This window comes from Mustelus asterias, chromosome 25 (assembly GCF_964213995.1).
Source record: "Mustelus asterias chromosome 25, sMusAst1.hap1.1, whole genome shotgun sequence".
Taxonomy (NCBI): Eukaryota; Metazoa; Chordata; class Chondrichthyes; order Carcharhiniformes; family Triakidae; genus Mustelus; species Mustelus asterias.
The window spans coordinates 53,104,275-53,176,363 of NC_135825.1; positions in this window are offsets into that span (position 1 = coordinate 53,104,275).

Sequence of the window (72,089 nt, forward strand, 5' to 3'; positions counted from 1 at the left end):
TGTAGACAGAGTCAATGGATGGGAGGCTGGTTTGTGTGATGGATTGGGCTACGTTCACGACCTTTTGTAGTTTCTTGCGGTCTTGGGCAGAGCAGGAGCCATACCAAGCTGTGATACAACCAGAAACAATGTTTTCTATGGTGCATCTGTAAAGGTTGATGAGAGTCGTAGTTGACATGCCAAATTTCCTTAGTCTTCTGAGAAAGTAGAGGCTTTGGTGGGTTTTCTTAACTATAGTGTCGGCATGGGGGGACCTGGACAGGTTGTTGGTGATCTGGACACCTAAAAACCTGAAGCTCTTGACCCTTTCTACTTCGTCCCCATTGATGTAGACAGGGGCATGTTCTCCTTTACGCTTCCTGAAGTCGATGACAATCTCCTTCGTTTTGTTGACATTGAGAGAGAGATTATTGTTGCCGCACCAGTTCACCAGATTCTCTATCTCATTCCTGTACTCTGTCTCGTCATTGTTTGAGATCCGACCCACTACGGTGATGTCGTCAGCAAAATTGAAAATCGAATTGGAGGGGAATTTGGCCGTACAGTCATAGGTGTATAAGGAGTATAGTAGGGGGCTGGGAACACAGCCTTGTGGGGCACCGGTATTAAGGATGATCGTGGAGGAGGTGTTGTTGCCTGTCCTTACTGATTGTGGTCTGTGAGTTAGGAAGTTCAGGATCCAGTCGCAGAGGGAGGAGCTGAGGTCCAGGCCGTGGAGTTTGGAGATGAATATCGTGGGAATAATAGTGTTGAAGGCTGAGCTGTAGTCAATAAACAGGAGTCTGACATAGGTGTCCTTGTTATCGAGGCGTTCCAGGCTTGAGTGCAGGGCCAGGGAAATGGCGTCTGCTGTGGACCTCTTGCGACGGTAGGTAAACTGTAGTGGATCCAGGTAGTCCAGGAGGCTGGAATTGATTCGTGCCATGACTAACCTTTCGAAGCACTTCATAATGACGAGTGTCAGAGCCACCGGCCGATAGTCATTAAGGCATGCTGCTTGGCTTTTCTTAGGTACCGGGATGATGGTCGTCTTCTTGAAGCAGATAGGGACCTCAGATTGTTGTAAAGAGAAGGTGATGGTTCTGCCTTTCAAGTCATTTTTTCTGGATATTTTTAAAGATGTCGATAATTAAAGTAAGATAAAATGAGCATGTACAGAATTGGGTCTCACTTTGTGACATGGATCGGTGATTAATCAGGTAACCTGCTAACCAGGTACTGTGGAAGGTAGGGCACGCTATGAAGGAAACAAACTCTGATGCTCTCCACAGATTGTCACTGGGATCTCTGCTTTTCACCACAAGATGGTCAGAGGCTGGGAATTCTGTGGCAAATAACTCACTTCCTGACTCCCCAAAGCCTATCCACCATCCACAAGGCAGAAGCCAGGAGTGTAATGGAACATTCTTCACTTACCTAGACGAGTGCGACTTCAACAGCACTCAAGAAACTCAACGCCATTGGGGCAAAGCAGCCTGCTTGATTGGCAACCCATCCACTGCCTTAAACATTCACTCCCTCAACCACTGATATGCAGTAACAGCAGTGTGTTCCATCCACAAGTTGCACTGCAGTATCTCACTACAGCACATTCCAAACGTATGACCTCTACCATTCAGAAGGACAGGGGCAGCAGATGCATGGGAGCACTACCATCTGCAAGTTTCCTTCCATGCCACACACCATCCTGACTTGGAACCATATTGCTGTTCCTTCACTGTGACTGGGTCAGAATCCTGGAACTCCCTAACAGTACTGTGGGTGTACAGGAGTGTGAGGGGACATTCTTCACTCAAGCATTGAGGCCATAATCAGATCAGAGTATGTTTCCTTTATACTATGTCCTACTTTCCACGGTACATGGACTGCAGAGGTTCAAGAAGGTGATCACCACCACCTTCTCAAGGGCAATTGGGAATAGGCAATACCTTGTGGCCTGGCTAGTGATGACCACATCCCATGTGTAAATTTGTGTAAATGAGTACATTTTAAAAAAATGGCTACAATGAAAAGCAGATGGAGTATAATGTGGGAAAATGTCAACTTGTCCCCTTTGGCAGGAAGAGTTAAAAAGCAATCTAACGGTAGAGAAATTGCAAAACTCTAATGCAGAGTAATCTGGGTGTCCTGGTACATGAATCATAAAAAGTTAGTATCCAGGTACAGCAAGTGATTTGGAAGGCAAATGGAATGTTGTTTATTGCAAGGGAATGGAATATAAAAGTAGAGGTACAGTGCTACAGTTGTACTGGCATGTGTGAGACCACATCTGGAGTACTGTGTACAGTTTTGGTCTCTTTAATTAAGAAAGGATATAGTTACGTTTGAAGCAGTTCAGTGAAGGTTCACCCAACTGATTCCTGGGATGAGGAATGTTTTTTTATGAGGAAATTCGGACAAGTTGGGCCTGCATCCACAGGAGTTTAGAGGAATGAAAGATGATCTTATTGAAACAGAAAGATCCTGAGGTGGTTTGACAGAGTGGATGCTGGAAGGATGTTTCCCCTTGTGGAAGAGACCACAGCCAGGGGACACAGCTGAAAAGTAAGGGAGTCTCCCATTTAAGATGGAGGATAGGAGATTTTTTTTCTTTCAGAGGGGTGTTAGTCTATGGAGCTCTCTTCCTCAAGACTGTGAGAGACAGGGTCGTTTAGTATTTTTAAGGTAGTCGTCAATTGATTCCCTTGTTTGTCAAGAATCTAAGCATTGAGGCAATAATCAGATCAGCCATGATCTTGCTGAATAGTGGAGGAGGCTCAAGGGGTTGAATGGTCCCTTCTGCTCCTAATTCACATGTTAATGTTTCTAAAAGGCAAATGGATCTGGATTCCGGGATTCCTGACCCCATTCCTAGTCTATCTGATTTTCAGGAATGTGCAGGATTGATTCCTGTCAAATGCCCGCATGCAGCACACCTGACATGGCTGGCTCCATTGTGGTGAGAGACTTGTCTTACTCCTCTGCAGTTTTCATGGAGCCAGGCCAGGTTTTTAAAGACCCGCGGTTCACAGTCTCTCGGACGAACTGTCAACCCTTGTCAATTTTCAATTGACCCAGCCTTTTGAAATCTATCCGAGGTGGGTGGGTCTAACCAGAAAGTTTCCCAACTCAAGGTCCCAGCCTCTGGGTTGAAAATTTAGGTCTGGGTAAGTGTGGGGTTGTCCACTTTGAATCCAAGACAGACAATTCAAATATTTTCTAAATGGTGAGAGAATAAGAACTGTAGAGGAGTTGGGTGCCCACAAAAAGTAATCAATAAGGCTCCAGAATTGTTGCCGTTTATCTCACCAGGACTGCAAGACAAAGGAGAATATGTTCTCTTCCAGTTTCAAAACCTTGGTCAGACTCCATCTGGAGTTCTATTTTCAGTTTGGGCCTCACACTTTAGGAAGCATGTACTGGGGGGTAAAGGACAGATTTCAAAAGGCTATAGATGTTGGGTCAATTAACATTTTCAAGATTGAGGTCCATACATTTTTATTCAGTGAGGCAATCAAGGGATTTTGGTCAAATGTGTAAATGGAGGTGATAAACATATTAGCTATAATCTGACTGAGTGGCAAAACAGGCTTGAAAGGCTAAATGATCCACACCTGTTCTTGTGTCCTATGACAATGTTGCCTCTTTTACACTTGGATTTTAAAACCCTCTGATAATATTAGCGGGTGTGGTCATGGGGGAAAGAGAGAAATAAATACTTTCTGGTTGGGAATCACAGAAACCCTACAGTGCAGAAAGAGGCCATTTGGCCCATTGCGTCTGCACCGACCACAATCCCACCCAGGCCCTACCCCCTTATCCCTACATATTTACCCGCTAATCCCTCTAACCTACGCATCTCAGGACACTAAGGGGCAATTTAGCATGGCCAATCAACCTAACCCCCATATCTTTGGACTTTGGAACGGAATGGGAATGGAGAGAGTGGAGAGCTTGATTGTGTTGGAAAGCGTGTAGAGAGACAGGAAGAGGAGAAAGAGAGGGGGAGATCCTGTTTAAAAAGGCAGAGGGAGAAAAGCCTTTTCTAGGGCAGGGAGAGACAATGAAACAATGAACTGACAATCGTGGAATTCCTATTGATTTAGCTGTAAGTTAGATGTGCCAGGTTATTGTACACTGACTAATGGGGCAGTGGCTGTCGGGATCCTATGAGTATTTGATTTGATTTATTATTGTCACATGTATTAGTATACAGTGAAAAGTATTGTTTCTTGCGTGCTATACAGACAAAGCATACCGTTCATAGAGAAGGAAACGAGAGAGTCCAGAATGTAGTGTTACAGTATATATGGATGATTCTCTCCATTCTGTAGGTCTGGGCAGAGACTTCAGCGCTGATGTCAAGTAGGAAATAGAGAGAGGTCAGGCAGGATAACATGGCAAAGATACTGGTAGAGGATGGGATAACAAGGGAAGTATGGATGGAAGTGATTCAGCCCACAATACGTCACAGGTCATTGCCTTTGTCTGTGAATAGTATAAAGGAACGTCACTTTTTAAAAAATAAAGTTTATTTATTAGTGTCACAAGTAGGCTTACAATAGCAATGCAATGAAGTTACTGTGAAAATCCCCTAGTCGCCACACTCCAGTACTTGTTCGGGTACACTGAGGGCGAATTTAGCATGGCCAGTGCACCTAACCACACATCCTTTGGACTGTGGGTGGAAACCAGAGCACCCGAAGGAAATCTACGCAGACAATGGGAGAACGTGCAGACTCTGCACAGTGACCCAAGCCAGGAATCGAACCCGGGTCCCTGGCGCTGTGAGGCAGCAGTGCTAACCACTGTGCTGCCCATTGGTACTGTAAATATCTTCATATAAAAATACCCCTCCCTGCCACCTCCAGGGAAGAGTGCCATGATGGATTCCATGCTATGGGTTCCTGCCAGTTCTGGTCTTTAACTATCCACCAGGTGACATTTGTAAGCGCTTCTCAGTGGGTCTGGTGAAAGGTCTGCATCTTGCCCCTAAGCACACTTGTTGCAAGTATTTCTCACAGACATAAGGATCAAGTGTGGGCCATTCAGTCCTGTGAGCCTCTTCTGCCATTCAGTCAGCTCATGGTCGATCTGTAGCTCAACTCTATTGATGCAACTTTGTTCCAAATCCCTTCATTCCCTTTCCTGATAAAATAAAATCACCCAATCTCACCCTTAGAATTGTCAATTGATTCACTATCTGCAACCTTTTGCAGGAGAGAATTCCAGCTTTTCATTGCCCTTGATATGGAAAAATGTTTCTTCATTATGGCTTCTTGTTATGGATTTGCCCACTAGAAGAAGCATTCCTTATTTCTATAAAAGGTTCTGCTGAAGGATCATTGACCGGAAACATTAAATCTTCACAGACGCTGCCCGACTTGCTGAGTATTTCCCACATTTTCTGTTTTTATTTTAGACTTCCAGCATGGACAGTACTTTGAATTTGTGGTCCATATATCTAACCTACTGCGTTTCTGTATATTAATTTTAAAAAATCTCCTAAGAAGCATTTTGTCAGAAAATACATTATCACCCCTCAGCCACTCACTGTGCTGAGTATTAGTGGTTTCAACCAGAATCCTACTGCTCCTTGGCACAGTGCGCTGGCACTTGCCTCCTGCTAATCTCACTTTGAAAATGGTATACCAGGCATTTCTCAAGTTGCTGTGAACATTTTAGAATCACTGTACAGCCTACTGGGACCTGCCAGCTAATGGATTAATTTTTTTAAAATTCTGCAGTTTCAGAAGCTGTAGTGACATTTTTATTGGCACTTGATTTTCAGATGTTATCGTTGCTTAGTGTCTGAATATGAATGGGCAATCTGGGATTTATAACGTCTTAAGCCTTAACATTAAGCAACAAATTATGAATGACTTAAGCATAATAAAAAGGAAATATTCACAGTTTGTAAATTTTGAGTGCAATTTTCACAGCCCGCTGCACTGCTTGAGTAGCTGGGGGTTGTAGCAGGATTCGTGACTGGTATCTAGCCGATCACAACTCTCCCAGGCCCTTTATTTCAATGTAATCAGGCTGGCGCTGGAAATCAGCGCGAGGCCGATTACAATATGGAAATCCATCATTAGCGAGCTTAAGCCCCCGTTTTCCCGCCTGTGGTGAACCATAGATGGTTACCACTATGGGTACTGAACCATAGATGGTTACCACTATGGGTACTGAACCATAGATGGTTACCACTATGGGTACTGAACCATAGATGGTTACCACTATGGGTACTGAACCATAGATGGTTAGCACTATGGGTACTTGTACATATGTTACTGTTGTCACTGTTGGGGTTAGGGTTGGGGTGTTCTACCTGTTGGTATTGTTCTGTGGTACACTCCGGTTGGCTCCGCCTACCTGTAGGAGTATAAAGGTCACTGCACTGCCTGGTGACCCTTTAGTCTGGGATTGTATTGTTAAGCAGTATGCTCCATTCTTGTTACTAATAAAAGCCTTTATTTCCCGGGTACGATCCAGCCTCCCGAGTGATTTAATCGCACATCACCGCCCATTGGGTACTTAGTTTTTTTGGGGGGAAAATTACCCCCATTGTATTTGTTTACTTAGACCACATTAAAATTTGAAGGAGATAATTTTGCTAGAAAATGTATGAATTCTCTGTCTTTGAGAGACTCTGGACCAGTGTTTACCAAGATCAGCAGATTTAACAAGATTTTTAAAACTAAATTTTTAAATAGTTATTTAGCCGCATTTATTTCTGCCTTTTTGGGGGCTTTTATTGTTCTGTAAAAGGCTAATCATCACTGGGTGTTTAGAGAGTGAATGTGGGGGTAGGCTGCTTCACCCAATCCTCTTTGCACCCCGGGGCATACATTCATGCTGGGATCAGTGTGTAGCTGGGACGAATGGGCATCTTAAGACCAGGGCTGATGAGGCTAATTGTAGAGCTCGTGTCACTGGCCTGGCTGAGATTGGCCATCTCGAGGTAGGCTGAGAATCAAACTCATGACTTTTCAGTGTCTTTGACTGAGTGTCACTGAAGCTGATGCGCTGGAGTTGCTCACAGTCAATCCTTCAGCTTAGGCTGCGCCCATTTTGTGGATGCCTAAACTTTCAAGCTGGTGGGTAAGGAGTGTGCACATTTTCAGCTGGCCACATTGCCTTAGTTTCTGTAGCAACAGGAGCTCACACAGGATTGGAAAACACCAAATAAGCCGTTTAAAATAGGGTCTTGTGTTTATTTCAGGACAATTTTGATCTGCCTGATTCACTATGCAGAATTGCTTCAACATCGATGACACTAACTGGCAGGAAGAACTTCTCACCAGCCATAATCAAAGGGAACAAGCAGTATCCAGTTCGTTACTGCTTGATCATTTTAGGCAGCTGGTTAATATTTGGGTGTTTTATGGTTTATTTTATCACTCCAAATGTTTCATTTGTTTGCTCAGGAAAAGTGTTGCAGTATTTGGTTACCTTATAATTAGTTTGACTGACTGGTGGCCAGGAGTTGATGCCACAACAGGGACGAGGTAAGGACTGTGCGCTGTGGGTATTCAGGGAGCACTTTTCCTACCTCAACTTCACTGAGCAGCAATGTGTGAAGTTCTGTTGCTTAACAGAGGAGCTTTCATAAAGCTACGACATTTGCTGCAGGCATGGACAGGGCAAGGCCAGCCCTGCCTTTTTAGGGTTTGAAGTGCAACCATTACTGAGTCTATTACCTGACTTGCCATCGTCATGTGACCTCTGCCATGAGGGAATGTCTAGGAGCAGCCATGATGCAGGCAACTCAACAAAGCCTCTCACTGAGAAGACATTAAAGAAGCACTGCTGTCCCTAAGCATGAGACACTGCCTATGGTTGCCAAGATGACCATGGTCCTTATTATGTTATGGACTCCTTTCAGATTGCAGTAGGTTATGGGCAACCTAGCCTACCTTTGCAGTCCACATGCTGTATGAGGGAGGTAACCAAGACCTCCACACCAGGAGGAACACACATTTTCTGCCTGATCAACAGACAAATTACCATGGAGAAGCACTGGACTTTGCTTGCATTGTGGCACCCAGTACCAGTTTGGCAGCTGTATCAATCCTAAGGGGTTCTACTCCCTCGAAGTGTTAACACACAAGCAATCAACATGCTCAGGTAAAGCTTCCACTACTTGGACCATTCAGAAAGAGATGTGCAGTACAGTCCTAAGTAGATATCCATATTTATGATTATGTGCTGCATACTCCATAACTTTGCCGTCATGTAGGATAGGCCTTTACCATCACCTGGACAGCAAGAAGTGAGCTTTCACTGCAGATGTGAGAGCTGACAGGAGAGAATCTATGAAGGTGGACACCACTGTTGTATTGATGAACTTGGTCCATGTTGGATAGAATGATTTCCATTCTGCATTGGAAGACTTGACACGATTTGGAGCTTGACTCTTCATGCTCTGTGACATGTGTCAGCTGACTGGTAGAACATAAGAACATAAGAAATAGGAGCAGGAGTAGGCCATCTAGCCCCTCGAGCCTGCCCAGCCATTCAATAAGATCATGGCTGATCTGAAGTGGATCAGTTCCACTTACCCGCCTGATCCCTATAACCCCTAATTCCCTGACCGATCAGGAATCCATCTATCCGTGATTTAAACATATTCAACGAGGTAGCCTCCACCACTTCAGTGGGCAGAGAATTCCAGAGATTCACCACCCTCTGAGAGAAGAAGTTCCTCCTCAACTCTGTCCTAAACTGACCCCCCCTTTATTTTGAGGCTGTGCCCTCTAGTTCTAGTTTCCTTTCTAAGTGGAAAGAATCTCTCCATCTCTACCCTATCCAGCCCCTTCATTATCTTATAGGTCTCTATAAGATCCCCCCTCAGCCTTCTAAATTCCAACGAATACAAACCCAATCTGCTCAGTCTCCCCTCATAATCAACACCCCTCATCTCTGGTATCAACCTGGTGAACCTTCTCTGCACTCCCTCCAAGGCCAATATATCCTTCCGCAAATAAGGGGACCAATACTGCACACAGTATTCCAGCTGCGGCCTCACCAATGCCCTGTACAGATGCATCAAGACATTTCTGCTTTTATATTCTATCCCCCTTGCGATATAGGCCAACATCCCATTTGCCTTCTTGATCACCTGTTGCAGACTGGGCTTTTGCGTCTCATGCACAAGGACCACCTGCAGACTGGGTTTTTGCGTCTCATGCACAAGGACCCCCAGGTCCCTCTGCACAGTAGCATGTTGTAATTTTTTTCCATTTAGATAATAATCCAATTTGCTATTATTTCTTCCAAAGTGAATAACCTCGCATTTGTCAACGTTATACTCCATCTGCCTGATCCTCGCCCACTCACTCAGCCTGTCCAAATCTCTCTGCAGACCTTCTACGCCCTCCACACGATTCACTTTTCCACTTATCTTTGTGTCGTCTGCAAACTTTGTTACCCTACACTCAGTCCCCTCCTCCAGATCGTCTATATAAATGGTAAATAGTTGAGGCCCCAGTACCGATCCCTGCGGCACGCCACTAGTTACCATCCGCCAACCAGAAAAGCACCCATTTATTCCGACTCTCTGCTTCCTGTCGGATAGCCAATCCCCAATCCACGCTAACATCCTACCCCCAACTCCGTGTGACCCAATCTTCTTCAGCAACCTTTTGTGAGGCACCTTATCAAACGCCTTTTGGAAATCCAAAAACACCGCATCCACCGGTGCACAGAGACTGCACAGTGCATCTAGAATTTCCTGGAATAAGCCCCCCACATTCTTCAATTGGCTGAGGCATCGCTCTGAGCCCTCTATAGCTGAGCTAATATATAATTTGTCCCTCTGGCAAGCTCACACCCTTGGCATCCTGCACACCAGTTAGTGATTCATCATGTGAAGATCTTCCTCTTGTCTAAAACATAAAGTTTTCGGGGAGGCGATGGCCTAGCGGTATTATCGCTGGACTATTAATCCACAAACTCAGCTCATGTTCTGAGGACTTGAGTTTGAATCCCGCCACAGCAGATGGTGGAATTTGAATTCAATATTTAAAAAAAATCTGGAATTAAGAATCTACTGATGACCATGAAACCTTTGTCAAAAAAACCCATCTGGTTCACTGATGTCCCTTAGGGAAGGAAATCTGCCGTCCTTACGCGGTCTGGCCTACATGTGATTCCAGAGCCACAGCAATGTGGTTGACTCTCAACTGCCTCCAAGGGCAACTAGGAACGGGCAATAAATGCTGGCCCAGCCAGCGATGCCCATGTCCAATGAATAAAAAATAAATAAAGTACATGTGGTACCAATGTCTGACCTGGTGCTTGGGAAGATTAGGTCGAGTGACAGTATCTTCAGGGAGATATAGCCACTCTTCCTTATGTGGTTCCATATTATCAATACCTGAAATTAAAGAAAAAGGATGTGTTATTTTTCAGTGTGAAGGGAGAGCAGATCAAGAGAGCTTAGCACAGTGAAAGCATTTACAGTTGATAGAACATCATGCACTGCCTGGGAAACAGCCCTGCCTGAGCACCCTGTCTCTTCATATTTGTGTTCTTGCGTGATTGGATTGCGAGGCCATGATAACGACTTAAGGCAGTGAAAAGTTAAAAGCAACAGATGTAGATTTAATGTTTCTGAACAAATTGTTTTTGGTTCTTTGCAGTTAATAGTTGTAGAGTTCACATTGATTTGCACGCAGTGCTGTATTTATAGAAGAGCAATCGTTTCTACGTTTCACCCACATAATTCTGATAACCAAAGCCTTTGGTTGGAGAGGAAAATGTCAAGTTTTCCTCATGGCGACCGTGAAGCACATTGGGATTATCTTCCTCGTTAAATGTGCTGGATAAATGTTCAATGTGATCTCCGCAGCAATGGGTAAAACCCCAGAATCCCATGTCATGAAAACAAAATTTGTCTTATGCATTCACCATAACCCAGTGTCACTGTTGATAATATAAAATTTGTATCATTCACCCGTATAATAGTCTAATATTCTGTGAAATTCTGTTTTCGAACGCGTCTTTAATAAAAGACACATGCAGCGTCACACTGCTGTTAATACTGTTTCATCAATTTCCTGCTCTCCACATATAAGAATATTGTTGATAATAATGTGCTGAAGCTTCAGTCTGCAGGGTATGGTGTCATCACAATGCTTTAATTGGATTGATGTCAAACACCACTGATGTCTATTTATAAATGGCTCTTCTGATTAGCCACCAATGTGATAGGGAGAACCTCAAATTTAAAAGTAGAGCTACACACAGCCTGACATCTGATGGCACTGCTTATATAATCAGTCACAGAGATGGCCTTTCATTTGTTTGCCCACATCCTTCCCCCGTCTGAAGGGCAGATAAATGCTCTGATCTAGACCTTCCTCTCTCAACTGCATTAGGATCATTCGGAACTTTTATTGTGAGAAAGGTTATTGACAGCTCCAGGGTCTCGGGTTCGACTCCCGGCTCGGGTCACTGTCTGTGTGGAGTTTGCACATCCTCCTCGTGTCTGCGTGGGTTTCCTCCAGGTGCTCTGGTTTCCTCCCACAATCCAAAGATGTGCGGGTTAGGTTGATTGGCCAGGTTAAAAAAAAAAATTGCCCCTTAGAGTCTTGAGATGCGTAGGTTAGAGGGATTAGCAGGTAAATATGTGGGGGTAGGGCCTGGGTGGGATTGTGGTCGGTGCAGACTCGATGGGCTGAATGGCCTCCTTCTGCACTGTAGGGTTTCTATGATGATTTCTATGATGACATGAATCTTACAGTGTTGAGGGGAAATGTTTCGAATGGGTTGGCAGTTAGCCAGTGGGTTTTTTTTTGTAGATTTAGGAGGAGAACTCGCAACTTTCTCTCAGCCTTTGCGTGAATATGGCTGGCTTGGGAGCGTGAATATGAGTGAGCTTTTTCTCATTAGACCAGATTCCCTTCTCGAACTGGACTGTACACTCTTGGGCCATGGATCTCCTTCCTTGTGTCCCCTGTCCTGGACGGGCAGTTTTACTCCTGACTGTCTCCCTGTTGAGGGGGTGTCCAAAAGGGTTGCCAATTAAACTGTGTAGGGGTAAAGCTCTGTGACAATTACTGCTGCTGAGTTGAAATGAATAAAACCATCCTGGCAGTAGTATAGATTATTAATGGAAACAAATACAATTGTTTTGATGGAACAGTTTGGATCCTTCACTGCTACCAGTGCTGCTGATTTAGAGAATTTAACACCTTGAGTGTGACATTCACCTTGATAACATGTTGATATTTATTACACCGAGAGGTGTCATGTGATTCATTTTGGTAGGACTAATTTAAATGTGGATTACAGGGTCAAAGGTACGGTTCTGAAGACTGTGGAGGAACAGAGAGATCTTGGGGTCCATATCCACAGATCTCTAAAGGTTGCCACTTGTGGTGAACCATAGATGGTTACCACTATGGGTACTTGTACATATGTTACTCTTGTTACTGTTGGGGTTAGGGTTGGGGTGTTCCACCTGTTAGCATTGTTCTGTGGTACACTCCGTTTGGCTCCGCCTTCTTATAGGAGTATAAAGGTCACTGCTACTTCCTAGTGGCCCTTAGTCTGGGATAGTATTGTTAAGCAGTATGCTCTATTCTTGTTGTGAATAAAAGCCTTTATTCCCGGGTACGATCTAGCCTCCTGAGTGGATTAATCGCGCATCACCACTCAAGTGGATAGAGCTGTGAAGAAGGCCTATAGTGTGTTAGCTTTTATTAACAGGGGGTTGGAGTTAAAGAGCTGTGGGGTTATGCTGCAACTGTACAGGACCTTGGTGAGACCACATTTGGAATATTGTGTGCAGTTCTGGTCACCTCACTATAAGAAGGATGTGGAAGCACTGGAAAGAGTGCAGAGGAGATTTACCAGGATGCTGCCTGGTTTGGAGGGTAGGTCTTATGAGGAAAGGTTGCGGGAGCTAGGGCTGTTCTCTCTGGAGCGGAGGAGGCTGAGGGGAGACTTAATAGAGGTTTATAAAATGATGAAGGGGATAGATAGAGTGAACGTTCAAATATTTCCTCGGGTGGATGGAACTATTACAAGGGGGCATAACTATAGGGTTCATGGTGGGAGATATAGGAAGGATATCAGAGGTAGGTTCTTTACTCAGAGAGTGGTTGGGGTGTGGAATGGACTGCCTGCAGTGATAGTGGAGTCAGGCACTTTAGGAACATTTAAGCGGTTATTGGATAGGCACATGGAGCACACCAGGATGATAGGGAGTGGGATAGCTTGATCTTGGTTTCAGATAAAGCTCGGCACAACATCGTGGGCCGAAGGGCCTGTTCTGTGCTGTACTGTTCTATATTCTATGTTCTAAGAGCTTTCTATTGCAGAATAGTCAAACATTTATAGTGGAGGGTGTAAAGCATAAAGACATGTACATGTTTTTAATATATTTTGAAGTAGTTTGCATATCGCAGCAAGTGTAAATGTTCTGACAATGGAGTTATTTGCTCATTTAACTTAGAATGGATCAACTCAATGCAAACATGTGCCATTCTGCATCCTATTAAAGATCACTGACAGGAGGGCTGTTTGTAAATGAGCACTTGACTTCTGCACAATTCACAATACATCTATTACCTTGCTATAGGCTATTTAGAAAGCAGAGCTTTACAATCCAGAAAGCAAGGAGAGTATTTGCTTTTTCATCTGCAGGTCTGTGTTGCTGTGTTCATCTTTCATCTGCAGTCGTGCCCTTCGAATGCCTTTCCCAGAGAACAGCTGTCTCCTGTCACACCATTTCTGGCTTAACAAGGAGGAGGTGGCTCCTGCAGGGAAGATGATACAAAGCAGCGCATTCTTTGACTTTTATTTGTTTTTTATTTAAAACTACAGCAGCATCTTCATTTATCTGAATTAAATTATTTTGTTGGAAGTCCTTAGTTTCTATGTTTCAGCTATTTTAGATGCAACCGCATTCGGAGCCTCTTTGCTCTGGTACTGTAGAGAATGTGTAGAGGTCACTATTGCCATCTTGGATACAAGAGAAATGGCTTCGGAACAGACGTAGGTCACTTGGCCCTTCAAGCCTGCTCAGCTATTCAATAAGATCATGGTTGATCTAATTGTAACCTCACCATCCTCTTTCTCCCAACCACACATACTCTCTTGCCTCCTCACTCCCCAGCTCCTTCACTCTCTCTCTACCCCCAACACATTCTCTCTCCCCCGCCCTGCCCCAACACTTCCAGTCAGTCACTTACTCAGACCCTGCTCCCACTGCTCTGCTTCAGTATGCCTGAGCACTGCTCCCACAGCGTCATGCACCATTCTGGCCTGCCTGGAACTGCTCTGGACATCCAAGGTCCACTCCCTGGGCCCGGCTGCCCAGCCTTCAGCTCCCCAGCTGCTGCTCTATGGCCTTTGGTCCACTAGCCCTCAGCTCCCCACACCTCGACTCCCTGGCCCTCAGCTCCCCACAACTCAGCTCCTTGGCCCTCGGCTCCACAACCCTAAGCACCCTGGTCCATGGTGCGCTGGGCCTCTGCTCCCTGGTGCTTGGTAACCTGCATCTCAGCTCCCCACGCCTGAGCTCCCCACACCTCGGCTCCCTGGCTCTGAGCTCCCCACACCTCATTTCCCTGGCCCTCAGCTCCCCACACCTCGTCTCCCTGGCCCTCAACTCCCCACACCTCGGCTCCCTGGCCCTCAGCTCCCTGGCCCTCAGCTTCCCACACCTCATTTCCCTGGTCCTCGGCTCCTTGGGCCCCACTCCTCAGCTCCCTGGCCCTAAGCTCCCCACACCTCGGTTCCCTGGCCCTCGTCTCCTTGGGCCCCACTCCTCAGCTCCCTGACCCGAAGCTCCGCAACCCTAAGCAGCCTGGTCCCTGGTGCCCCGGGCCTCTGCTCCCTGGTCCTTGGTAACCTGCATCTCAGCTCCTCACGCCTCAGCTCTCCACTCTTCAGCTTCCTGGCACCAAACACACTGCCATGAGTGAACCTCTCAGCAGCAAACATTAGAGAGAATTGACCTGTGATTGGAGAAGCATTTCCATGAAAAATCTTCCATTCACACTTACCTCTTTGACCAGCATTTTGAAAACTAGTTCCAGGAGCCACAGAGAGGGGCTTCACAGCCTTAATTGGCCCATGGGCCATACATTGGACAAGCCTGTGATGGACAGAGCTAATCCCACAACCAAAGGATGGGATCTAAGCTTCGATATACATGTGGTGGACAATTAAACAAGTAACAGGAGGAGGATCCACAAATATCCTTTTCCTCAATGATGGGAAAGTCCAGCACATCAGCGCAAAAGAAAAGGCATTTGCAACATTTTTCAACCAGAAGTGCTGGGTGGACTGCTCCATAACTGAACTCCTCCCCAAGCTGTTCTGGTACATCTAGAACACTGGCATCTACCCAACAATGTGAAAAATTGCCCAACTCTGTCCTGTACACAGAAAGCAGGACAAATCCACTCAGCCAATTATTGCCCCATCAGTCTACTCTCGATCATCAGCTTAGTGATGGAAAGTTCATCGATAGTGATATCAAGCGGCGCTAACTCAGCAACAACCTGCACACTGATGCTCACTGGCAATAACCTGGCAACGTGAAAAACTGCCCAGGTATTCCCTGTCCACAAAAAGCAGGACAAATCCAACCAGGTCAATTACTGCCCCATCAGTTCACTCTCTATCCTTAGCAAAGTGATGGAAAGTGTTGCCAACAGTGCTATTAAGCGGCACTTAGCAATAACCTGCTCACTGACGCTCAGTTTGATTTCTGTCAGGGCCACTCAGTTCCTGAAGCTATTGCAGCCTTAGTCCCGACGTGGACAGAAGAACTGAATTCCAGAGGTGAGAGTGGCTGCCCTTGGCATCAAGGTAATATTTGACATTAGGGAGCCCGAGCTGTACTGGAGTCAATGGGAATCAAGAGGGAAACTCTCCACAGATTGGAGTCATACCGAGGACAATGGTTGCGGTTGTTGGAGGTCAATTATCTCATTCATAGGACATCATTGCAGGACTTCTTCACGGTGGTGACCCAGACTGCACTACCATCAGCTGCTTCATCAGTGCTTCATGAATCTCTATCATAAGGTCAGAAGTGGGGATGTTCTCTGATGATTGCACAATCTTCAGCACCATTCACGACTCCGGACTGCAGTCATAGAGTATTCATAGAAACCCTACAGTACAGAAAGAGGCCATTCGGCCCGTCGAGTCTGCACCGACCACAAACCCACCCAGGCCCTACCCCCATATCCCTACATATTTACCCACTAATCCTTCTAACCTACGCATCTCAGGACACTAAGGGCAATTTTTAGCATGGCCAATCAACCTAACCCGCACATTTTTGGACTGTGGGAGGAAACCGGAGCACCCGGAGGAAACCCACGCAGGCACGAGGAGAATGTGCAAACTCCACACAGACAGTGACCCAAGCCGGGAATCGAACCCAGGTCCCTGGAGCTGTGAAGCAGCAGTGCTAACCACTGTGCTACCGTGCCGCCCTGTGTCCATATACAGCCTGTGTCCATATGCAGCAAGACCTAGACAAGATTCAGGCTTGGTCTGATAAGTGACAAGTAACATTCACATTGCACAGGTGCCTGGCAATGACAATCTCCAACAAGAGAGAATCCAACCATCTCCCTTTGAAATTCACTGGCATTACCATTGCTGAATCCCCCACTATCAACATTCGGGGGTTACTGTTGACCAGAAACTGAATGGGGTCAGTCATATAAATACTGTGGCCACCAGAGCAGGTCAGAGGACGAGAATCCTGCAGAGAGGAATTCATCACCTGACTCCCTAAAGCATGTCCATCATCCAACTGACACAAGTCAGGAGTGTAATGGAATACTCTCCATTTGCCTGGATGAGTGCAACTCTAACAACACTCAAGAAGGTCGACACCAACAAGGACAAAGCTACCCATTTGCTTGGCACCCCATTTAACATTCATTCCCTCCAGCACTGTTGCACAGTAGAGCAGTGTCTATCATCTACAAGATGCATTGAAGCAACTCACCAAGACTCCTTCAACAGCATCTTCGAAACCAAGGGAGACAGTGGTTTAATGGTAATGTCGTTCTACCAGTAATCCAGAGACCCAGGCTAATGCTCATGGCAGCTAGTGGAATTTGAAATCAGTGAATAAAATCTGGAATTGAAGCTACTCTCAGTAATAATGATGACGATCAAACCATTGTTGATTGTTGTAAAAACCCATCTGGTTCACTAATACCCTTAGGGAAGGAAATCTGCCGTCCTTATCTGGTCTGTCCTACATGTGACTCCAGACCCACAGTAATGTTAACTGCCCTCTGAAATAACCAAGCCAGCTACTCAGTTCAGGGGCATTTAGGATTGGGCAGTAAATGCTGGCCTAGCCAGCGATGCCCATATCCCATGAAATAATTTTTTAAAAGGCCAACTAAATTTCATAGCACCTTCTATTAAACAAACATGCAAAAGGATTTTGTTTGTAGCTTGGTAGCCCTAATTACTAACTAACCAGCTTTACCTTTTGCAATTTTCCACCAGTTGCAGAATCTGCTCATGTGCCACCAGTGAGTAATCTGATTTGACATCACTAAAGGAGTCCATATTGGAAAATTTTAAACTATTAAATGAAGTTGCCAAGCTGCAGAATTTAATACCAGATTAACCTTAATAGGTGCTTTTCAAAGAAAACAACACATCTCAGCCTTCCATTGAGTTGTTTATAAATACAGCACAGAAGGATTATCAGGCTGGTTTAAGTAGAGAGTGGGGGAGTAAATGAAGTTGAAATTTGAACTGTTTCTGCATTGCTAATTGTACACAAGTTGAAAATCCACCACTCAATTTTAACATGACTGCTTATTAAATATTGGAGAGAGGTTTACTCGAAATACCTTTCTTTCATGCTTTCTTTGCGTATTAAAGCATTTTTTTGTACAGTATCGGGGTCTCAATGAAATAAATTTTGTGGTTTAAATCATGGTATAAAACTTCCCTTAAAATCATGAATGGTGAATTTGAGAGGACGGTCAGGATGGTGAATTTGAGAGGATGGTCAGGATGGTGAATTTGAGAGGATGGTCTGGAATTTCTAATCCCTATCAGGAGAGGTGTCAAGGCGGGTGCAAATGCGAAATCTCGCTGGAAGGTCTGAGATGCCATTTCCAATGACATAAAAGCAGGAAGCGATTGGACCCTTTTCCATCAATGGTGATTCAATGACAGCACTTCATACTGAAGGCAGATGGACTCCTCCATCATGTGTTGCAATCTGAGGAATCCATAGAATCCCAACAGAACAGAAGGAGGCCATTTGGCCCATCAAATTTGCACCAAATCTCCAAAGGAACATCTTACCACCTTCCTCCCCTTCCCTGTAACCTCATGCTTTTACCATTATGAATCCACCTAACCTACACATCTTCGGACACTAAAGGGCAATTTAACATGGCCAATGCACCTAACTTAAACAAGTTTGGACTGTGAAAGGAAACAGGGACAGTCAGAGGAAACCCACGCAGATATGGGAAGAATGTACATACTCCACACAGACAGTGATCCAAGCTGGGAATCGAACCTGGGTCCCTGGCGCTGTGAGGCAGCAGTGCTAACCACTGTGCCACAGTGCCGCCCCTGACCTGAACTTAGCTTTCCAGAGAGTCCTGCAAAAGAAAGGAGAGATACTTAGTGCACTGCAGGGGACTGTGAAACGGGAGACATTACTCACAATATGGTACAGAAACAGAAAATAGTGGAAAATCTCAGCAGGTTTGACAGCATCTGTAGAGGGAGACAGAGCCAATGTTTTGAGTCTGGAGGACTTTGTTGAATGCTGCCAACCTCACTGTCAGCACAGGCACAGTCCACATCCTCGCTGGCCGGTTGGATGGTTCTGTTCTCAGATTTAGAGAGGACATTTATCTCAGTTGCTCTTCCATTGGCATAGGACCTCTTTTATTGTGAACCAACTTGTCCTGCAGGAAGACGGTTGAAGAAAGCCCATCCAATTTCCTTTTCAAAATCACTGATTGCTTTCATTTCCATCACGCTAATTTGCCGAGACCTTCAAGTTATGGGAACAGTTTTACTTTGTCTACCTAATCCAAACTTGTAATCTTGTACATCTCAGTACAATCTCTCCTGAATGTTCTTTGTTGCAGGGAGATCAAGGCCACCTTCTCCTAGCTAACCTTGTAAGTAAAAACCCACAAGCGCAGATGTCAAGAATGCCTGGCATGTGTAGGTGGCAAGTAGAGACCTGGACAGGATCAGGACACATGTTCCAGAGGGATGAGGTCAGATGGAGATGTGAGGGCGTGTGAGGTGAATCCCTTGGGGCGAGATCCTTGTGAATGTGTGATAGGCTTGTGAGTTGAGAGTGGCGTGATGGCGGAATAGAGATCTTTCATCATCTCCCTGCACTGGGTGGCTGATCTCTTTTGCCGTGCATTGCCACTGAACACTGGTGCATCCGCATCCCAAGCTGAATTGGTCAACTTGCTTGCAGTTCTGCATCCAGCGCAGGAGTAGAGGGCCTCCACCGCATCAAACAGCTGCCCCAGTGATGCGTCACTAGATTTGGGCACTTGCTCCCTTTAAATGCCAGTTCTTTTCTGCAGCTTTCCTGAGCTGAAGGAGTGCGAAGGTGGTACAGGGGTGCCCTTTAAAGACAGTCATGATGTGGAGATGCCGGCGTTGGACTGGGGTGAACACAGTAAGAGTTTTAACAACACCAGGTTAAAGTCCAACAGGTTTATTTGGTAGCAAATACCATTAGCTTTTGGAGTGCTGCTCCTTCGTCAGATGGAGATTTCCACTCCATCTGACGAAGGAGCAGCGCTCCGAAAGCTAATGGTATTTGCTACCAAATAAATCTGTTGGACTTTAACCTGGTGTTGTTAAAACTCCTACTTTAAAGACAGTGCCAGGAGCCCTGAGGGCATGGCAGAGTCAGCGAATTAGAGGTCATCAACTAGCAATACAGCATGATCCCCCAGGATTACTAACGACTGAGGCTGGGAGTGCACGATATGGCACAAAAACTCGCCAGTGTGATCGGCGGGTCCAACACCAACTTTAACGAACGTTGCCAATTTCAGGGAAAATCCCAGCCTGTGCAATTTGCAGTGCATTCATACCGGGTGATGCAAAAATAACTAATAGTAGTTTCTGGATGGTAGTCATCATCATTTATTAGATTCCGAGTATAAGTGGAGACCATTGTGTTAATGTAACACTAATAGAATGATCACAGTATGCTTAACTCACAGAAACGGAGCTATGGTCAAGGAGTGCCACCTTGTTAAAACAACTGTTGAGTGTTATTCAATAATTATATGTGGAGGAATCAGTTAGAGAACTCCAATTGGAGCTATGGCTGGAGTTTATGAAATTTTAATCACAAAGTACAGACGTACCCAATGACCCTGTGCTTGCAAAACAGAGGGGGCAATTTTGAGCCTGTACTTTCCGTCTGCGGTATAACCACGTGTAGAGTTTATTATTTATTAGTCACAAGTAAGGCTTGCATTAACACTGCAATGAAGTTACTGTGAAATTCCCCTGGCCGCCACACTCCAGCGCCTGTTCGGGTCAATGCACCCTAACCAGCAAGTCTTTCGGACTGTGGGAGGAAACTGGAGCGCCCGGAGGAAACCCACGCAGATACGGGGAGAACGTGCAAACTCTACACAGACAGTGACCCAAACCGGGAATCGAACCCGAGTCCCTGGCGCTGTGAAGCAGCAGTGCTAACCACTGTGCGACTGTGCCGCCCAATATCGCGTGCTCAAAATCCGGAGAGTGCGATTCGCACCTGCGAGTTTCTGATCTTCCTGGCTCCTTGCCTATGGAGTGGCCTGAAACACCACAGGACTGCAAAACACTCATTTTAATACATTAGCATGCCATTAGCGAGCACTCTGTCTGGGATTCTCTCCCCCCGCCCCCCCACATTGGATATTCAGTGGGAGCTGGCGTGGTGACATGCCAACGCCATTTCCAACAGATCAACAGAAGTATGAACAGGCACCTTCTCCGAGGGAAGTATCGAAGGTGAGCGCTCTGTGGTGGACCCTCTGTGGTGTACACTGCTCAGGGGATACCGTCCTCTTCTGCAGTGCAATTGCACTGACCAGGACAACCACTGCATCCCAAGGTGGGTAGTTCACCCTGCTGGAGTGTGGGTACAGGGTTTCACGCCTCTGCACCACTCCGTCGAGCAGTCTGCTGAGGGCCCCCTCTGTGAAATACAGTGCAGGCTTCCTGTTGATGTGGAAAGAGTGCTGTGGAGTGCTGGCGTGCTGCTGATGCGGAGTTCCCCTGTTAGGTTGTTAGGCAGCAGGCAAATCAGAAGGGACGCGGCGCTGGAGATGTGTGAAACTTGTGGGAATAAAAATGAATACCAATGAGCTGTAAGATTCATCTGACAACACAGCAGCGCCATTGGCGGGAAATACTCTGCTTTTCACATTGGAACCAACACAACCATTGTTTGGTAAGATTCTCCGCCGCCATGATGTCCAACATTAGATATGAATCTGTGATTGGACAACACTTGGTGAACAATCCTGATTGTGCTAAAACAAACATTGGAAACTAATTTAAGGTTATCAGTTGGACTTGCACTGTGACGCATTTGCACATGGTGGAAGCTTTTATATATATATAATATATATATATATATTCACACACAAGACACTGTCCTTTGGAGACAGAATGAGCAAGTGCACGCATTGCATCTTTTTCAACTAAACTAAAGCTTGGTTGACAGCCTGGTTCATTCCTCAGGGCAATGCCTTGATCAATCATTATCAACCTGCTTGGTTTGAATTTGCACAAAAACAAGGCAGTTAACTGTTCCCTGGTGCATCCTCCATGGCAATGCCTCGACCAATGAGATTCCCTTGCCAGCCAATCAGCATTCTCTTCTCATGCTGTATAATGTGTTATTCACTTTACGACTGGTCTTCTTACGAACAGTGGTGCAGTGGGAAATGTTTAAGTGCAGGAGCTTGAAGGGAATACATTGGCCATATCGTTTCTAAATCTACTATGACATTGTTGTCCAATGAATGAGTCATTGTATTTTGTGGTGTAAATTCCTGTAAAGCTGCCAGCAGAGAATACGAACAGTATCTCACACCCCCCCAATGCCATCTCACTAAAGGAACAATGTGACTCACTGGGTGGGATTTTACCGCCTCGCTCCAACAAGACTATAAATTCCCGCCCGAGGTGAATGGACATTTCCAAACTCCATCCCTCGTCCGCTTTGATTCCGTGACGGGCGGAGTAGAATTCGAGAGACTCTCTCTTCCCACACTTACACTCTCTCCCACTCCTGCTCACCCTCTCTCTCCTCCCTCCACACTCTCTCTCTCTCTCCTCCCCCACACTCTCTCTCTCTGCCCCCCCCACACACTCTCTCTCTCCCCCCACACTCTCTCTCTCCTCCCCACACTCTCTCTCTCCCCCCCACACTCTCTCTCCCTCCTCCCCCACACTCTCTCTCTCCTCCACCACACTCTCTCTCTCCTCCACCACACTCTCTCTCTCCTCTCCCCACACTCTCTCTCTCTCCTCCCCCACACTCTCTCTCTCTGCCCCCCCACACACTCTCTCTCTCCCCCCACACTCTCTCTCTCCCCCCCACACTCTCTCTCTCCTCTCCCCACACTCTCTCTCTCTCCTCCCCCACACTCTCTCTCTCTCCTCCCCCACACTCTCTCTCTCTGCCCCCCCACACACTCTCTCTCTCCCCCCACACTCTCTCTCTCCTCCCCACACTCTCTCTCCCCCACACTCTCTCTCTCCCCCCCACACTCTCTCTCTCCTCCACCACACTCTCTCTCTCCTCCCCCCACACTCTCTCTCTCTCCTCCCCCACACTCTCTCTCTCTGCCCCCCCACACACTCTCTCTCTCCCCCCACACTCTCTCTCTCCTTCCCACACTCTCTCTCCCCCCCCCACACTCTCTCTCCCCCCACACTCTCTCTCTCCCCCCCACACTCTCTCTCTCTCCTCCCCCCACACTCTCTCTCTCCCCCCACACTCTCTCTCTCTCCCCCCACACTCTCTCTCTCTCCCCCCACACTCTCTCTCTCCCCCCACACTCTCTCCCTCCTCCCCCCACACTCTCTCTCTCCCTCTCCTCCCCCCACACTCTCTCTCTCCCTCTCCTCCCCCCACACTCTCTCTCTCTCTCCTCCCACACTCTCTCTCTCCTCCCCCCACACTCTCTGTCTCTCCTCCCCCCACACTCTCTCTCTCTCCTCCCCCCACATTATCTCTCTCTCCTCCCCCCACACTATCTCTCTTTCCTCCCCCCCCTCTCTATCCTCCCCCCACACTCTCTCTCTCCTCCCCCACACTCTCTCCCTCCTCCCCCACACTCTCTCTCTCCTCCCCCCACACTCCCTCGCTCCTCCCCCACACTCTCTCCCTCCTCCCCCACACTCTCTCTCTCCTCCCCCCACTCTCCCTCTCTCCTCCCCCCCACGCTCTCTCTCCCTCCCCCGCACACTCTCTCTCTCTCCTCCCCCCACGCTCTCTCTCCCTCCCCCCCACACTCTCTCTCTCTCCTCCCCCCACACTCTCTCTCTCCCCCACACACTCTCTCTCTCTCACCCCACACTCTCTCTCTCCTCCCCCCACACTCTCTCTCTCTCTCCTCCCCCCCCACATTCTCTCTCTCCTCCCTGTGGTGAACCATCATTGGTTCCCACCAGGTAGTACTGAGCCAGGGTCTGGCCAGTACTATGAGTCTGTATATATGTTACTGTTGGGGTTAGGGTTGGGCTGTTCTACATGTTACTGTTGGGGTTAGGGTTGGGCTGTTCTACATGTTACTGTTGGGGTTAGGGTTGGGCTGTTCTACATGTTACTGTTGGGGTTAGGGTTGGGCTGTTCTACCTGTAATATAGTTATTATGGTACATCCCAGTCGGGCTCCGCCTCCTGGGAGAGGTATAAAGGTCACTGCTCTGTCTGGGACCCTTCAGTCTAGGATCGTGTATTATATATGGTAGCTCTATTGTAGTAGTCAATAAAAGCCTTTATTTCCTCGAGCATCTCTAGCCTCGTGAGTTATATCGCGCATCAATTTTATTGACGACTAATTGAACTCTCGTCGTTGAAAAAAAAAGAAAAAGACACAGAGAGCATGGAGCAAATGCTTAAACCCGAACGGCTTACGCTGGACCCACGTGCGGCGGGCGCCTCGAACACCTTCGACCACTGGTTGAAATGTTTTCAGGATTACCTCGAAGCCTCCGCAGCGGTCACCACGGACGACGACAGACTCCGGGTCCTCCACGCGAGGGTAAGCGACGCTGTATATTTAGCGATCCGTGCGGCCACCGACTACAAAAGGGGCCCTTGAGCTTCTTAAGAAGCGCTACATTAAACCGCCAAACGAGATGCATGCTCGATATCTCTTAGCCACTCGACGACGCAGCCCGGCGAAACGACGGAACAGTACGCGTGCGAGCTCCTACAGCTAGCCAGGGGCTGTAACTGCAAAGCAGTGTCGGCAGACCAGAACATGAACGACCCTCGCTCGAGATGCGTTTGTGGCAGGAATCGGCTCGTCTTACATCCGCCTTCGGCTGTTGGAGCAAGGTAATCTCGATCTCACTAAGTCTATAGAGCTAGCGGATACGCTAGAAACGGCCTCCAAAAGCCTGGCGATGTATCCCGACGACCACGTGGAGACAGCGTAGCAGGGGCAGTCACAGACCCCACTTCGTCCAGCGGGTCCGAAAAGCTGCGTGATGGCGTGCCCACCCTCGGGCCTGACGACGGCAGCAGCTCCAGGCGACCCGCGGTGTTACTTCTGTGGGGGAGTGAAGGACACTCGGCAGCGATGTCCCGCTAAAGCGGTGTTGTGCTCCGCCTGCGGCAAGAAGGGGCATTATTCGAAGGTATGTCGATCCAAACTTACATCCAGGAACTTACATCCAGGAACAGCGTGTGACTCCCCGGAGCCCGGGTTCCTCGTCATTGGCATCGTCAAAGGTTCTTCCACGTGCGAGGCCAGGATGTCGCCATTCCTGACGACGGAGTCGCAAGAGTCGCGCGACCACCAGGGGTCACTGATTTTGGCGCCATCGCCCACGTGCGACCTATGGGAGCAGCCATTTTGGTCGGCACCGACCGCAAATGACCAGCAGGGGTCGCCATCATCCATCTCAGCTGCCTGCAGTGGCGCTCATGAGCCAACGGTGGCGTCGATCATCCTGGACCAGGCAAAGCCTCACAGACTTGACAAGTCCATGATGGACATACAGGTAAACAAACACACGATTTATTGTCTGTTTGACAGCAGGAGCACGGAGAGCTTTATTCACCCAGACGCCGTGAAGCGGTGTGGCCTCCAGATCCAGCCTGTCAAGCAGACAATTTTGATGGCGTCAAGGTCCCGGTCTGTCACCGTGCTAGGGAGTTGCGTGGTAAATCTAACGGTGCAGGGCACGGTTTACGAGAGCTTCAAGCTCCTGGTGTTACCGCACCTTTGCGCGCCAATACTCATCGGACTAAATTTCATGGTCCACTTGAAGAGTGTAACCCTACAGTATGGTGGGCCACTCCCTCCACTTTCAGTGGGAGAACAGCAGCCTCCAAATTGCCCAACGCGCTCCACCTGTAGCCTCTCAACGCTTAAGATTACCACACCCTCCTTATTCCAGAATCTTGTGCCAGGCTGCAAGCCCATCGCGACTAAGAGTAGGCGTTACAGCGCTGAGGATCGGATCTTCATTCGATCTGACGTTCAACGGCTCCTCAAGGAAGGGATCATACAACCTAGCGCTAGTCCTTGGAGAGCGCAGGTCGTGGTGGTCAAGAGTGGGAACAAACCCCGGATGGTCATTGACTATAGTCAGACCATTAACAGATACACGCAGCTGGATGCGTATCCCCTCCCGCGCATTTCTGACATGGTCAACCAGATTGCGCAGTACCGGGTGTTTTCCACCATCGACCTAAAGTCTGCCTACCACCAGCTCCCCATTCGCCCAGAGGACCGACAATACACGGCTTTTGAGGCGGATGGTCGCTTGTACCATTTTCTAAGGGTTCCTTTTGGTGTCACCAATGGGGTCTCGGTCTTCCAGCGTGCTATGGACCGAATGGTGGACCATAACGGACTGCGGGCTACCTTCCCGTACCTGGATAAGGTCACCATCTGCGGCCATGACCAGCAGGACCACGATACCAACCTCCTTAGATTCCTACGCACTGCATCTCGCCTGAATCTGACCTATAACAGGGAGAAGTGTGTATTTCGCACGCGCCACCTAGCTATCCTCGGATACGTGGTGGAAAACGGGGTCATTGGCCCTGATCCAGACCGTATGCGTCCCCTCCTCGAACTTGCCCTGCCCACTAGCGTAAAAGCACTGAGAAGATGCTTAGGCTTCTTCTCATACTACGCACAGTGGGTTCCCAATTACGCGGACAAAGCCCGTCCGCTCATCAAGTCTACCTCTTTTCCCCTAGAACCAGAGGCTCGTTTGGCCTTTGAAAGCCACGATGCACGTTATCGATGAGTCCATCCCCTTCCAGGTGGAGAGCGATGCATCTGATTTCGCCCTGGCCGCCACACTTAACCAGGCGGGCAGGCCCGTCACCTTTTTCTCTCGCACCCTCCAAGGCCCCGAAATCCGACATTCAGCGGTGGAAAAGGAGGCCCAGGCCATTGTGGAGGCCGTCCGGCATTGGTGCCATTACTTGGCGGGAAAACGGTTCACCCTGATCACGGACCAGCGGTCCGTGGCGTTCATGTTCAATAACACGTTACGGGGCAAGATCAAGAACGATAAGATCTTGAGGTGGAGAATCGAACTCTCCACCTATAATTACGACATCATGTATCGTCCAGGGAAACTCAACGAGCCCTCGGATGCCCTGTCGCGTGGAACATGCGCCAGTATGCAGGAGAATCGATTGCAGGCTCTCCACAATGACCTCTGCCATCCAGGGGTCACTCAGCTCTACCACTTCGTAAAAGCCCGGAATCTACCCTACTCGGTGGAGGATGTCAGGTCCATAACTAGAAGCTGCCGGGTATGCGCGGAATGCAAACCGCACTTTTACCGACCTGACAGGGCACAACTTGTTAAGGCCACTCGTCCCTTCGAAAGACTGAGTGTGGACTTTAAGGGCCCCCTTCCCTCGACAGATCGGAATGTGTACTTACTCAATATCATTGATGAGTACACACGATTCCCTTTTGTCATTCCCTGTTCTGATACAACCGCTGCCACGGTTATCAAGGCATTTCGTGATCTTTTCACCCTGTTCGGGTACCCCTGCTACATCCACAACGATAGGGGCTCGTCGTTCATGAGCGATGACTTGAGGCAATACCTGCTCTCATACGGGATTGCCTCAAGTAGAACCACGAGCTACAACCCGAGGGGTAACGGACAGGTGGAATGTGAGAATGCAACAGTCTGGAAGGCTGTCTTACTGGCGTTGAAGTCAAAAGGCCTTCTAGTCTCCCGTTGGCAAGAGGTGCCCCCTGATGCGCTCCACTCCATACGCTCACTCCTGTGTACGGCAACCAACGCTACTCCCCATGAGAGGCTGTTTTCATTCCCTCGGAAGTCTTCCTCTGGGACCTCATTACCGTCTTGGTTGACGTACTCAGGACCTGTCCTCCTGCGGCGACATGTTAGGACCCGCAAGTCCGATCCTTTGGTTGAACAGGTCCATCTCCTCCACGGGCGAGAGGACACGGTCTCGATTCGAGACCTGGCGCCAGCAGGGGGCTTGGAAACCCCTGTCGCTCCCATACCTCCTGTTAGAGACCCCCCAACTATTGTTTCCCCTCCTGACACGGCGCGCGCAGCATCGGGACCACCACTTAACCCTTTTACTCCCGTGTACAGCTTGCCTGAGTCCAGGAGATGGTCGCCACTTCAAGGCGTGTCCGAGTTCAGCGGATTGTCACCACCTCGGGGTCAACCGGCCCGTGAGGCATTGGAGGAGCCGTTGGACACCGCCTTGGGGAGAACGCCACCGCGAGTGCCTACTCCGGTGTCATCGCCGGTGTTGAGGAGGTCACAACGACGGTGCGGTCCCCCTGACCGTCTGAACTTATAGACTGATGACCAATTGTTCTGTGTTTTTTTGTTGTACCCCGCCGGCCTTTGTCTTCAAAGGAGGGGTGAATGTGGTGAACCATCGTTGGTTCCCACTAGGTAGTACTGAGCCAGGGTCTGGCCAGTACTATGAGTCTGTATATATGTTACTGTTGGGGTTAGGGTTGGGCTGTTCTACATGTTACTGTTGGGGTTAGGGTTGGGCTGTTCTACCGGTAATATAGTTATTATGGTACATCCCAGTCGGGCTCCGCCTCCTGGGAGAGGTATAAAGGTCACTGCTCTGTCTGGGACCCTTCAGTCGGGGATCGTGTATTATATATGGTAGCTCTATTGTTGTAGTCAATAAAAGCCTTTATTTCCTCGAGCATCTCTAGCCTCGTGAGTTATATTGCGCATCACTCCCCCCCCCACACTCTCTCTCTCTCTCTCCCCCCACACTCTCTCTCTCTCTCCCCCCACACTCTCTCTCTCTCTCCCCCCACACTCTCTCTCTCTCGCCCCCACAAGATCTCTCTCTCTCCCCCCCACACTCTCTCTCTCTCTCCCCCCACACTCTCTCTCTCGACCCCCCCCCCTCACACTCTCTCTCTCTCCCCCCACACTCTCTCTCTCTCTCTCTCCCCCCCCCCCACACTCTCTCTCTCGACCCCCCCCCCCTCACACTCTCTCTCTCTCCCCCCACACTCTCTCTCTCTCTCTCTCTCCCCCCACACACTCTCTCTCTTCCTCCCCCTCCGCACTCTCACAATTTCCAGTTACTCACTTACTCAGGATGCCACTGGGCTGAACTGTTCCAGCTGCCTGGTCTGGGCCCCGCCACTCCAGCTGCCACTCCGGTTTGCTGCTCCACTGCCTGTGGACTATTCTAATGGGTGCAAGATGAAAACCTTTGACAACATAGAAACGTAGAAACCCTACAGTGCAGAAGGAGGCCATTCGGCCCATCGAGTCTGCACCGACCACAATCCCACCCAGACCCTACCCCCATATCCCTACATATTTTACCCACTAATCCCTCTAACCTACACATCCCGGGACACTAAGGGCAATTTTTAGCATGGCCAATCAACCTAACTCGCACATCTTTGGTCTGTGGGAGGAAACAGGAGCACCCGGAGGAAACCCACGCAGACACGAGGAGAATGTGCAAACTCCGCACAGACAGTGACCCAAGCCGGGAATCGAACCCAGGTCCCTGGAGCTGTGAGAGAGTGTGGGGGAGGAGCAACATGTCTCTTTTTTCAGAAATACTGAAATTTTTATTGTCTTGGATCTTTGACATCTAAAATCAGGGATCTGTGTGGAGTTCAAATTTCAGTCACCTCTTGTCAGTTGTTATATTATACCTGCCAGGCCACATTTATTGCTCTGAGAAGATGTTGGTGAGAACCTTCTGCCTGAACCCTTGCAACCCCTGTGTCGATCCTCCCACTGCATCGTTGTTCAGATTGGAATTCACGAGTGTCGACCCAACAACAGTGAAGAACCGGCAATATGTGCCCAAGGCAGGATGGTGTGTGATTTGGAGATCTTGGAAATGATGCTGTTTGCTCAGTATTGCTTCCTTTGCCTGTCCCAGTACTGGAATTCGAGGGATAGGCAGTGCTGCAGTGAGCTTGGTGAGCTGTTGCAATGCATCCAATAGTTTATAGTGTTAGCAGTGGAGAGAGTGAATGTTGAATCCAGTGACACTGCTACTGATCAAGCAGACCGTCCTACCTTCAGTGGTGTTCCTGAAGGTTGGCATCCAAGCAAGTGCTGAGTATTCTGTCACTCCTATCTTGAACCTTGTAGACCAGTGGTTCTCATTTCTTTTTTGGTTAATGGACCTGTTCTCAAATGGATTGGTAATCATGGACCCAAATCTATACTTTAAAACTAAATATTCAATGGAAAAGTGCTGCACATTTCAATAATGCATTTGAGAAAACAGTATCAATTTTAAGGCAGCAAATTGAAGACAATTTCAATGATATAGAGTGATGAGGCAGATAAACCAGGTTTTTTTAAGGTAAAGTTTAAAGTTTATTTATTATTGTCACAAGTAGGCGTGCAATGACGTTTCTGTGATGATAGCCTAGTATCACCACTCCAGCGCCTGTTCGGGTACACTGAGGGAGAATTTAGCATGGCCAATGCACCTAACCAGCACATCTTTCAGATTCTGGGGGGAAACCCATGCAGACACGGGGAGAATGTGCAGACCCCACACAGACAGTGACCCAAGCCGGGAATCGAACCCAGGTCCCTGGTGCTGTGAGGCAGCAGCGCTAACCACTGTGCCACCCTGAACTTTAAAATCATAGAAATCATAGAACCCTACAGTGCAGAAGGAGGCCATTCGGCCCATCGAGTCTGCACCGACCACAATCCCACCCAGGCCCTATCACCATATCCCTACATCTTTACCCGCTAATCCCGCTAACCTACACATCTCAGGACACTAAGGGGCAATTTTAGCATGGCCAATCAACCTAACCCGCACATCTTTGGACTGTGGGAGGAAACCGGAGCACCCGGAGGAAACCCATGCAGACACGAGGAGAATGTGCAAACTCCACACAGACAGTGACCCGAGCCGGGAATCGAACCCAGGTCCCTGGAGCTGTGAAGCAGCAGTGCTAACCACTGTGCTACTGTGCTGCCATGTTCCTCTTCAGTTCTTTAAAAATCCTTTAAAAAATCTTTAAAGCTAAACTTTACACTTTAAAAAAACTTTAAACTTTGAACAATTTCACCGATGTAGACAGGGATGAGACAGACAAACCAGAGATAAAGGTGACCCCACCAAAATGCTAACAGTTTTTAATATGTTTGATATGGTTAAAGATTGGCCATTAACAGGCAATCAGTTCACAGATCACATCAAATACAAATTGGACGATTCAGTATTAACAATAGACATACTGGGCATGATCTTATCACCTCCCTGCTCCCATCGCTCAGTGTGACCAGCCTCAAACATAGCGTGCGATGCTAAAATTCCGATTCACACCCAAGTGGTTTGATATCTTTTTATGGTTTGTACTGCTTCGTGCCCAAATTGGGCGCAAAGCTTATTAACATGGATTTCACTGTATTTCAGTATAATTAGCGTGTTCGGCACTCAGGTTTCCTTCGTCCTGGATGCTTCCCACCTCTCCAAGGAAACATCCTGGAGGAAGAGGAGGGAGAACCAGGTGGACACCCCTGGAAAGGAGGAAGAGGAGGCCAAGGAGGATGTGGAGGATGAGGCTGAAGAGGAACTTGAAGAATGGAGGACAGGTAGTGGCGACAAGGATCCGACTGGGCAGGGTGGCATGGGAGGCCCTTATCACAGCAAGGTTCTCCCACTAGGAGGCGTGAGGTCCACCAGCTCCAAACCCCACCCATGCCCACAACCCCCACCCCCAGGGGCCTTCGACACCCTCCCACCCTTGAAGATTCTCACCCGTCCCCTGTCACAGAGTTCAACATGGACAACTGCTTACTTTAGACACATCTGCACGTATGGTCATTTATCTCCCACAAGATTCTTGTGCACCACTGTCTTTATTCCAGGACTTTATTAAAAACTGTTTCGTTCTCATGACTATTTGTGGCATGCAGATGTATTACCAGTGCGAACTCACCACAGGCTTGACATACCACAACACACAGCTGACTTTATTTCAAGCCATCAGAAAATTGAAATTTCACATCCTGCCTGACGAACTCACCACGTTTCCGACTGTTGCAGGTTCTGCAAAATTCTCCCTGTGAAGTTAATTGGAGCAGCTCCACTGTGATCCATACTGAGATCAGCTAGCTGAATAGAGATGGGGCTTGCCCATCGTGCAGGCCAGTAAGTGTGGTTACCTCTCGTCTGAAATTAAGTGTCACCTTGATTCAGTTGATAGCACTTTCCAAAGGTTGTTGGTTTAAGACCTACTGTGATTGAAGCATCTAATCTAAGCTTCAGCACACGAGTGAGGGAATGCTGCATTGTAGGAGGTGGGATTCTTTGGGTAGAATGTTAAATCAAGGCCCCACAGTTCATTCCAGTCATTCAGATGGCGGTTTAAGAACATTAGGGTATTCTCCAAGTGATCTGGCTAACACTCTTCCCACAACTGACCATCAAAAGTATCTTCATTGGCTCTTCATCTCACTGCTGTTTGTGAACCCATTTTGTTTGGAAAATAGCTGTTGCAGCCATTACGAATGTTCCACAAAAGTACATCATCGTACGCTTTGTGATATTGCTGCGAGGTTTTTCAGCGTGCTGTAGAAATAAGGGGCGGGATTTTACGGCCTTGCTCGAGTGAGACCGGAAATTCCCGCCCGAGGTCGTCAGCCCTTGCCTGCTCCCATTCCGTGGCGGGCAAGGTGGCAGAGTTCAGGTAAAGTTATTTCTTCAGTTCGTTTGAAAGCAGGATTGCTAATCCACAGTACACAACTTCGGCAAATAGCCAGCAATTTCTGCACCTTTAGCACTCACCTTGTCTAACTGAATTCCTCACCATACCTCTTTTTATTTCCCTTATTATTTCGGTAAAGTTACCCATGAACCCAATATATGATCCTGAGTGCACTGTCTGAAAGGGTGCTGGAAGCATCTTCCACAATAACCCGCAAAAGGAATGGATAAATACTGGAAGGGGAATAAATTGCAGGGCTGTGAGGAAAGGGCAGAATCATTGGGTGAACTGGATGGCTCTTTCAAAGGGCTAGTACAGACTCATTGGGCTGAAGCGTCTCTGTGCTGTAACATGCTACGAATACAAGTATTTAAAGTTTTATTTATTGGGCGGCACGGTAGCACAGTGGTTAGCACTGCTGCTTCACAGCTCCAGGGACCTGGGTTCAATTCCCGGCTTGGGTCACTGTCTGTGTGGAGTTTGCACATTCTCCTCGTGTCTGCGTGGGTTTCCTCCGGGTGCTCCGGTTTCCTCCCACAGTCCAAAGATGTGCAGGTTAGGTTGATTGGTCATGCTAAAATTGCCCCTTAGAGTCCTGAGATGCATAGGTTAGAGGGATTAGTGGGTAAATATATAGGGATGTGGGGGTGGGGCCTGGGTGGGATTGTGGTCTGTGCAGACTCGATGGGCCGAATGGCCTCTTTCTGTGCTGTAGGGTTTCTATGATTTCTATGATTAGTGTCACAAATAGGCTTACATTAACACTACAATGAAGTTACTGTGAAAATCCCCTCGTCGCCACACTCCAGCGCCTGTTCGGGTACACTGAGGGAGAATTTAGCATGGCCAATGCTCCTAACCAGCATGTCTTTTGCACTGTGGGGGAGTTATGGAATGTAAATACATATGACTCGGTGATGATTACAGCAAATTAAAGGCAGAAATTTAGTATTTGGTACTTTTGTCTGACTTTGGGAAAATTTAACATGTACTTCGCCAAGACATAAGAGTGTTGCACTTAAACAATGATCAGAGCGGCATGATTAACTAAATATGTTTACCAAGTAGTTGACATTTTAGAGCATTGGATGCAAAATAGAGCAGCTTACAAGCTATTTGACAAACGTGACTTACTGAGCCACATTGTAGACTCTACAGGTTGGATTTTTGGGCCTCTCCCGATGTTGGGAATGGAGGCGGAGAGTTGGGCTGGAGCTAAAATACCAGTGACTGGTGCCTTGCCAGTTGCAGAATGCCATTCCAGGTACCAGCAATGTTCACCAGGCCAAGGGGAAGCTGGGACAGAAACTCTGCTGCTGTTGCTATTGAGGCCAGTTAAATTAGTTCAAAAACTCACAAAGAGCTTGTTGGAAGGGAGGATGAAATATTTAAAGGGTTATACATGTTTCAGGAGCAGTCAATTTCTGATCAGCTGAAGAGAGGCAAGTACCAAGGTGCAGACCTTGATAAGGTCATCTCAGCCGCATAAGAGTAAAAGTAAAGTTTATTTATTAGTCACAAGTAAGGCTTACATTAACACTGCAATGAAGTTACTGTGAAATTCCCCGAGTCGCCACAGTCCAGCACCTGTTCGGGTCAATGCACCTAACCAGCACATCTTTCAGAATGTGGGAGGAAACCGGAGCACCCGGAGGAAACCCACGCAGACACGGGGAGAACGTGCAAACTCCACACAGACAGTGACCCAAGCCGGGAATCGAACCCGGGTCCCTGGCGCTGTGAAGCAGCAGGGCTAACCAGTGTGCTACCGTGCCGACTCCAGGGTCAGCGAGACAAAGAAGAACTTGGCACTTGGCAAGGAGGTGCCCATAGTGCTGCGCAGGTGATAGGGAGAGTGGACCCTCAGCACCCCAGACACTGAATGGGGTTGGCATCCTCTTGCCATTGTGGGGACAGAAGAGCAGGATCAAGGCTACCAATTCAGTGGCCACATTCCCTGAAGAAAGGCTGAGTGGCAATGGGGATACATTTGTCAGATTCTGGGCCTAGTGGCAATGAGGAGCAACACCCTCTACAGGAAAGACAACCCCAAGCAGCAGGAGAGCAAAGAGGGGTAGGAAATAACAGAGGCCCTAGCACAGGATCTGCCACTGAAGAAGGAGCTGCCTCAAGATGATCAAGACCCAGTGCCACAGGAGATTGTGACTCTCCAGGTACATGGTCAAATCTGAAGAAGTGTCATATTGACTTGAAACGTTAACTCTGTAAACTCTACAGATGCTGCCAGACCTGCTGAGTTTTTTCAGCATTTTCTGTTTTTATTATAGATATATACGAAATGCCAAAGATCTTGCAGCTCTGGATACCATTCTCTGCCCGTAGCAATCAAAGACCTTGATCTTTGCTTTTCACCTCCTTCCAAGGATCAGTTGTGGACCTTGGTGGCATCTTGAAAGCAGCTGCGCACCACTTAATCTCGCAGGTCAGTGGTGCCATGACTGGACTGAACCGTACACACGATTTTAACTTCAATCAGTTTCCCACCGGAGGCAGTTTTCTGAACCAAGAACTAAACTGGTCCCAGTTTTCATCTCTGTAGTAAAAATCCAGCCACGGGCCGGCACGGTAGCACAGTGGTCAGCACTACTGCTTCACAGCTCCAGGGACCTGGGTTCGATTCCCGGTTCGGGTCACTGTCTGTGTGGAGTTTGTACATTCTTCTCGTGTCTGCGTGGGTTTCCTCCGGGTGCTCCAGTTTCCTCCCACAGTCCAAAGATGTGCGGGTTAGGTTGATTGGCCATGCTAAAAATTGCCCCTTAGTGTCCTGAGATGCGTAGGTTAGAGGGATTAGTGGATAGAATGTGTGGGGATATGGGGGTGGGGTCTGGGTGGGATTGTGGTCGGTGCAGACTCGATGGGCCAAATGGCCTCTTTCTGTACTGTGGGGTTTCTATGATTCCTCCTATCGCAGTTCCATGACTCCGGATTATTTCAGTGTGTTTCACAGTGCTTCTTCTCTGCCTTTTTTCTTCATTTGATCTGGGGCCTCAGTTTGCAGCGTAATTATATGGGATTGCAACAAGCCTTGCCTAATCCCAGCCACTTAGAGTACTTCAGTACTGCAGATTTCACAATAATACAAAAAGATTAACGATTGGTTTGCGAATGCGTGCATTTTCAGTTGGAATCTACACTTTCACAGTTACCAATGGATCCAAGGTCGGGGGATGAATAGCTTCAAAAGCAACACTTAAGGCGAAGAAGCCTAAAATTTACTTTTCTAAAAGCCGTGATTTAATATGTTTAAAAGCATTTCGAGAGCTCCATCAGAACATTTTTTTTTTAGTTTTGCCATCACCTCCTCTGTATTATCTCCACATTGGAGAGAGTGAAGACAAGAAAGGTTATTGCTACGTACAGCTTTGCTATTAAGTAAAACATTCCCATAAATAGAGTATCAGAGACGACTGGCACTTCCAGTCCCAAAATGCAGTTTGTGAGGTGACAAGTTGTTTCAACTGGCTGTCAGTTGCTCAACCAGAGAATGAAGCATGAATCAGTCTCTCTGTTTGAGATGCTGGCTGACATATCCAGCATTTTTGATTTCAAATTTTGAGAACTTGTGGTTTTCACACTTACAGAAATATTGCAATATATTTAACTTAATTGGGCCAGCCATTTACTGCGGCTATAAGAGCAGGTCAGAGGCTGGGAATTCTGCAGGGGGAATCTCACATCCTGACTCCCAAAAGCCAGTCCATTCAGCTCCGAACAAACTAGAAGCTTGACACTATCCAGGACAAAGCTGTCCACTTGATTAGCACTCATCCACACCTAAAACGTTTGGGTAAACTGGGCTTGTTCTCCCTGGAAAGACGGTGAATGAGGGGAGACCTAATAGAGGTGTACAAAATTATGAAGGGTATAGATAGGGTGAACGGTGGGAAGCTTTTTCCCAGGTCGGAGGTGACGATCACGAGGGGTCACGGGCTCAAGGCGAGAGGGGCGAGGTATAGCTCAGATATCAGAGGGACGTTTTTTACAGAGAGTGGTGGGGGCCTGGAATGCGCTGCCAAGTAGGGTGGTGGAGGCAGACACGCTGGCATCGTTTAAGACTTACCTGGATAGTCACATGAGCAGTCTGGGAATGGAGGGATACAAATGAATGGTCTAGTTGGACCAATGAGCGGCGCAGGCTTGGAGGGCCGAAGGGTCTGTTTCCTGTGCTGTACTGTTCTTTGTTCATTCTCTCCATCACAGGGCACACAGTGACTGCAGTGTATTCCATCCAGAAGATGCACAACAACAAACCTCCTTCGACAGCATCTTGCAAATCCATGACCTCTACAACCTATGGATAAGGGCAGCAGATATGTGGAACACCACCACCTATGAGTTCCCTACTTAGCCACACACCATCCTGACTTGGAACTATATCGCCGTATCTTCACTGTCGCTGGGTCAAAACACTGGAATTCCCTTCTGAACAAAACTGTGAGTGCACAGCACATGGACTGCGGTGGTTCAAGAAGGCTGCTCACCATCACCTTCTCAAAGGCAACTAGGAATGGACAGTAAACAATGCTCACATTTATAGATTAATTTTAAAAAAATGCTTGGATCCCAAATGGATTTGTTGCGCTCGTCAGAGATACCAGAAAACTATGAATGATAGAATCATAGAAACCCTACAGTACAGAAAGAGGCCATTCGGCCCATCGAGTCTGCACTGACCACAATCCCACCCAGGCCCTACCCCCATATCCCTACATATTTTACTCACTAATCCCTCTAACCTACGCATCTCAGGACACTAAGGGGCAATTTTAGCATGGCCAATCAACCTAACCCGCACATCTTTGGACTGTGGGAGGAAACTGGAGCACCGGTTGCTAACCACTGTGCTACCATGCCGCCCCCTAACCACTGTGCTACCGTAGTTGAAGGAAATTTGAGTGATATTGAAAATTGAGTAAGTCTCTCTCCAGTGTCTTAAACACAGAATCTAAAGGCAGAAACTTCAGTGTTGAGTTAATGGCCTCTTTCCGCACTGTAGGGATTCTATGGTTCTATGGTACACATTGAAAATATTGCTAATAAATATCCTGATGCCTTGGAAATGATGACAGGAAGAACAGCATGTGTTAATACAGTGTCATTCAGGACATCAGCAGATCACAAGAACTGACATGATACCTACCGTACTTTTGCAGTGTAGTCACTGTTTACATGCAGAGGAACTTGGTAGCCAATTTGCAAGAAGTCTCACAAATAGCAATAAATAATTGACAAGATAATCTCTTTTGAGTGGTTGTGATGATACTGTGCCTTTAAGACATATATTTGGGTCATGTTTCTTGTGCAGGATCTGTTTTAACTGTTTGTTTCATTATAGCTCCCGTATTGTCTACATTTGGCAGCCCTGTTGTTACTGCAGCAGCATAATTGGTTCTAATAGCTAGAACAGTTGTTTTAATCTGGCCTAATGCTGTTCTGTTATTTTGGTTTTTTTCCCCTGGGGTTTTGCAGAGTAGGGCTTGATTGGGTTGATTGACAGTAATATCAGGTGACTGGGCGGGACTAGAGAAGCCCAGCTCAGCTGTTTTTTGGGAGCTGCAAAAAGGAGAAATAGCTCTGAGTCTCTGAAGTATGGAGACAGGGATGTTCCAGAAACTAGGTTTATTTCCCTGAAGTTCTGTTGTTTGAGGATACATCCTTCTCTGGAGGCTGATGCATAGGAGTCAAAAGGCAGGTGTCTTTCTGTATCTGTAGAGAGAGGTTAAAAGGCTGGAAATCTAGCATCCACGTGAGCATATCTGTTTTTGGTGCTAATTGGTTCTGAAGTAGGATTTATGTCTATGGGGATGTTGCTTACATTGGAGCTATAGAGATGGATCGCTGTTAAGAATTATACTTCGTCACATTTAAGTGTTTTCATTGGTAAAAGTTATGCTAATTCTTTTCGTTAACTTCTAACTATGTTCTTAAATAATGTTTGTTTTAATAAAAGTTTCCAAGTGGGTCAATTGAATCCTACCTGGAGCAAAACACCTTATGTTCACTCCAATGCCAAAATCAAAGAAGGTTGGGGTCGAGGCTAACTTCACAATATATCTTGGAGTTTCTGATCTGATCCCTAATGGTGGTATTGGCTGAGGAGGAATTATTAACCAAGACACCAAGAGGACTCCTCTGTTTTACTTTGAATGGCATCATAGGATCTTTTACATCCACCTGAGATGTTTGATGAGGCCTCAGTTTGATGCCATGTTGTCATCGGGACGGTATTCCTGCGGTATTGCGCTGAATATCGGTTAGTATGTGATGTAGTGTCTGAAATAGGGCTTAAGCCAACGGCCTTCTGACTCAAGTAAAACTGCTACTAATTTGAATCTGGTTCCAACCGTACCGTTGGTAAGGTACATACACATTGGGGGCATGAGCAGGCACACAACTGGTCATGAGGAGTGGCAGAAAGCAGAAGATCCAATAGCAGCTCTGCAATCACAGCTGGCAGAAAGACAGGCTACCGAGCAGGATTTCCAGGACCTTGCTTTCAGGGTTCTCAGAGTAGCCTGCAGTGGGTGTTTTGAACATCATCGCTTAAGCTGTTCAACACCAATGTCAAGATGTGAAGCATGTTTGTATCTGAAAACTGCATCAGTGTTTTATTGTTTTCATAGGCCCCTGATTTACATAGGCGAATAAGATGCCTGCCTGTTTTCATGAATTTCAGTGCACTGTCATCTTGTTTCCAGCAAATCACTAAGTCAAAATTCTCTTCAGATTATACAAACATATGAAATAGGAGCAGAAGTAGACCATTCGGCCCCTCAAGCCTACTCTATAGGGAGTTTGCGTCTATGTGGAGTTTGCACATTCTCCTCGTGTCTGCGTGGGTTTCCTCCGGGTGCTCCGGTTTCCTCCCACAGTCCAAAGATGTGCGGGTTAGGTTGATTGGCCATGCTAAAATTGCCCCGTGGTGTCCTGAGATGTGTAGGTTTGAAGGATTAGCGGGTAAATATGTAGGGATATGCGGGTAGGGCCTGGGTGGGATTGTGGTCGGTGCAGACTCGATGGGCCGAATGGCCTCCTTCTGCACTGTAGGGTTTCTATGATTTCTATGGTTTCTATGTACTTCGATAAAATTATGGCTGATCTTTTTGTGTTTCAAAGTCCACATTCCTATCTACTCCTGATAATCTCTGATAACTTTGCTGAACAAAAATCTATCCACCTCCACCTTAAAAATATTCAATTACCTCCACCACATCCTGAGGCAGAGTTTCAAAGTTGCACAACCTCAGAGAAAAAAATTCTCCTCATCTCTGTCCTAAAATTTTAATACAGACCTCTCTAGTTCTGGCCTCGCCCATAAGAATACTGCCCCTGGTGGGGGTATTGGTAGATATCTTCAACCCCACTTTACAACAATCTGAAGTCCCTAACTGCTTCAAGGAGACGACCATCATCCTGGTACCAAAGAGAAACCAAGCAGCCTTAATGATTATCGGCCGGTGGCTCTGACATCCATCATTATGAAGTACTTCGAAAGGTTAGTCATGGCACGAATCAATTCCAGCCTCCCGGACTACCTGGATCCACTACAGTTTGTCTATCACCACAACTGGTCCACTGCAGATGCCATTTCCCTGGCCCTGCACTCAACTCTGGAACACCTACATAACAAGGACACCTATGTCAGACTCCTACTTATTGACTACAGCTCAGCCTTCAACACCATTATTCCCACAAAACTCATCTCCAAACTCCGTGGCCTGGGCCTCGGCTCCTCCCTCTGTGACTGCATCCTGAACTTCCTCACAGACCACAATCAGTAAGGATAGGCAACAACACCTCCTCCACTATCATCCTCAACACCGGTGCCCCGCACCTATGACTGTGTGGCCAAATTCCCCTCCAATTTAACTTTCAAGTTTGCTGATGACACCACTGTAGTGGGTCGGATCTCAAACAATGATGATTCAGAGTTCAGGAATGAGATAGAGAATCTGGTGAACTGGTGTGGCAACAATAATCTCTCCCCCCATGTCAACAAAACGAAGGAGATTGTCATCGACTTCAGGAAGCATAAAGGGGAACATGCCCCTGTCTACATCAACGGGGATGAAGTAGAAAGGGTCAAGAGTTTCAAGTTTTTAGGTGTCCAGATCACCAACAACCTGTCCTGGTTCCCGCATGCCGACACTATAGTTAAGAAAGCCCACCAACGCCTCTACTTTCTCAGAAGACTAAGGAAATTTAGCATGTCAGCTACGACTCTCACCAACTTTTACAGATGCACCATAGAAAGCATTCTTTCTGGTTGTATCACAGCTTGGTATGGCTCCTGCTCTGCCCAAGACCGCAGGGAACTTCAAAAGGTCGTGAACGTAGCCCAATCCATCATGCAAACCCAGCCTCCCATCCATTGATTCTGTCTACACTTCCTGCTACCTTGGCAAAGCAGCCAGCATAATTAAGGACCCCACGCACCCTGGACATTCTCTCTTCCACCTTCTTCCTTCGGGATAAAAGATACAAAAGTCTGAGGTCACGTCCCAACTGACTCAAGAACAGCTTCTTCCCTGCTGCTGTCAGACTGTTGAATGGACTTACTTTGCATTAAGTTGATCTTTCTCTACACCCTAGCTATGACTGTAACACTACATTTTGCACTCTCTCGTTTCCTTCTCTATGAACAGTATGCTTTGTCTGTATAGCACGCAAGAAACAATACTTTTCACTATGTTAATACATGTGACAATAATAAATCAAATCAAATCAAAGAGGAAACATCCTTTCCACATCCACCTCATCAAGACCATTCAGGATCTTACATCAAGTCACACCTCACTCTTCTAAACTCCAGGGGAAACCAGCTCAATCTGTCCAACCTTTCCTCATAAGAAAATCCATTTCTTCCAGGTTTTAATCTAGTAAACCTCCTCTGAACTGCCTCCCATGCATTTACATTCTTCCTTCAATCAAGAGACCAAAACTGCTCACAGTATTCAAAGTGCGGTCTGACCAATGCCCTATATAACTGGAGCATAACATCCTTACTTTTACACTAGATTCCTGTAGTTGAGAATTCTAATTAATTCTAAATAAGAGGATAATTAGCAGCTAATGTTTTAATATGTGCTTTGAGAATAATACAAAATATTTAAGTAACATCTTAATAATGTCTCAAAGAAATTAATTTGTAACATGCCAGTAAAATGAAAGAAGTATTCATGAAAGATACCAGTCAGGTGCAAATTATACAACAAAGTAAATTACCCGTGCATATCCAGGCTGGGGGATAATGCCAAAAGATAAAGGCGCCTTCATTTGGTATTAGAGCCAGTTTAATCTGGTTAGAATAATGCTGAATCATAAAAAGCCATTTTTGGGAGAGAACATTGGTAAAACGGACAGACGAATAACAGATCAATATGTGAAGGTGTCAAAAACTACATTGATTGAAGGACATGCCACTGTTAGATTGACAGAACAGTGAATGAATGAAATTGCTTTTAATTAAGTGCTGGGCTGTATAATCTGATAACAAAAACTATATAACCATTCTGCTTTTTGGCATGAAACCTGAGATCTTTTGAGAATGCCTCATAGCTAACTTGCTGTGTCGGTGAAATCGGAGATCTTCCTTTCGGCTGAAAGAAATTTGTCTTGTCTTAATTGTATGTTTGGCTGAATATTGTTGTAACATTCTGATTCTAACATTTCAATGTTTTAATAAAATTAGCTCTTTAAAAATAAAATTTTATTACGTTTCGAAGACTGAGTTTCGTTTATCTTTGCAAGTTGCTTTTTAGAACATTCTAAAGCAATCTGACCACCAAAATAGAACATAAGAAATAGGAGCAGGAGTAGGCCATCTAGCCCCTCGAGCCTGCCCCGCCATTCAATAAGATCATGGCTGATCTGACGTGGATCAGTACCACTTACCCGCCTGATCCCCATAACCCTTAATTCCCTTACCGATCAGGAATCCATCCATCCGCGCTTTAAACATATTCAGCGAGGTAGCCTCCACCACCTCAGTGGGCAGAGAATTCCAGAGATTCACCACCCTCTGGGAGAAGAAGTTCCTCCTCAACTCTGTCCTAAACCAACCCCCCTTTATTTTGAGGCTGTGTCCTCTAGTTTTAACTTCCTTACTAAGTGGAAAGAATCTCTCCGCCTCCACCCTATCCAGCCCCCGCATTATCTTATAAGTCTCCATAAGATCCCCCCTCATCCTTCTAAACTCCAACGAGTACAAACCCAATCTCCTCAGCCTCTCCTCATAATCCAAACCCCTCATCTCCGGTATCAACCTGGTGAACCTTCTCTGCACTCCCTCCAATGCCAATATATCCTTCCTCATATAAGGGGACCAATTCTGCACACAGTATTCCAGCTGCGGCCTCACCAATGCCCTGTACAGGTGCATCAAGACATCCCTGCTTTTATATTCTATCCCCCTCGCGATATAGGCCAACATCCCATTTGCCTTCTTGATCACCTGTTGTACCTGCAGACTGGGCTTTTGCGTCTCATGCACAAGGACCCCCAGGTCCCTCTGCACGGTAGCATGTTTTAATTTGTTTCCATTGAGATAGTAATCCCATTTGTTATTATTTCCTCCAAAGTGTATAACCTCGCATTTATCAACGTTTTACTCCATTTGCCATATCCTCGCCCACTCACTCAGCCTGTCCAAATCTCTCTGCAGATCTTCTCCGTCCTCCACACGATTCACTTTTCCACTTATCTTTGTGTCGTCTGCAAACTTCGTTACCCTACACTCCGTCCCCTCCTCCAGATCATCTATATAAATGGTAAATAGTTGCGGCCCGAGTACCGATCCCTGCGGCACGCCACTAGTTACCTTCCTCCAATTCCTCTCGTAATAAAGAACAGCATTCCGATAGCCTTCTTAATTACTTGCTATACCTGCATACAAACTTTTTGTGACTCGTCCATAAGAATACCTAGATCCCTCCACACCTCAGAATTCTACAGCCATTCTCTATTTAAGTAATACTCTGCTTTTTTATTCTTCCTGGAAAGTGAGCAACTTCACATTTTCCCATATTTTAAGGTTTTAAGTTTATTTATTAGTGTCACAAGTAGGCTTACATTATTTGATTTGATTTATTATTATTACATTTATTAGTATACAGTGAAAAGTATTGTTTCTTGCGCACTATACAGACAAAGCCTACCGTACTTAGAGAAGGAAAGGAGAGAGTGCAGAATGTAGCGTTACAGTCATAGCTAGGGTGTAGAGAAAGATCAACTTAGTGCAAGGTAGGTCCATTCAAAAGTCTGGTGGCAGCAGGGAAGAAGCTGTTCTTGAGTCATTTGGGACATGCCCTCGGACTTTTGTATCTTTTTCACAATGGAAGAAGGTGGAAGAGAGTATTTCCAGGGTGCGTGGGGTCCTTGATTATGCTGGCTGCTTTTCCGAGGCAGCGGGAAGTGTAGACAGTGTCTGTGGATGGAGGGCTGGTTTGAGTGATGGACTGGACTTCACTCACGATCCTTTGTAGTTTCTTGCGGTCTTGGGCAGAGCAGAAGCCATACCAAGCTGTGATACAACCAGAAAGAATGCTTTCAATGGTGCATCTGTAGAAGTTGGTGAAGGTTGTAGTGGACATGCCAAATTCCTTAGATCCTGAGAAAGTAGATGCATTGGTGGGCTTTCTTAACTATAGCGTCTGCATGGAGAGACCAGAACAGGTTGTTGGCGATGTGGACACTTAAAAACTTGAAGCTTTCAACCATTTCTACTTTGTCCCCATTGATGTAGACATGAGCATGTTCTCCACTACGCTTCCTGAAGTCGATGACTATCTCTTTCATTTTGTTGACATTGAGGGAGAGGTTATTGTCATCACACCAGTTCACCAGATTCTCTATCTCTTTCCTGTACTCTGTCTTGTCGTTGTTTGAGATCCGGCTCACAATGGTGGTGTCATCAGGAAACTTGAAAATCGAGTTGAAAGGGAATTTGGCCACACAGACAGAGGTATATAAGTAGTATAGTAAGAGGCGGAGGAGACAACCTTGCAGAGCACCGATGTGGAGATGGTCTTGTTGCCTCTCCTTACTGACTGCGGTCTGTGGGTTAGGAAGTCTAGGATCCGGTTGCAGAAGGAGGAGCCGAGCCCCAGGCCACGAAGTTTGAAGATGAGTCTCACAGGAATAGTGGTGTTAATTTGATTTGATTTATTATTGTCACATCTATTAACATACAGTGAGCAGTATTGTTTCTTGTGCGCTATACAGACAAAACATACCGTTCATAGAGAAGGAAATGAGAGAGTGCAGAATGTAGTGTTACAGTCATATCTAGGGTGTAGAGAAAGATCAACTTAATGCAAGATAAATGCTGAGCTGTAGTCTATGAATAGGAGTCTGACATGGGTGCCTGCTATGGACCTGTTGCGGTGATAGGCAAACTGTGGTGGATCCAGGCAGTCTGGGAGGCAGGAATTGATTTGTGTCATGACTAACCTTTTAAAGCATCTCAAAATGATTGATGTCAGAACCATTGGATGAAAGTCATTAAGGCACACTGCCTCGCTTTTGTTTTGGCACCGGGATGATGGTCATCTTCTTGAAGCAGGAAGGGACCTCAGATTGGTGTAAAGAGAGGTTGAAGATATCTGCGAGTACCCCCACCAGCTGGTCCGCACAGGACCTGAGTGCTTGTCCGGATACCCGATCTGGGCCAGATGCTCTCCATGGGTTTACTTTTGAGAAGTGATGTCGGCAATGTGTTATGTTAATGTTATTTCTTAGTGTCACAAGTAGGCTTACATTAACACTGCAATGAAGTTACTGTGAAAATCCCCTCGTCGCCACACTCCAGCGCCTGTTCGGAGAATTTAGCATGGCCAATGCACCTAACCAGCTCGTCTTTTGGACGGTGGGAGGAAACTGGAGCACCCAGAGGAAACCCACGCAGACATAGAGAGGACGAGCAGATTCCGCAAGCTGGGAATCGAATCAGTGTCGTTGGCACTGTGAGGCAACAGTGCTCACCACTGTGCCACCATGCTACCCTCCGTGACCTCCGTTCATCCGACGCTTCCAGGATGGATGGCATGCTCTCGCTGACCTCTTGCTCAAAACAAGCATAGAATGCATTGAGTTCATCAGGGATGAGTGCGTTGGAGCCGGCGATTTTACATGCCTTCATCTTGTAGCCTGTTGTGTCTTGCAGATCTTGTCATAGTTGACAGGGGTCGGTGTGGCTAACCTGGTCCGGTATTGTCTTTTGGCATCTTTGATGGATCTTCTTAGATCATATTTGGCTTTCTTGTATAGATGTGGAGATGCCGGCATTGGACTGGGGTAAGATACACAAGGCAAACACACCCAGCCATCCCATCGTATCAGGCAATGGGACCGTGTGCGAGAACCTCTCCGGCTACGTCGAGGGCATCCTGAAACCCATTGTACAAAGAACCCCCAGCTTTTGTCGTGACACTACGGACTTCCTACAGAAACTCGGCACACATGGAGCAGTTTGAACCAGGAGCACTCCTCTTCACAATGGATGTTTCGGCACTCTACACCAGCAACCCCATGATGATGGCATTGCTGCAAGGGCCTCAGTACTCAAAGCCGACAACTGCCAGTTTTCAGATGCAATTTTACAATTCATCAGCTTCATCCTGGACCGCAATGCCTTCACCTTCAACAACCAGTTCTTCATCCAGACACACGGAACAGCCATCGGGACCAAATTCGCACCTCAATATGCCAACATCTTCATGCACAGGTTCAAACAAGACTTCTTCACCTCACAGGACCTTCAACCAATGCTATACACTAGATACATCGATGACATTTTCTTCCTTTGGACTCATGGTGAACAATCACTGAAACAACTATATGATGACATCAACAAGTTCCATCCCACCATCAGACTCACCATGGACTACTCTCCAGAATCGGTTGCATTCTTGGACACACGCATCTCCATTAAGGACAGTCACCTCAGCACCTCACTGTACCGCAAGCCCACGGATAACCTCACGATGCTCCACTTCTCCAGCTTCCACCCTAAACACGTTGAAGAAGCCATCTCCTATGGACAAGCCCTCCGTATACAGGATCTGCTCAGATGAGGAAGATCGCAACAGACACCTCCAGACGCTGAAAGATGCCCTTAAGAGGAGGATATGGCGCTCGACTCATCGATCGACAGTTCCGATGCACCACAGCGAAAAACCGCACCGACCTCCTCAGAAGACAAACACGGGACACGGCGGACAGAGTACCCTTCGTCGTACAGTACTTTCCCGGAGCGGAGAAGCTACGACATCTCCTCCGGAACCTTCAACATGTCATTGATGAAGACGAACATCTCGCCAAGGCCATCCCCACACCCCCACTTCTTGCCTTCAAACAACCACACAACCTCAAACAGACCATTGTCCGCAGCAAACTACCCAGCCTTCAGGAGAACAGTGACCACGACACCACACAACCCTGCCACAGCAACCTCTGAAGACTGTGTGCCAAAGAAGCAAATCCGTGTGTTTGCCAACCGGAAACCATGATTGAACAGGGATATCCACTGCTTACTGAAGTCCAGGTCTGAGGTGCTCAAGACCCTGGCCTATACAAGAAAGTAGTAAGAAGTTTAACAACACCAGGTTAAAGTCCCAAAAGGTTTATTTGGTAGCAAATGCCACTAGCTTTCGGAGCGCTGCCCCTTCGTCAGGTGGAGTGGAGATCTGCTCTCAAACAGGGCATACAGAGACACAAACTCAATTTACAGAATAATGATTGGAATGCAGTCTTTACAGGTAATCAAATCTTAAAGCTACAAATAATGTGAGTGGAGAGAGCGTTAAGCACAGGTTAAAGAGATGTGTATTGTCTCCAGACAGGACAGCCAGTGAGATTCTGCAAGTCCAGGCAAGCCGTGGGGGTTACAGATAGTGTGACATGAACCCAAGATCCCGGTTGAGGCCGTCCTCATGTGTGCGGAACGTGGCTATCAGTTTCTGCTCAGCGACTCTGCGCTGTCGTGTGTCGTGAAGGCTGCCTTAGGGAACGCTTACGCGAAGATTGACAATTCTACAGGTGACTGTAGAATTGAACCCGGGTCCCTGGCGCTGTGAGGCAGCAGTGCTAACCAGTGTGCCATCACACTGCCCAAAAAGAGATTTTGAAGCTGAAAAGTTTCTAAAAAGCATTATTCATTGCAAAAATTCTCACCAAGGCCTGTACTCTAGCTGCATTTTAATGTAATGATGTTCATGCAGTTATGGTAATGAAGCCTTAAGATAGATCCTTAAATATGTGTGTGCCAGTTGTGCTTGTTCCAATAGCTGTATGTTGTATAATTAATATGGCATAAAGTAGTACTATCCAGCTGAGAAGAGATTTCTAGTTGGGGTATGATCTGAAGGAAGGAAGAGACTTGATAATGAATGACTCGCCTGATGGCGTTCCTTGATAGAATTGCCATGTGGCAGGACTGCATATCATGCAGATCAAATCTTTCACTCCGGAGCCTTATTTGTTCTGTTTGTTAGTGCCTTGCAATTAGCATTTCCTGTAATCTCCGCAGCTGTGGACAAACCAGATGATTGATTTTATTCACTTTGTTGGCGACATCACAGAAGTGAATAAAAGTGAAGTATCTTTTGAGCCTGAAAATCTCTGCAGAAAACAAGCATTCCAAAATGAAGCTTTGTGCATAATGAAGCTGAGGCTGTGATATATTCATGCTGGTATAAGCAGGCACACTAGCTCTATGACTGCTACCTCTGATTAAAACCTTGGCTTCTATCAGCTTGCACCATTGGCATAATGCCAGCTCCTGTTCCTGTTGATATAAGGTGTGCAAGAAAAGAACAAAGAAAATTACAGCACAGGAACAGGCCCTTCGGCCCTCCAAGCCTGCACCGTCCATGCTGCCTGACTTAGCTAAAACCCCCTACGCTTCCGGGGACCATATCCCTCTATTCCCATCTCATTCATGTACTTGTCAAGACGCCCCTTAAAAGTCACTACCGTATCCGCTTCCACTACCTCCCCCGGCAATGAGTTCCAGGCACCCATCACTCTCTGTGTAAAATATCTGCCTCGTACATCTGTTTTAAATCTTGCCCCTCGCACCTTAAACCTGTGCCCCCTAGTAATTGACTCTTCCACCCTGGGAAAAAGCTTCTGACTATCCACTCTGTCCATGCCTCTCATAATCTTGTAGACTTCTATCAGGTCTCCCCTCAACCTCCGTCGCTCCAGTGAGAACAAACCAAGTTTCTCCAACCTCTCCTCATTGCTAACGCCCTCCATACCAGGCAACATCCTGGTAAATCTTTTCTGTACCCTCTCCAAAGTCTCGACATCCTTCTGGTAGTGTGGCGACCAGAATTGAACACTATATTCCAAGTGCGGCCTCATTAAGGTTCTATAAAGCGTCAACATGGCTTGCCAATTTTTAAACTCAATGCCCCGGCCGATGAAGGCAAGCATGCCGAATGCCTTCTTGACTACCTCCTCCACCTGCATTGCTACTTTCAGTGACCTGTGTACCTGTACACCCAGATCCCTTTGTGGTCACTATCCCCGAACTGCTCCCCTACTGAAACATCGACCACCTGGCCGGGCTCATTCCCCAATACCAGGTCCAGTATGGCCCCTTTCCGAGTTGGACTATCTACATACTGTTTCAGGAAGCCCTCCTGGATGCTCCTTACAAACTCTGCCCCATCCACGCCCCTAGCACTAAGTGAGTCCCAGTCAATATAGAGGAAATTAAAATCTCCCACCACAACAACCCTATTACTTTTACACCTTGCCAAAATCTGCCTACACATCTGTTCCTCAATCTCCCGCTGGCAGTTGGGTGGCCTATAGTAAACCCCCAACATTGTGACTACACCTTTCCTATTCCTGAGCTCTACCCATACTGCCTCGCTGTATGAGCCCTCCGAGGTGTCCTCCTGGAGTACAGCTGTGATATTCTCCTTAACCAGTAGTGCAACTCCCCCACCCCTTTTACACCCCCCTCTATCACGCCTGAAACATCTATATCCTGGAATGTTAAGCTGCCAATCCTGTCCTTCCCTTAACCAAGTCTCTGTAATGGCAACAACATCACAGGTTCTAGTACTAATCCAAGCTCTAAGTTCATCTGCCTTACCTGTTACACTTCTCACATTGAAATAAATGCACTTCAGTCCACCAGACCCTCTCTGATTAGCAATCCCACCCTGCCTGCTGTTTCTCTGAGTCTTACTGGTCCTACTCTCTGGCTTCCCTTCAGCTAATTCACCTTTGCTTTGGGTCCCACCCCCCCTGCCAAACTAGTTTAAATCCTCCCGTGTGACACTAGCAAACCTCCCGGCCAGAATATCTATGCCCTTCCAGTTTAGATGCAACCTGTCCTTCTTGTATAGGTCCCATCTGCCCCGGAAGAGACCTCAATGGTCCAGGGGTGGCACGGTAGCACAGTGGTTAGCACTGCTGCTTCACAGCTCCAGGGACCTGGGTTCGATTCCCGGCTCAGGTCACTGTCTGTGTGGAGTTAGCACATTCTCCTTGTGTCTGCGTGGGTTTCCTCCGGGTGCTCTGGTTTCCTCCCACAGTCCAAAGATGTGCGAGTTAGGTTGATTGGCCATGTTAAAAACATTGCCCTTAGTGTTCTGGGATGCGTAGATTAGTGGGTAAATATGTAGGGATATGGGGGTAGGGCCTGGGTGGGATTGTGGTCGGTGCAGACTCGATGGGCCGAATGGCCTCTTTCTGTGCTGTAGGGATTCTTCTTCTCAGATATCTGAAACCCTCCCTCCTACACCAGCTGTTTAGCCACGTGTTGAGCTGCACTATCTGCCTATTCCTAGCCTCACTGGCACGTGGCACAGGGAGTAATCCTGAGATTACAACACTAGAAGTCCTGCTTTTTAACTTTCTACCTAACTCTCTAAACTGCTGCTGCAGGACCTCATCACTCTTCCTGCCTATGTCATTAGTACCAGTATGTACCACGACCTCTGGCTGTTCGCCCTCTCCCTTCAGAATGCTTTCTGCCTGTTCAGAGACATCCTGGATCCTGGCACCAGGGAGGCAACATACCATCCTGGAGTCTCTTTCACATCCACAGAAACGCCTATCTGTACCCCTAACTATAGAGTCCCCTGTAACTATTGCTCTAGTCCTCTTTGTCCCTCCCTGCTTAACAACAGAGCCAGCCGTGGTACCACTGCTCTGGCTGCTGCTGCTGGTACCCGCTGATAGCCCATCTCCCCCAACAGTATCCAAAACGGTATACTTGTTAGAGAGAGGGATGACCACAGGGGATTCCTGCACTGACTGCCTGCCCCTTCTGGCGGTCACCCATCTATCTGCCTGCACCTTCGGTGTGACTATGTCTCTAAAGCTCCTATCTATGACACTTTCCGCCTCCTTCATGTTCCTAAGTGCATCCAGCTGCTGCTCCAACCTATCCATGCGGTCTGTAAGGAGCTGCAATTGGGTGCACTTCCTGCAGACATAGTCATCCGAGACGTTGGAAGCGTCCCGGATTCTCCCACATCTCACAAGTGCAGCACTTAACCCCACTGACCGACATTTCGAGCACCAATTAAATTATTTGAAAAAAATTATAAAACTCTTACCTTCACTTTTACCTTCTCACAGTGGCCTGTTTTTTTTGGTTAGAGGAGGAGGGAGGGTGGGAAACACTAATGTAGTGTTTCGGGCTTACCGCTCCTTGACACCAGATCTTCTGCTTCCCACTTCTTGGTAAATGTTGCTGGTCCGACTTCTCCCAGAATGCACCAGTGAAGTCCCTCAGGCGCCTCTAACGGATAAAAACCTGAGCTGTTTTTACTTTGCCCTTCAGCCCCTGGCTTCAATGCGTGGGTCCTGTGCATCTGGTGGAAGCATCAGGATTAACTGCTAAGATTCGCAGCCCCAATATGTCTATTTCACTGTTGCCAATCTTCCTGAGGGTTGGTAACTGGGCTGTTTCAGCGGCACTGCTGTAGTTCTGTTGGCAGACGCACACATTCTCTATTCTCTTTGTCTCGTAACATCAGATCGAAATGCCATTAAGTTAGTAGATCACACATGCACATTGGCTGGTTTACCGTGGCCCACTATGCATCTCCACGCAATAGAGAGGCACTTTGCAGGGGGACCACTGCATGAGCCACGCCCTAACATAGGTGAGCAGCACAGTGAGCTGACAAACTTGTCAAAACAGTTATGGGTGGATTGCTAATGAAAGATGCTTGATTGTAACATTTCCAACCCCCAAGACCCAACTCCAACTGTCCATACATTGCTAATCTATACATCGCAATCCACCATGGCTGAAATGAAAGGTCAGAAGTAAAGCTGGCACCCATCACTTGCTTACCTTTGGCTACATTAGCAAGCATTGCCACTGGATTTTTACATTGAATTTGATCTTAATTGAGTTAGATCTGGTGTTGGAATGGGTTGCGAGTGTTGGTGATGGTGAATCATATTGTTGTATTTCGCTGTCTTTATCCTGTGTGTTATCCTGGAAATGTTTTGTGAGGTCATTTGATGCCTATTGAGTATTCACATATTTGTCGATTAAATAGATTGAAATGAAGGTGTGAATTACAAACTAAGTGATAGATATATCCTGAAATCCACCTTAAACTGGCACTGCTCGCTAAGCTAGCTACGTATAAATAACTCATGCCCCGCAGAGACCTGTTGCTGTCATTATCCATTGCCTCGAGTAAGTTTCCACGGAACTGTCCATTATTCCCATGGTTCACCTCAAAGACTCAAGTTCTGATGGGAGGCAATTAATACTTTAAGCATCAGAAGGTTATTCAAAGTTTGCACAGCTTTACTTCGGGTAAAATAAGATTTTCACTTAACTAAGTAGTGCTTGGGCACACAAAACCATTTGCGGGCACACACACAGGGTAGAGTTCAGCTTATTCTGTTCAAAGATGGAGCAAATGGCGACTTCATAGAGATAAATTACCCACCAGCTGTCATCTATTAATAGAACTCTGTAACCAAGTATTACCTGAAGAAAGTCACGTGTTTATGCCAGGTTGTATCACCTGTTGTGCCAGCCTCCTGTCACTGCTAACAGTGCAGGGAAAATGGTGAGAAATGGCAATTGTTTAATAGGTTTGAATCTCCCATTTCATTTTTTTCTGCTGTTTTATTTCTCTTTGGTGAGGCAGCTTGATGTACATCAACAAAAATGACCATGCCTCCACTCAGTATTATTTCATTTGGCCTTCTATGGCTGAGGAAAATGTTTTATTGTTTGTTCTCCTCTGGGGTTTTTGAAGCTATTGGTGGATCAGTAGACTTGTTAATCTTGTTTGATAAGATATTGTAATATATTAACGTTCCTACAAAATGTATGATATGATTGTGGCTGGCATCCCAGCTCTGACTGCGGCTGCCAGTCTCTAAGAATCAAATTCAAAGCAGGATTGTGACACAGGCTGTGCACAGGATAGGTCTGAATAGGAACTTGTATTTACAGAGCTCATTTAATATAAAATATCCCAAGGTGCAAGTGAGGGGCACAGGTAGCAGGGTTTTGGATGACTTCAAGCTTACAGAAGAAAGGATGTGGGAGGCCAGCCAGTATTATGCTGGAATAGTCAAGTTTATCACTTAGGTGAGGGCTTCAGAAGCAGATGAGCTGGAGGCAAGCACAAAATTGGGCGATGTTACAGAGGTGGAAAAAAGCAGTCTGAGCGATGGCATGGACCTATAGTCAGATGCCCACCTCAGGATTAAATATGACACCAAGATTGCGAACAGTCTGGTTCAAAAAACAAAGAAAATTACAGCACAGGAACAGGGCCTTCGGCCCTCCAAGCCTGCACCGACCATATCCCTCTATTCCCATCCTATTCATGTATTTGTCCAGACGTCCCTTAAAACCCACTATCGTATCCGCTTCCACTACCTCCCCCGGCAGCGAGTTCCAGGCACCCACCACCCTCTGTGTAAAAAACTTGCCTCGTACCTTTAAACCTTGCCCCTTAAACCTATGCCCCCTAGTAATTGATTCTTCCACCCTGGGAAAAAGCTTCTGACTATCCATTCTGTCCATGCCTCTCATAATCTTGTAGACTTCTATCAGGTCACCCATCAACCTCCATCTTTCCAGTGAGAACAAACCAAGTTTCTCCAACTTCTCCTCATAGCTAATGCCCTCCATATCAGGCAACATCCTGGTAAATCTTTTCTGTACCCTCTCCAAAGCCTCCACATCCTTCTGGTAGTGTGGCGACCAGAATCGAACACTATATTCCAAGTGCGGCCTAACTAAGGTTCTATAAAGCTGCAACATGACTTGCCAATTTTTAAACTCAATGCCCCGGCCAATGAAGGCAAGCATGCCGTATGCCTTCTTGACTACCTTCTCCACCTGCATTGCCACTTTCAGTGACTTGTGCACCTGAACACCCAGATCCCTCTGCCTATAAACGTCAGACTGTTGCCAGGGAGAGGGATGGAGAGGGCAGTCTGCCTACAGTTTGTACAGGGAATCAAGACAATGGCTCTGGTCTTTCCAATGTTTAATTAGAGGAAATTTCTGCTCATCTAGTGCTGGATGTTGAACAGAGAGTCTGATAATTTATCAGCAGTGGAGGATTTGGAAGAGATGGGGGTGAGGTAGAGCTGGATAATCAATGTATTTGTGAAAATGAATGTTGGTTTTTGGAGGATGTCACTGAGCAGTAGCATTGGAATGAGAAATGGGATGGGGGGGGGGGTGGTCAAGGCTAGATCCTTGGGGGATCTAGAGGATCCCTCTGGATTCCCCGAGGGAGCAAGGGGGAAGTTATTGTCAGTAATTAGATAGATGAGAATGGAGCTGCAAGGTTGTGAAGGAGTGTTACAAGATAGAGTGCTGACTGAGTCAAACGCCAAAATTGTTTACTTTTGTCACAGTCACATAGAATGCCATTTGTGACTCTGATCAGACGAGTTTTGGTACTGTGGCAGGGATAGAATTAGCAGGATTCAAACAAGTGCTGAGCCACTCCCACCGCTGTCTGCCCAAGCCAGGTGTGCAGCCCAGCTAGTCTCACTGGTCGGGCTAGCGACCAGCCAAGGGAGCTATTGCCACCTTTACTGCCCCCCATGCCATGTCCTTGGGGAGGGTCCATTTCCCCAAGAACATCCCACCCCCCCCACCATTCCTCCACCCCATACCCTCGCTCCAGTCTGCCAGCTTGGCCTTGGACTCACATCAAAGTCTGGGCTCTGTTAGAACAACAAAGAACAAAGAACAGTACAGCACAGGAAACAGGCCCTTCGGCCCTCCAAGCCTGTGCCGCTCCTTGGTCCAACTAGACCAATCGTTTGTATCCCTCCATTCCCAGGCTGCTCATGTGACTATCCAGGTAAGTCTTAAACGATGTCAGCGTGCCTGCCTCCACCACCCTACTTGGCAGCGCATTCCAGGCCCCCACCACCCTCTGTGTAAAAAACGTCCCTCTGATGTCTGAGTTATACTTCGCCCCTCTCAGCTTGAGCCCGTGACCCCTCGTGATCGTCAGCTCCGACCTGGGAAAAAGCTTCTCACTGTTCACCCTATCTATACCCTTCATAATCTTGTATACCTCTATTAGATCTCCCCTCATTCTCCGTCTTTCCAAGGAGAACAACCCCAGTCTACCCAATCTCTCCTCATAGCTAAGACCCTCCATACCAGGCAACATCCTGGTAAACCTTCTCTGCACTCTCTCCAATGCCTCCACGTCCTTCTGGTAGTGCGGCGACCAGAACTGGACGCAGTACTCCAAATGTGGCCTAATCAGCGTTCTATACAGCTGCATCATCAGACTCCAGCTTTTATACTCTATACCCCGTCCTATAAAGGCAAGCATACCATATGCCTTCTTCACCACCTTCTCCACCTGTGTTGCCACCTTCAAGGATTTGTGGACTTGCACACCTAGGTCCCTCTGTGTTTCTATACTCCTGATGACTCTGCCATTTATTGTATAACTCCTCCCTACATTATTTCTTCCAAAATGCATCACTTCGCATTTATCCGGATTAAATTCCATCTGCCACCTCTCCGCCCAATTTTCCAGCCTATCTATATCCTGCTGTATTGCCCGACAATGCTCTTCGCTATCCGCAAGTCCAGCCATCTTCGTGTCATCCGCAAACTTGCTGATTACACCTGTTGCTGCATGATTCCCTCCAGGACTACTGCAGTCAGAGCATTGGCCACTACTCTTGGTGCCGGTGCTCTGATTAGCTGGCAGGTCTGACGCAGGACTTCCTCCACAGCTGGGTAGGAAATCTGTCATGCTTACCTGCTCTGGCCTACATGTGACAACAGACTCACAGTAATGTGGCTGACTTATAATTTGCGCTCTGACATGGCCTCTCTGACCTGGCTGACCAAGCCACTCAGTTCAAGTACGGATAGGGATGGGCACCAAATGCTAGCCTTGCCAGTGACCCTCACATCCCATGAAAGAATAAATAAAAGAAATATATTGAATAATCCAAGTCAAAGCTTTTTTGAAAAACCAATTTGAGTGTGGTCCTGGAATAATTTTATAGCACGCATTTCATAATTAAACTGTCAGTTATAGCTTCAGCCCTTGGGAAGGTTTCTTGCAACTAACGCTCAGTGAGAGCTTTGATGAATCTGTTTTATACAGCTACATTGGCTTGCCTCATGAGATTTTAATCATTTATCCGTGTTCAGAAATAAATGGACGTAATAAAATCAGTTAAGGGATTGCCTGAGAAACGGCGTGAATTTTTCATGGTTTTGACTGGCTGTAAGTCGACCCCTTCCTTGTGCAGTTTAACAGGTGCCGTGTTACATCCTGCTGGGAGCAATGATATAGGTCCCCTGGGGAACAAGTAGCAAAGCCTGAGCGCAAACACAGAAACCAGGCAGAAACGGGAGCTTGCTGCATTTGACGTCTGTGCTAAAAGGATATATTTGAACGGTCATATGTGTGATGATGCTGAGCAGCCCTTGACATTTTCCAGTAAGTAGTTTTCTCCGATGTGTATGGTGCAAATAAATTTTGTTCAGTAACCGTAAAGATGTGCTGCTTGCAACGTGGGACCTTGTGTAGCTGAACAGCCTTGACTGTCAGTCAGTCACTTAAATAAAAATGGAATTCATTTGATAGCGTGGTACTACATGTCAGCACCTGTAATCTTTTCTTGATCACATTGAAAATATATTAACCTTTCAAGGCGAAAGAAGCATATTTAAGTATTTTGGCATTGCAATAGTCTTATTTCTAAAGTTATGAAGGAACAGATGTATTTTGGTATCCATCATTTAATTTCAGTCTTCTGTACAAGCTTGTTGTTAGTTATTTTATGCTTTTACAACACGGTGGCTCAGTGGTTAGCACCGCTGCCTCACAGTGCCTGGGACCCGGGTTCGATTCCCGGCTTTGAACCACAGTCTGTGTGGTGTCTACACATTCTCTCCGCGTCTGCGTGGGTTTCCTCCGGTGGCTCAGATTTCTTCCCAGTCAGAAAGACGGTTAGGGTGCATTGGCCATGTTAAACTCTCTCTCAGTGTATCCAAACAGGCACCGGAGTGTGGCGACTGGGGGATTTTCAGAGTAACTTCATCGCAGTGTTAATGTAAGCCTACTTGTGACACTAATAAATAAACTTAAAAACTTAAACGTGCAATGTAGTTGAACCTTGTAATCAGCTTCATTGATCCCCAGAAAGCAAAGTTGCTGAGAGGAATTGAGAATTAATAGGTGTGCAGGAGTGGTGAGAGGAATGTAATTGAGAAGCAAGTTGATTGAAGAGGAGTCCATTGCATCTTCCTTATGTCCTCACTAACCCACCTGCTGTCACCAAAAGTTCATTATTGCTCAATTACGTGTTGCTAACATTCTTTCACCTCATCTTTATTTAAATGTCAGTCTGAGACTGACACAGGAATGGTCACATTATTAAGAATGCCAATAAATCTGCCGTCTGTGCTTCTGTCTTCGTGTGCCCTTCCTTTTCCCACACATTGAATATGGCAAAAGGGACAGATGGAGAACCGGCTCCAAGTTCACCTCCTACAGTCACCCTGAGTCATCGGAAATCGGCTTGGTGCTGATACCCTATCTCCAACATTTTTATCTCTTCCCTTTTGCTCATCAACAGCAGCTTCACAGAGTTCACATTCCAGCTTTCTGTATTGGCACCACAGCCTTCTCGTATTCTCACAATAACTGCAACAGTGTTCAATTAACTTTCTTAAAGCTGAGGCAATTTTTCAGTAAGTTGGTGAAACTGAAATTCATCATTCCTCACTGTCCCTGCACCACTCCCCCCTCCACTATTCAGTAACGGTTCAGTGGACAATCAGACCTGCCAACCCCACCATCTTATTAACTGTGGCAAACTCTTAAAAATCAACAAATTTGGCATTAAAAAAATTGCAAGTTGCTTTTTTTAAAACTCAAACAAATATAGTTTGACAGTTGCTTTATAAACATGGTTACAGACTTATTTAATCTCCAATACGTCAGCGCTCTTTACAAAAATGAATTTACCATATCTGAAAATGGTACCTTGTTATGATCATGGCTTCAGCGTAGGAGTTTATAGGAGTTTAACCTTCTCTACGGTCTTCATGCTCGTATCAAAATACACGTCATTAACCTGCCCCTCTCAGCCACGATGTGGAGATGCCGGCGTTGGACTGGGGTGAACACAGTAAGAAGTCTCACAACACCAGGTTAAAGTCCAACAGGTTTATTTGGTAGCAAATACCATAAACTTTCGGAGTGCTGCTCCTTCGTCAGATGGAGTGGAAATGTGCTCTCAAACAGTGCACAGAGACACAAAATCAAGTTACAGAATACTTGATATGGTGGGAAAATCGTATGAGGAAAGGCTGAGGGGCTTGAGGTTGTTTTCGTTAGAGAGAAGAAGGTTAAGCGGTGACTTAATAGAGGCATAAAAGATGATCAGAGGATTAGATAGGGTGGATAGTGAGAGCCTTTTTCCTCGGATGGTGTTGGCTAGCACGAGGAGACATAGCTTTAAATTGAAGGTTGAGAGATATAGGACAGATGTTAGAGGTAGGTTCTTTACTCAGAGAGTAGTAAGGGCGTGGAATGCCCTGCCTGCAGCAGTGGTGGACTCGTCAACGTTGAGAGCGTTCAAGTGGTTATTGGATAAACATATGGATGATATTGGAATAGTGTAGATTAGAGGGGCTTTAGATTGGTTCCACTGGTCGTCGCAACATCGAGGGCCGAAGGGTCTGTACTGCCCTGTACAGGCTTGGAATACAAAAGCAGGGATGTACTTCTGAGGCTTTATAAAGCACTGGTTAGGCCCCATTTGGAGTACTGTGAGCAATTTTGGGCCCCACACCTCAGGAAGGACATACTGGCACTGGAGCGGGTCCAGCGGAGATTCACACGGATGATCCCAGGAATGGTAGGCCTGACATACGATGAACGTCTGAGGATCGTGGGATTATATTCATTGGAGTTTAGGAGGTTGAGGGGAGATCTGATAGAAACTTACAGGATAATGAACGGCTTAGATAGGATGGACGTAGGGAAGTTGTTTTCATTAGCAGGGGAGACTAGGACGCGGGGGCACAGCCTTAGAATAAAAGGGAGTCACTTTAGAACAGAGATGAGGAGAAATTTCTTCAGCCAGAGAGTGGTAGGTCTTGGAATTCATTGCCACAGAGGGCTGTGGAGGCCGAGACGTTGAGCGTCTTCAAGACAGAAATTGATAAATTCTTGATTTCTCGAGGAATTAAGGGCTATGGGGAGAGAGCGGGTAAATGGAGTTGAAATCAACCATGATTGAATGGTGGAGTGGACTCGATGGGCCGAATGGCCTTACTTCCGCTCCTATGTCTTATGGTCTTATGGTAATGTTCTATGTTCTAGAATACTGATTAGAATGCGAATCCCTACAACCAACCAGGTCTTAAAGATACAGGCAATGTGGGTGGAGGGAGCAATGCTGGCCATTGTCCAATTGATCAGACCCTCGTTGTGATTGGTTGATGTCGATATGAATCACCTGAAGTCCTGTCCAAAGAAAGCGACTCCTTTTATGAGATCGGTAGAACACTGAACGGCCACAATCTCAGATCATGATTGGCCAAATAAGATAAAGATGGCAGCATCTGCTAATTGCAGAGAGAGCCTGACATCCAAACACAAATGCAGATGATTGATTAAAAGTCAGACTCGTCAGGACGGGTTGCACCTTCCCAACCTCCGGCTGAAGGTGTATTGATCATATTGGTTTGTAGGCGGATGGTGCAGCTGTCGGTGAGGGTATCTGGACACCGTGACTGATCAGATTGAATAGAGGGGGCAGGTATAAACCACAACTCAAGCTGCAGGTGAAATGGGAAGGAGCTCAGCAATGTGCTGACCTTGTTCTATCACCAGGCCACCAGGACCGTGCTGCTGCCTGGCCTGGTATTTGCCAGAGTGAAGAACTACCAGTGTACCTTTAAGAGTTCTTTTAAAACCATGTTTTTTTAAAATTTGATTTGACTTATTATTGTCACATGTATTAACACACAGTGAATAGTATTATTTCTTGCGCGCTATACAGACAAAACATACCGTTCATAGAGAAGGAAACGAGAGAGTGCAGAATGTAGTGTTACAGTCATAGCTAGGGTGTGGAGAAAGATCAACTTAGTCCAAGGTAGGTCCATTCAAAAGTCTGACAGCAGCAGGAAGAAGCTGTTATTGAGTCGGTTGATACGTGACTTCAGACTTTTGTACCTTTTCCCGAAGGAAGAAGGTGGAAGAGAGAATGTCTGGGAATGCGTGGGGTCCTTAATTATGCTGGCTGCTTTGCCAAGGCAACGGGAAGTGTAGACAGTCAATGGATGGGAGGCTGGTTTGTGTGATGGATTGGGCTACATTCACGATCTTTTGTAGTTTCTTGCGGTCTTGGGCAGAGCAGGAGCCATACCAAGCTGTGATGCACCATAGAAAGCATTCTTTCTGGTTGTATCTGTAAAAGTTGGTGAGAGTCATAGCTGACATGCCAAACTTCCTTCTACTGAGAAAGTAGAGGCGTTGGTGGGCTTTCTTAACTATAGTGTTGGCATGGGGGACCAGGACAGCTTGTTGGTGATCAAAGTGAGAGGGGCGAAGTATAACTCAGATATTAGAGGGATGTTTTTTTACACAGAGGGTGGTGGGGGCCTCGAATGCGCTGCCAAGTAGGGTGGTGGAGGCAGGCACGCTGACATCGTTTAAGACTTACCTGGATAGTCACATGAGCAGCCTGGGAATGGAGGGATACAAACGATTGGTCTAGTTGGACCAAGGAGCGGCACAGGCTTGGAGGGCCGAAGAGCCTGTTTCCTGTGCTGTACTGTTCTTTGTTCTTTTATCTGGACACCTAAAAACTTGGAGCTCTCAACCCTTTCTACTTCGTCCCCGTTGATGTAGACAGGGGCATGTTCTCCTTTAGGCTTCCTGAAGTCGATGACTATCTCCTTCATTATGTCGACATTGAGTTCTCTGTAGCTCACAGCTTTAGCTAATTGTGGCACTGGGTTGTCTACTAGGAACCCTTTTACTGTTCGTTCAATGGTTTAAATGCGGGTTGTTTTATTTTTACTTTGGGTCTCTGCATTGTCGGGGGAAGAATGTTTGCAGGTCAGGTGACAGAAATTTTTTCATTTTCAGTTCTGAGCTGCAGGTTTTAGTTTTAGAAGGGCATCAAGCTGAAAAGAAGTCTCTCTCTCTCTCTCTCTGTTCTTGGTGTTTTGGGAAGCTGTTCTAACTTCAAACTGTTCTGGATGTATTAAGAGGACTGCTAAAACTTACAAGACTGAGTTTTCTATTCTCCAACCAAAGGACTCAGTTCCAGTATCACGTGAGCACTGGTCTTTGCTGTGTTAAACCTGTGAAAGAGTTGTTTATGGGATTGGTTTGATTGGAACATATTAGATATACTTGTTAAGGGTTATACATGATTGTGGTTGTTTTGTTTGGTTTGTAATTGATAGAAGTTATTGCTAATTTTCTTTCCATATATGTTAACTATATTCTTAAATAAACTTTGTTTGGTAAAAGCTCCCTAGTGGGTCATTTGAATCATACCTGAGGTGAAACATCTCATACTAGAAAAAAATCATAGAAATCATAGAAACCCTACAGTACAGAAGGAGGCCATTCGGCCCATCGAGTCTGCACCGACCACAATCCCACCCAGGCCCTACCCCCATATCCCTACATATTTCACCCACTAATCCCTCTAAACTACGCATCTCAGGACACTAAGGGGCAATTTTTAGCATGGCCAATCAACCTAACCCGCACATCTTTGGACTGTGGGAGGAAACCGGAGCACCCGGAGGAAACCCACGCAGACACGAGGAGAATGTGCAAACTCCACACAGACAGTGACCCAATCCAGGAATCAAACCCAGGTTCCTGGAGCTGTGAAGCAGCAGTGCTAACCACTGTGCTACCGTGCCGCCCCTCCTAGCTAAATTCAAGGTGCAAAACTTATGATTCAGGTGGGCTCCATAAAACACTTTGGAGTTTCTGGCCTGAACCATAACACCAGGCGCAGGTGCTCTCTGTGACCAAGTTGTTGCCAACAAACAGAAATTCAACAATCCAGTCCTAATCCAATATTGAATTTGATCAATAAGTATCTGGAATTAAGAGTCTACTGATGATCATGGAACCCAATGTTGATTGTCGGAAAAACCCACCTGGTTCACTCATGTTCTTTAGGGAAGGGAATCTGCCATCCATACCTGGTCCGACCTACATGTGGTTGACTCCTAAATGCCCTCTGAAATGGCCTAGCAAACCACTCAGTCATATCAAACCATTCGAAATTCTATAAGGAATGAATCCAGATGGACCACTGGAATCGACATAAGCACCAGAAACAACAACAGCAAGCTCAGCCCTGTCCACCCTGCAAAGTCCTGCTTACTAATAGCTGGGGGCTTGTGCCAAAATTGGGAGAGGTGTCTCACAGACTAGTCAAGCTACAGCCTGACATGGTCATACTCATGGAGTCATTTCTCACAGATAATGGGCCCCTGTTGGTATGTTTGATGGCAGACACGGTGGGAGATTATGGAGGGAGGCCAAGAAATTGCTTTCACCCTGGCGTGAATTTACAGTGCTCACCGTGGCACTTGGAAAACCTGCCAGAGGCCAGCGTGATCCTCATTTGCATCCCATTAAAGTGATGCAGATGAAGGTCTCGCCCCCTCACCTGTCACATTCTCCACGATGCTGAGAGGAAAGCATGCCGGTGTGAAACATGTCCGTGTAATGTGGTGTGCGGCTGTCAGGACTGATTCAGACAATGCCTGGGCTGCCTCTGCAATTCAGGATAGAGGCTGCCTGCAGCCCTGGATCGTGGAACACCACAACAGGAGGTCTGAGGTGCACCTGTAGGTGGATCTTCCAGTTTAGGTGTCCTGGAGGGGTCCATCTTCCAGCCTCAACGTTCCTGGAGATCAATCTTCTTTCTTGAAGATGCATCTTCTGGTCTCAGAGTCTTCCCGGCGATCTATCCCCATTTTCAGGAGGCACACCCCCTTTCTTCATGAGTCGATGAGTGATAAAAGGCATCATTTTAATATAATACCCAGACAATATGGCGGACTATGCACCATCCAGGCCTGCCCGCCGCCTAATACAGTGTAAACCGCCTGGGTGCATAATTAATTAGATCTGGCCCCGCAACAAATCCAGGACAAGTACAGGGAGTAGCATCAACTTCTGTACATGGCCTTCTTCAATCTCGCAAACACCTTTGACTCTGTCAACCACCAGAGATTGTGGAACAACCTCAAATTTAGCTGCCCACAGAAATCCGTCACCATTCTCCGCCTGACCCACAATGACATGCAAACCGTGACCCAACAGAACAACCAAACACACACCCAATTCATCTGCAAACTGGGATCAAACAAGGGGCTGTGTCATCACACCAATCTTCTTCTCCACCTTCCTCACAGCAAGACTCCACCACATCACCTTGAAGCTCCCTGCTGGAGTGGAGCTAACCTACTGGTTGAAGCTTCTTCAACCTCTGACACCTCCAGGCTAGAACCAAGACCACCTCAACATCTGTCATCGAGCTGCAGGATGTGGGTATGCACACTCAGAGGCCGAGCTACAAACCATTGTCGACACACTCACTGAGGCATATGAGAGGATGGGCCTCAGACTAAACATCCAGAAAACAAAGGTTCTCTACCAGCTCACTCCTGCCACACCAAACTGCCCCCCAACCATCAAGATCCACGGTGAGCCCCTGGATAATCTGGGTGATTTCCCACACCTCAGGAGCCTCCTCTCGGCATGGGCAGACATCGACAATGAAATCCAGCATCGACTCCAAGTGCAGTCTTTGGACACCTGAGGAACAGAGCATTCGAAGCCTGAAACCTCAAATCCAGCACCAAGCTTATTGTCTACAGAGCAGCTGTGGTCCTCGCCCTCCGGTATGCATCAGAAACATGGACAATGTACAGCACACACCTCTAATCCCTGGAGAGATATCACCAATGTTGCCTCCGCAAAATCCTGCAAATCCACTGGCAAGATAGGCGTATCAACGTGAGTGTATTCTCCCAGGCCAATATCCCCAATATCGAGGCACTGGTCATGCTCGACCAGCTGCGATGGGCGAGCCACATTGTCCATATGGCCGACACAAGACTCCCAAAACTAGTGCTCTACTCTGAGCTCCGCTGTGGTAACCCATCACTGGGAGGGCAGAGGAAACGCTACAAGGGCACTCTGAAAGCCTCACTAAATAAATGTAACATCCCCATTGACACGTGGGAATCACTTGCCTTAGAACACACAAACTGGAGAAGAAGCATCATCCAGGAAGGCGGCAATCACCTCAACCGTCATGGAGGCCAGGTGTAAACAGCAGAAAGAAGGCGCAGAATCCAGAGTGTTCCACCCACTCACCTCATCCAACACCACCCATCAAACCTGTGGCAGAGTCTGCAGCTCCAGATTGGACTATTCACCCACCACAGAACCCACCTCCCCAGAGTGGAAGCAAGTCACCCTCAACCCTGGGGGACTGCCTAAGAAGAAGAAATACTCAGCTCCCCCATCCACATCAAATAGCATGTTTCACCTTGAATTTCAGTGCCCTAAATAGTAAATATTATAGATCTGTGGTGGGTTTTAATGAGTAACCTCGATTATGGAGGGGATTTTCTTCTCGGGAGAGCATCGAGTCAAGCTGACATATAGCTTCCTGGGCACTGGTAGCTTAATTTCTTACCCATTTAACGTCATAACTCTCATCCTTCTGACCAGTAAAATGGGAGCACTGAGCTCTGAAATGCACTTTTTCAGCATTCACAGTATTTTAACATCATTTTACCAAAACTAACAAACTAAATAGGAATAGAAAAAGGGTTACCCACTCACTAACATAGCAACTGGAATGGAGTTTTCCAGGGTAGACTAAACCAGTATTTATCCTCCTCGCCAAGTTTATAGAATCCCTACAGTACAGAAGGAGGCCATTCGGTCCATCATTCGGTCCATCAGGTCTGTACCGACCACAATCCCACCCAGGCCCTATTCCTGTAACCCCACATATTTAACCTGTTAATCCCCCTGTTAATTGACACTAGGGTCAATTTAACATGGCCAATCAACCTAACACGCACATCTTCGGACTGTGGGAGGAAACCGGAGCAACTGGAGGAAACCCATGCAGACACGGGGAGAACGTGCAATCTCAGCACAGACTGTGACCTGAGGCCGGAATTGAACCTGGTTCCCTGGCGCTGTGAGGCAGCAGTTATAGAGTCATAGAGGTTTACAGCATGGAAACAGCCCCTCGGTCCAACTTGTACATGTCGCCCTTGTTATTTAAACGCCGAAGCTAGTTCTAACCACTGTGCCACCATGCCGCCCTACATAATAATGTATACTACATAAAAATAAATTTACCATTTATTTGCTATAATATAAAGAAATACCAGCTTCCATATTGATGGAATGCTTCAAAGTTCTTCACAAAATGAATTTTTTTGGAGTTTAATAACCAATGTTATGTAGACAGCTTCTTTCGAGCAGAGAAAAAAATAACTTCATCAACCCAGTGCTCATCACAGTTTATCCTGTATTTTAATAATATCAGGGCTCTCATCTGTTTGAGAGAGGAAAATGTGTATTTTATTTGTTGATGATCAAAAGTCCTCTCCTACAAACTACGGTGGGTTATGTTTGAGGATGACAGAGGTACGGCCACCAAAACCTACTGAGTAGGCTTATTGTTACACAAGAACTCATCACATTTTAATTTTCAAATCAGGATGAAGTAAGCTGAAACTGAAAGCCAGGATTAAAAAAAATAATTTCCTTATAATGTCAACAAATGCAAGATCGAATTTCAGACGTGGAATTTTGAATCAAGGTTTAGTAATTGAAATTTGAATGTCAAATTAAATTGAACTAATGGAGTGTTCAGAGTTCTGATTCCCATAAGTAAAGACACAATCCAGTACACCTACTGCAAACTGTATCAGTTCCCCAAGTAAGACACTTAAATATAATCCACCTCATCATTCTTGGCAGCTGACTGGGTTAATATAATACCAGTAATTAAAAGTTTTAATTAATTAATCGGTGCTATTTAATGCAAAGGATAGTGATCCAGTTCATCTGCAGAGAGGCAGATAAAGGTCAGCCGTGTGACTGCATTACAGTATTTGGGTACCAGAAATGTTGCTGAGTTTCTCACTTCATTGAAATGCTTGGAGATTGGTGACTTTCCTCGAAAATGTCTCTGATCTGTCAGCCTACCTAAAGCTAGCCAAATTAATTTGCCTTAAGTAGCATCAGTTAACGAACCAGTGTAAGCCTTCATTACTGGCATGATTTTACTCCCTCTGCTTAACTCTTCACAAAATTTCCCAAGTGGATTCAGGTTTTGTTTGGTGAAGAAATTCCACTCATTTCTCACAAATTTCCCGTGCCAGTCCGACTGGGATATTTTTTGGTGTGCGCTGGAGGTTTGCAGAGAATCTTTGCCGTTGCAGAACTCTTGTACTTGCTGCAACTTAAAGGCCCCACCGAGCTGTAGCACTGATACTAAGAACAAAGAACAGTGCAGCACAGGAACAGGCCCTTCGGCCCTCCAAGCCTGCAATCACATTGTCCCATCTAGACCAACCGCTTGTATCCCTCTATACCCTGCCTGTTCATGTGCCTATCCAGATAAGTCTTAAATGTGGCTAACGTGTCTGCCTCAATCACCTCACTTGGCAGTGCATTCCAGGCCCTCACTACCCTCTGTGTAAAAAACTTCCCCTGCACATCTCTACTGAACCTTTCCCCCCTTACCTTGAACTTGTGCCCCCTTGTAATTGTCCTTTCTGCCCTGGGAAAAAGCTTCCAACTGTTCGCCTTATCTATGCCCCTCATCATTTTATAAACTTCTATCAGGTCGCCCCTCAGCCTCCGTCTTTCCAGGGAGAACAATCCCAGTTTACCCAATCTCTCCTCAGAGGTAATACCCTTCATACCAGGCAACATCCTGGTAAAACTTTTCTGCACTCTCTCCAAAGCTTCCCCGTCCTTCTGATAGTGTGGTGACCAGAATTGGACACAGTATTCCAAATGTGGCCTAACCAACATTTTATATAACTGTAAAATAATTTGTTAACTTCTATACTTGATGCTTCGGCCGATGAAGGAAAGCGTGCCATATACTTTCTTCACCACCTTTTCCACCTGTGCTGCCACTTTTAAGGATCTGTGGACCTGTACTCCCAGATCTCTCTGTGTGTCTATGCTCTGGATTGTCCTGCCATTTATTTTATAGCTCCCACCTGAATTGGATCCACTAAAATGCATCACCTCGCATTTGCCCGGATTAAATTCCATCTGCCATTTCTCCGCTCAATTTTCTAGCCTATCAATATCCTGCTGTATTCTCTGACAATCTTCATCACTATCCGCAACTCCAGCAATCTTAGTAACATCCACAAACTTGCTAATCAGACCAGTTACGTTTTCTTCCAAGTCATTTATATATATTACAAACAGCAGAGGTCCCAGCACTGATCCCTGTGGAACACCACAAGTTACAGACCTCCATTCAGAAAAACATCCTTCCACTGCAACCCTCTGTCTTCCATGGCCAAGCCAGTTCTAAATCCATCTAGCTAGTTCACCCTTGATCCGGTGTGATTTAACCTTTTGTGCCAACCTACCATGAAGGACCTTGTTAAATGCTTTACTGAAGTCCATGCAGACAACATCCACAGCCCTTCCCTCGTTAATCATTTTTGTCACTTCCTCAAAAAACTCAATCAAATTAGCGAGATGTGTACAAAACCATGCTGCCTGTCACTAATAAGACCATTCAGTTCCAAATGTGTATAGATCCTATCTAAGAATCTTCTCCAACAATTTCGCTATCTCTGAAGGCAAGCTCACTGGCCTATAATTACCTGAGTTATCCTTGCTACCCTTCTTAAATAACGGGACAACATTGGCTATCCTCCAATCCTTTGGGACCTCACCTGTGGCCAACGAGGAAACAAAGATTTCTGTTAGAGGCACAGCAATTTCCCCATTTGTCTCCCTCATCAATATGCGATAGATGCCATCTGGCCCTGGGGATGTGTCTATCTTAATGCTTTTTAATACACCTAACATTTCCTCCCTCGTAATGGTCTCTTGCTCTGGAGGGTTTACATACATCCATGAGACACCATCAATCAACGTGTCCCTCTCCTTTGCGAATACGCTGGCATTAGAAGCATCCAGCATTACAGGGAGAATAATAATGTCTGACCTCACACTGTCATTATTGTTTTATTTTGAAACTGATGATGGAAGATTGCCATAGGGTGCTGACTTGGTGCAAAAGGTTCCTGTCCAATTTTAAAGCATTCCCCTCACACCTGGCCCGCCTTGAAGGAGAGCGGCAGACCATCATGAGAAGGGGAGTATATCATGCAATCCATTCTCTGTTTCACTTTGGCCTGAGCGCAGAGAACACAAACATAGCTCGACTGTGGAGGTCTTCAAAGCTTCCTACTTAGAATAAATATTCCCATGTGCCTATTCTCAATAAATTAACCCACCATGTGTTTACCCAATACCTTGTGAGTGATTGATAATTATAAAAACACAACACGGTGCACAGTAGTGGTAAAACAGCCTGGCAGTAAGAATAAGAACATGAGCAACATGGTCGACAGCCTTAGATCATGCTATATGGGCATGAGACAATCCTTAATGTTTTGGGTCAAACCTCAATGAGTTTGCAGCATTGGAGAGTGTTGAAATCAGTGTGGTGACTGCACAGGGAAGCTTTGAAGACAACAGCGTCAGAATGGTTCTCAAGTAAAAAGCTTATAAGCAATGGATCCCTTATGTTGAGATTGTAGCGCTACCGGTCAAATTCCAAATGTATGAACAATGTATAGAGCTATAGTTTCTTGCTTCAAGTGTTTTCAACCAGATAAACAAGCCATAAAAATTTGAGAATGATGGTCTACACAAGCTGAACATGTCAGGATTAACAGTAAAGGAGCTAAAGGATCCTAAAAGATGTAGACTTCATTGAAAATATCAAGGTAAACTTCCATTTTCGTTGATTAGAGTCCATATAATTTTGACAACAGCCTGCAGAATCCATAGCTCAGATAGCAGATGCAGAGAAAAGGGTACATACTGTGATTTAGCGAGCAGACAGAATTGTTGAACTGGTGATTGTATTCAATCCCATGGAAGCATTCCAGCAAGATCTGCTAGATAAGCCCAAAACGTATAACATCAATGAACTATTCAAGGACAGATGTAAGAATGGGGCAAATTTGGCAGTCAACAAAGCTTACAAGTCCTAAGTACAACCCAATTGTTGACGCACTCGCTAAAACACCCAAACCTAGCATGACATGTGAAAGACATGGCCTTCTGCATGCACCAGGTAAATGTCCAGCGCACCAGCAAGTTTGCAAGACGTGTGACAGAAAGGGCCATTGGTAGCAGCAATGCACTAGAACAAACGTTAATGCAGCTATAAAGAACCATGCACTGATCCAAACAGACCATACACACTGATGTCTTCAAGTAATAAGAATGGCCATCCGATACCCCATCAGAGACATTTTCACGAGGTGACTGACAAATCAGATAATGACGATGGTGTGCAGGACGAGACAAAGAGTGGTGAATACGTGTTTCACACCAACAGTCTTGTGGAAAACGTAGACACCATGGGAGAATCTTACCAAAAAAATTCTAAATTCAGGACGGCATGAAAACGGGAGAGTTTCAGATCCGGTTTTTTTGGGCAAGTTTAGATCCAGTATCTTATCCACTTGGTGCAAAAAAGCGAGCGAAACCATACTTCATTTGTAGAGGAAGGAGACAGGGCTTAAATCGCCAGCAAGCCTGCTGTAGCAGTGGAGAGCGCCATTGCGCATGTGCAGACCTCTGTGGCTACACATATGCAATGGCAATGAGCAGAGGCCTCTCAGGTCTCTGTTGCTGCAGCCGACCTTGACCCAGCCTCCACCACCCAGCTAACACGGGGGCCCGTGGCAAATTATGAGCCCCACACTGCCTGGAAATATCGCCCACACCCCCCCACCTGCCGCACAAACCAATCGTTCCCCCCCTCCATTCCCCACCAATTGCCTGCAGAGTGACAGTGGAGCCCCCCCCCACCCCCCCCCGTCCCTACCCGATCAGCCCATCTTCCAGTCTGGCCCCATCCCCTGTAGGCCCCACTGTCAGTCTGGCCCCACTCTGTAGGCCCTGCCCCAGTCTGGCCCTGCCCCCTTGGGACCCGTCGCTGGTGGGCAGTGCCAGGGTACCAGGCTGGCAGTGCCCAGGGGCACCTCCACTTTCCCTCGACCTCCCAGGGGGGCCTCAATGGTTCTCGTGGTAAGGCCATCATGACTGGTCCACATTGCTGGGGACTCGCTGCGATTCTCACTGGAGAGAATCTCTCCTGGCGATGCCACACAGGCAAGCGAGCCTGGGCGATAGCATTCCAGGCTCGCTAATTCCATTTAAACTACATTCAAATTTAAATTTAAATAATTTATTCAGCCTCTTGCCAGAAATGGGTGGGAGTCTGACCTCACCTGGATATCCGGTGCCGGTAAGATCGCGAGAGGCAAGAAATCAGGTGCTTTCCCCACCCATCGGTCGCCAGGGCAATGGTAAGATCACCATCTGACATCTTTGCCACGATTCAAATTATCTGCCCCATGAAACGGCCAAGATTAACACGGGAGCAAGTACCAACATATTACCCCCGTGAATTCTAAAAGAAATGTATCCACAGACATGGAAGTCATAGTGAAAGCTACAACTGCACAACTTTCAGCGTACAATGATTCACTAATTCCATGTGCAGGGTTCACAGTCCTAGAACGCAAGTACAATCAATCCTCCTGGGTGCCTCAAATGTTCTACATTACGGAGACTAAAGACCCGACAATGGTGTCTACTCGCATGCCGTGACCTCGCGCTATTGACAATCTGTTGCATTTGTCAGACATCAACATCAGAAACGACTCCTATTGCCTCAGTTCATGATCTAACATCAAAATATACAGAATGTTTTGACAAAATTAGAAGTTTTAAAGGAGCAACAATGATAACGCTTGACATCCGTCAATTGATCTGGGACACTGCACAGCAGAAATACCAGCAGCTAAAAGAAGACTCGCACTACAGTAACTGGAAAACCATCATTGAAGAATGGTCTGATTCAATTCAGTTTGCCTACAGACACATGAAACCATTTTAGCCTTACCAGGATGAGCTGGGCATCTCTGAGGGAGTCATTTTTAAAGGCAGGCAGGTCATCATACTGGAATCTTTGTGACTTCATATTCTTCAACAACTTCCTCACTCACACATTGGCATAGATCGGATGAGAGGACTCACAAGAGAGACAATGGAATAGTTGCACAAAGAGGGAATGAACATTGACATTGAAGCTGTCATTAAAAGTTTTGAGGTATGTCAAAGGCACGTGCCAAGTTAGCACAAAGAACGACCAATTCCACATAAAGTTCGGACCCAACCTTTGTCTGGATTTGCATCCAACCTCTTTCATGTTCATAGCACTGCTTCATCATCAACCACTTTACCAAGTACACCATGAATTGACAATTGTACAATACATCAAGGTACATGAGGTGGAGGGCTGTTGTAGGCTGCAAAGAGACATAGATAGGATGCAAAGCTGGGCTGAAAAATGGTTAAATGGAGTTTAACCCTGATAAATGTGAGCTGATTCATTTTGGTAGGACAAATTTAAATGTGGATTACAGGGTCAAAGGTAGGGTTCTGAAGACTGTGGAGGAACAGAGAGATCTTGGGGTCCATATCCACAGATCTCTGAAGGTTGCCACTCAAGTGGATAGAGCTGTGAAGAAGGCCTATAGTGTGTTAGCTTTTATTAACAGGGGGTTGGAGTTTAAGAGCCGTGGGGTTATGCTGCAACTGTACAGGACCTTGGTGAGAACACATTTGGAATATTGTGTGCAGTTCTGGTCACCTCACTATAAGAAGGATGTGGAAGCGCTGGAAAGAGTGCAGAGGAGATTTACCAGGATGCTGCCTGGTTTGGAGGGTAGGTTTTATGAGGAAAGGTTGAGGGAGCTGGGGCTGTTCTTTCTGGAGCAGAGGAGGTTGAGGGGAGACTCAATAGA